This window comes from Lycium barbarum, chromosome 7 (assembly GCF_019175385.1).
Source record: "Lycium barbarum isolate Lr01 chromosome 7, ASM1917538v2, whole genome shotgun sequence".
NCBI classification, from domain to species: domain Eukaryota; kingdom Viridiplantae; phylum Streptophyta; class Magnoliopsida; order Solanales; family Solanaceae; genus Lycium; species Lycium barbarum.
Genome location: NC_083343.1, coordinates 115,903,633 through 115,975,721, shown reverse-complemented (window position 1 = coordinate 115,975,721; position 72,089 = coordinate 115,903,633). Strand labels below are relative to the sequence as shown.

Here is a 72,089-nt window from a genome sequence, read left to right as displayed (position 1 = left end):
AAGGAAGAAAATATGGAAGGAAAATGAAAATTTTGAATTGTTCCTTTATTGCTTTTTGGATGAAGCATTTCTACCACATTGGTAGTGGAAAGGAAAGTTCTTGTGCTTATATAGAGAAACACGTCTTCTAGCCCATAAAGAGTTGAGAAGGGACCTCCTCTCGCGTCGTCGTCGTCGCTAGGCTCGTCTTCGGATTCGAATTTGGATAACTGATTTGATGGATTGATAATCTTGTTGGACCAAATTTATTTCGTTTTAATTATTTAATTAACTAATTACCCAAATCCTGACCGGGTTAGTGACTCGGATCCGCGCGTCTAAACCATTTTCTTTTCCCGGATTATTTTAAATTTATCGCCCATTATTATATTGCCTTTCTGAAAAGTTGCAAACCTTTTCAGAACCAGTGCTTCAATGGCAATAAATTTTGTTTTTCCTCACGAAAATTTTCTGAACTTCTAAAATTCTTCTTCTTCTGCACCACCAGTTCCAGTGTGATTTTGTCACGCCCCAAAATCCACCCTAGACGTGACTGGCATCCGACGTCATGAACAACATCGGAAGAACCTAAACAATACAATAATAATACTTGAACCCGCCAGGTCCAACATTCGCCTTCAACAGTTTATAAATTAAACGTGACAAATCGTGAATACATGAATTAAATCAGCGGAAGTCTTTATAATTTAAAAGTTAATCAAAACGTGACAAAAGCTCAAGAGTTAACAAAACTCAACAACCACCCACAAGAATGTATACTATGGAGCTTCTAGGATAAAGAGGTAATAGTTTGACTCATCGGGACGCAGCCCAAAAACTAATAATAAATGAACAAAATAATAGGGTGTCCCACGAATGAACGTGTGGGCTCACCAAATCAGCAGCAACAGCAAGTCCTTCCTAAGCGCCTGAAGTATCAAGAACCTGCTTTCCTCCGTTACCTAACATACCATAAAAAAAAAAAAAAAAAAAAACGGTATGCCTGAGTACTTCATACTCAGTGAATGCCTCGAGGACAATAAGTAATATAAAAATAAAATATAATAATACATAAAGAACTCAGTTCTGAAAAGATAGTATAAAAACTGTCATTCCACCTTATGATTCTTAATATCAGTTGTTAACCAGTTTATAAAGCCATTTCAAAATTCCAGTTTCAATTATGCTTTAAATCGATCAGGCATAAATACCAGTTCCATAATAAAGATGGATATCACAATCGCCCATATAGGCCTAACTCAATATCAACAACACTGCGTAATACACTGGAATATGGATTCACGGTGGCTACTCTTCCTCCCGAATAGCAAGGCATACTGCGCAATACACCGGAATATGAATTCACGGTGGCTACTCTTCCTCCCGAATAGCAAGGCAATTAATACACCCCAGGTAGCGAACCCGGAAGTGGCCACTCTTCCCCCCGAATGGCAAGGCAATTAATACACTAGGATCCATAGTGGCTACTCTTCCTCCCGAATAGCAAGGAAAACACAACAACAAAGTCCATGGCATAGAAGCCGATTCACAATTTGTCTCAAAGTAGTCACACCATCAATAACATTAAAGTTCATTATGCCATATCGAAAGAATAAGTCATTCCAATCAAAGTTTTGAAAACGTATAACTTCTTTACAAAAGATTTCCATGTCCCAATTCATCAATGAGAATGTCATCACCAACTCTTAACCAACATTATTAAGCATCTCTCATAGAGGAAAACATTCATAATATCTTATACATATATAGGGTTTGTTACAATCTAGGTTTAATGTGGGTTTGTCCCCTCACACACATTAACCACCATTTAGACATGAATTAGAGTTCAAGAAACATAAAAAGATTGTTTTTCCTTTCATTCATTAAAGAATCTTGAATAAAATTTATACCTCCAGCAATAGTTTCAAAAGGTGATTTTCATTCAAAATAAGTTTTTAAAAGAGAGACATACAAATCACCTTTATAGTCAAAAATGATTTTTAAAAGAGACATACCTTAGTGTGTTAAACAATGTTTAACAATTCACTTTCCTAGTGAAGAACACCCAATCCTAGCTTGAATCACTTTAGGAAAAATTATGTTGCAAACCCTAGGTTTTAGTCACAAGAATCATGTTAAGAATCATAGGTTTATTGTTAGGATTGATAATCAATGATTAAGATGTTCTTACCTTAGTATTGGAGCCCTAGAGAGATATTTTCGTCCTTAGGGTTTTTAAGAGTGAAAAGAATGGAAGAAAAACTAAAATTTTACAACTTATATAATTTCAGCTCGGCAGGCACAAAGGACGGTTCAAAGGACGGAGCATCGATCAGAACGACGGAGCATCGATCTGCTCCGTCGAATGGTCTTTGTGCTAGGTCAATTCGACGGTACAAACGATGGAGCGTCGATCAGAACGACGGAGCGTCGATCTGCTCCGTCAAAGTCATGAAATTTCCAGTGAGCAACTTTCTTTTTCTCACAATCGACGGTGCAAAGGACGGAGCGTCGAACAGAACGACGGTACAAAGGACGACCGTCAAACCTCCTTTTCGTGAACTATAGAGAATTTTTATTTTGACCCTCTCATCTTGGGTCTTTAGCCTAAAGCCATGCACGTAACCCAACATATAAGATTCTAAAGGACTCATACAATGCTTTCAAACTCTATACGGATTTACGGGATGTTACATTATCCCCCCTTAAGATTCATTCGTCCTCGAATGAGAATAATAGTCTAGAGAAGAATTCACTAAACCACAAGTTGCTTCTAACAAACACAACGATTTATCCATAAGTACTTTAAAATGCTAGCTCATACCTGCTAGTGGGAACAAGTGGGGATATCTCTTCTTCATGTCTTCCTCCGCTTCCCAAGTAGCTTCCTTAGTATTATGGTTTCGCCACAACACTTTAACCGATGCCACATCCTTCATTCTCAACCTTCTAACTTGGCGATCTAGAATCTGAACTGGTTCTTCTTCATAAGACAAGGATTCGTCAATCTCAACCTCTTCGTAGTTCAACACATGAGAGGGGTCAGGTTTATACAGCCTCAACATCGAAATGTGAAACACCGGATGAACCATGGACATCTCAGCCGGTAATCTCAACTCATAAGCTACCTTCCTAACTCTTCTAGTAATCTCATAAGGACAAATAAAACGAGGACTAAGTTTCCCCTTTTTACCAAACCGCATTACTCCCTTCATCGGCGATACTTTCAAGAACACTTTGTCACCAACAGAAAACTCCAGCTCACGCCGCCTCATATCCATATAGGACTTCTGTCTACTCTGAGCTGTCTTGAGTCGTTGCACAATAAGATTAACCTTCTCAATTGCTTCATGAACTGAATCTGGACCCAAAAATTCCACTTCAGTTAGTTCAAACCAATCAATTGGAGATCGACAACGCCTCCCATAAAGAGCCTCATAAGGAGCCATTTGAATACTCGCTTGATAGCTTTTGTTGTAAGCGAATTCCACCAGAGGTAGGTGCTCATCCCAACTTCCTCCAAAGTCAATTGCACAAACTCGTAGCATATCTTCCAAAGTCTGAATAGTTCTCTCTGCCTGCCCATCAGTTTGAGGATGAAAGGCAGTGCTCAATTTCACTCTAGTTCCCAACCCTTCCTGAAAGGATGTCCAAAAATGAGCTGTAAATTGCGTACCTCTATCAGATATAATCGATGTTGGAACACCATGCAATCTAACTATCTCTTTTAGATATAACTTGGCGTACTCCGCTGCAGTATATGACGTCTTCACAGGGAGAAAATGGGCAGACTTTGTGAGTCTATCCACGATAACCCAAATCGAGTCAAACTTGGCCTTTGTGCGGGGTAACCCCACAATGAAATCCATATTGATCTCCTCCCACTTCCACTGCGGAATCTCGATATTTTGAGCCAGGCCTCCAGGCCTTTGATGTTCAGCCTTCACCTGTTGACAGTTTAAACACTTAGCCACAAACTTAGAAATATCAACTTTCATGCTCTTCCACCAATAATGTTGTTTCAAATCCTTATACATTTTGGTGGATCCCGGATGAACCGAATACTTGGAACTATGAGCTTCCATCATTAATTCTTGTCGAAGACCATCAACATCAGGAACACACAATCGCCCTTGCAACCGCAGAACACTATCACCAGTACCAACAGTAAATGAAGTGTACTCACCCCTTTCCACTCCATCTCTCAGCTTTGCCAAAAGTTCATCATCATATTGCTTGGATTTTATCCTTTCCACTATGTCAGACTGTGATGGTGTGATTCCCACTAACTCTCCATCTTTAGTTTCATCAAGTTTGACCCCAAGACTAGCAAGTCTTCGAATTTCCTTCCCCATGGGCATGTCATGTGCACGCAAATAAGCCAACGTGTCCATAGATTTTCTACTTAAGGCATCAGCAACCACATTAGCCTTACCAGGATGATACAAAATATTCAAGTAGTAATCTTTCAACAACTCCAACCACCTCCTCTGCCTGAGATTCAATTTTCGCTGCTTGAAGATATATTGCAGACTCTTGTGATCAGTAAAAACATCACAATGCTCACCATACAGATAATGATGCCAAATTTTCAAAGCAAATACCACAGCAGCCAACTCCAAGTCATGAGTCGGATAGTTCTTTTCATGCTTCTTCAACTGACGCGAAGCATAAGCAATCACCTTACCGTTCTGCATCAGTACACAACCCAAACCAATTCTAGAAGCATCACAATACACCACATATCCTCCAAACCCAGAAGGTAAAGTCAAAATAGGAGCTGAAGTCAACCTTGTCTTAAGCTCTTGGAAACTCCTTTCACAAGCTTCAGACAACTGAAACTTAGCAGTCTTCTGTATGAATTTAATCTGTGGAGAGGCTATTGACGAAAAACCTTCCACAAACTTTCGGTAATAATTTGCCAAACCTAAGAAACTGCGAATTTCAGTTACACTAGTGGGTCTAGGCCAATCCTTCACCGCTGCAATTTTCTGAGGGTCTACTTTAATGCCGTCACCAGTCACCACATGGCCTAAGAAAGCCACAGAATCAAGCCAAAATTCACACTTAGAGAATTTGGCATACAGCTCGTTCTCCTCAAGTATTGTCAAAGTTATCTTCAAATGATTAGCATGATCTTCACTATTCTTAGAGTACACCAAAATGTCATCAATAAACACAATAATGAAGCATTCTAGATACGGCTTAAACACACGGTTCATTAAATCCATGAATGCAGCAGGCGCATTAGTCAACCCAAAGGACATGACTAGAAACTCAAAGTGCCCATAACGCGTACGGAAAGCAGTTTTCGGGATATCCTCCTCCTTTATCTTCAACTGATGATACCCAGACCTCAGGTCAATCTTTGAAAAGAACTTAGCACCCTGAAGTTGGTCAAACAAATCATCTATCCTAGGCAAAGGATACTTATTCTTAATGGCCACTTTATTAAGCTGACGGTAGTCAACATACATTCTCAGGGAACCATCATTCTTCCTAACAAACAAGACTGGAGCACCCCAAGGTGAGGAACCTGGTCGGATAAACCCCTTATCCAACAAGTCCTTCAATTGATCCTTTAACTCTCTTAGCTCCGCTGGAGCCATACGGTAAGGTGGAATAGAAATAGGTTGGGTGTCAGGAATAACATCAATCCCAAAATCAATAACCCTATCAGGAGGAATACCAGAGAGGTCTGCGGGAAACACTTTGGGATAATCACTAACTATAGGGACAGATGCAAATTCAGATAATACTGCTTTTGTATCATTAACAGCAACCAAATGGTAAATGCACCCCTTTATAATCATCCTATGAGCCTTAAGGTAGGAAATAAATCTACCCTTTAGCTTAGCAATTTCACCCTCCCACACAATAACAGGCTCATCAGGAAAGGCGAAACGAACTAACTTATGGCGACAATCCACATTAGCATAACACGCAGACAACCAGTCCATCCCCATAATTACATCAAAGTCCACCATCTCAAGTTCATACAAATCAACCACGGTCTCACGGCCTTTAATCACAACAACACAATTTCTATACACTTTAGAAGAAATAACAGGAACACCCGAAGGCGTATCAACAGCAAAGGGTTCTAACAAAGGTTCGGGTTTCATACCCATATCAAGAGCAAAATAAGGTGTCACATAGGATAAATTTGAACCTGGATCAATCAATGAGTAAGCATCATGAGAACAGATGGTAAGGATACCTGTAACCACAGCGTCAGAAGACTCAGCTGTCTCCCTACGAGTCAGCCCATAAAGTCGAGCTGTCCCTCCACCAGAAGTATTAGCAACTTCCTTTCCTTTGCCATTATTACGAGCATTATGATAATTATTGATAGCGTTACCAGCAGGCGAATTTTTAGCAGATGCAGAAGCAGGCGAATCATTCTTTTGGTTATTCATAGTAGCCATCTCACGTATCCACTTTCTGCAGTCCCTCTTAAGATGCCCCCTAATACCACAGTGATGACAGATACGATCCTCCCACACTGGCGGATGACTACTTCCCTGCAAAAACTTACCATTATTATTATTATTATTATTATTATTATTATTATTATTATTATATTATTATTATTATTATTATTATTATTATTATTATTATTATTATTATTATTATTATTATTATTCTGGCCTTGCCTACCAGAAGACACATTAGCATGGGAATAAGCGCCAGACTGAGCAGGTGCAGAATACCCTTTACTCTGCCCTCCCTTATAATTATTACCACTGAAACCACTCGCTGATCGGGCCTTCTTGTACTGATCTCGATCCACCCTCTCTTCATTTTTCCAACTTTCTTGTTGTTCAGCGAACCCAACAAGAGATGAGAAAGTGCAAGTAGGAGACATAGCAACAACAGCACATGCAGACTTGATACATGGTACCAAGCCTTTCACAAAACGAGTCAACTTATGCTTTTTAGTCGGAATCATGTATAAAGCATACTTTGACAGACGAGTGAACTCCAAACTATACTCACGAACCGACTTGTTACCCTGCTCTAGCTTTTCAAACTTCGTAGCCATAGCAATTCTTTCCTCATCAGACAAGAACCTTTCCATGAACGCCTCTTCAAATTCAACCCACGTCGGAGCTAAAGCAGTGTCACCTCTCTCAGATTCCCACATCTCAAACCATACGTGAGCAACATCCTTCAACTGATACGAAGCAAGCCTCACAGCTTCTGAATCCTGGGCATCCATTGCCCTTAATGCCTTAAAGGTCTCATCTAAAAAGTGTTGGGGGTCATCCACCTCTCGTGACCCAAAGAACTCTGGTGACTTTAAGTCTAGGAATTTCTTAAGTCTACCTCCACCACGAGGTCCCATACCTCCACGCTGCTGCTGAGCCGCAACCAAGGCAGTCAACATTTTAATAGCCGTTTGCATAGTACCAATCTCAGGCACACCCGCAACAGGAACAGCAGGAGCAGGCGGTGTTGGGGGTGGTGCTTGATTTCCAGCTTCATTTCCATTACCAGCATTCGCTCCCCAAGATTTCGGTTAACTTTCGCGGGACGTCCTCGTTTACCATTTTTGGATCGCGTCAGAGTCATTTCTGCAAGGCACGAATTAACGAGCGAATTAGAACGATCCTAATAAGGACTTTAAGCTCTACAGCACAATCTAGAATCAAGAAGAATAGGAAACACCTATAAATGTCCTGGGAGTTTCTCGGTCATGCAGGTGATCAGGCTGCACAAGGAAAACTCCACTAGACACAGCTCCACAGACACCGACAATAAACCTAGGACGTATTTAAACCTAGGCTCTGATACCAAGCTTGTCACGCCCCAAAATCCACCCTAGACGTGACTGGCATCCGACGTCATGAACAACATCGAAAAAACCTAAACAATACAATAATAATACTTGAACCCGCCAGGTTCAACATTCGCCTCTAATAGTTTATAAATTAAACGTGACAAATCGTGAATACATGAATTAAATTAGCAGAAGTCTTTATAATTTAAAAGTTAATCCAAACGTGACAAACGCCCAAGAGTTAACAAAACTCAACAACCACCCACAAGAATATATACTATGGAGCTTCTAGGATAAAGAGGTAATAGTTTTCTGGTATCAACTTCAAAGGATGGCAGCAGAGAATGTTCTTTTGGCTGACAACTCTTGGTATGCAAAAGTTCACAAGCGAAGATCCTCCTGTTCCTGAAGAAGGAACGCCAGAAAATCAGCGCTTCATAATAATAGAGGCTTAGAAGCATTCTGATTTCCTGTGCAAGGGCTATATACTTAGTGCTCTAAATGATGACCTATACAATGTCTACAGTGCTGCACAAACGTCCAAAGAACTATGGACTGCACTTGAAAAGAAGTATAAAATCGAAGATGCATTCTTGAAAAAGTTTGTGGTTGCCAAATTCCTTGAATATAAAATGGTGGATAGTAAAACTGTTGGAACCCAAGTTCAAGAACTCCAAGTTCTCATTCATGACCTCATTGCTGAAGGCATGGTAGTTAATGAGGCATTTCAAGTGGCCGCTGTGATTGAGAAGTTGCCTCTATCATGGAGAGACTTCAAAAACTATAGAAAACGCAAACGCAAAGAAATGACGCTGGAAGACCTTGTGATCCGTTTGAAGATTGAGGAAGACAATAAGGCAGCCGAAAGGAAGTCACGTGGAAACTCAATGGTTATGGGGGATAATATCATTGAAGAAGCCGCTCCAAATAATAAGAAAAGAAAGAAGTCGTTTAGACAAAGGAAGGAGTAAAACAAGAAAAAATTCAAAGGCAATTGCTACAATTGCGGGAAAGCTGGACATAAGGCTCCTAATTGTCGCGCCCCAAAGAAAGACAAAAAAAAGGTCAGGAAAACGTGGTGGAGAAGTATGATGAAATAGATGAGTTATGTGCTATGATCTCGGAGTGCAACCTAGTTGGAAATCCAAAGGAGTGGTGGATTAACTCGGGAGCAACTCAACATGTTTGTGCTGTCAAAGAAGAATTTTCTACTTATACTCCCGCCGGACCCGAAGGAGAGCTTTTCATGGAAAATTTTGCAATAGCCAAGGTGGAAGGATATGGGAAGATTTGTTTGAAAATGACTTCCGGCAAAGTGTTGACTCTTAACAATGTTTTGCATGTTCCTGCAATTAGGAAGAACTTAGTTTCTGCCGCACTACTCATTAAAAATGGGTTTAAATGCGCTCTTGCTAGTGAGAAAGTTGTTATTAGAAAAAATGAGATGTTTGTAGGAAAGGGATACCTCACCGAGGGCCTTTTCAAACTAAATGTAATGGTTGTTGACAGTAGTAATAAAAATTCTGCTTTATCTTATTTATTAGAGTCAAATGATTTATGGCATGTTCGTTTAGGACATGTCAATTACAAAACTTGCGAAAATTGATTAATTTAGAAGTATTACTTAAATTCGAGTGTTATAAATCAAAATGTCAAATATGTGTTGAATCTAAATTTGTTAAGCGTCCTTATAAGTCTGTTGAAAGGAATTCAAATCCTTTAGACTTAATCCATATTGACATTTATGATATGAAGTCAATACCATCTCGCGGTAGGAAAAAGTATTTCATAATGTTTATTAATGATTGCACTAGACATTGTTATGCTTATTTGCTAAATAGTAATGATGAAGCAATTGAAGCATTTAAGCAATACAAGAATGAAGTGAAAAATCAATTGAATAAAAAGATAAAAATGATTAGAAGTGATAGGTTTGGAGAATATGAATCTCTTTTTGCAGAGATATATTCAGAATATGGAATTATCCATCAAACCTGCCCCCTACACACCACAATCCAATGGAATTGCAAAAAGGAAAATGATGAATGCTTTATTAATAAGTTCCGGTTTACCGCAGATATTGTGGGGGGAAGCTATCCTTATAGCTAACTGAATACTCAACAGAATGGCCCATAGCAAAACACAATCTAGTCCATATAAAAAATGGAAAGGAAGAAAACTTAACTTGAAATATTTCAAAGTGTTGGAGTGTTTAGCAAAGGTACAAGTTCCTATACCCAAAAAGGTCAAAATAGGACCAAAAACTGTGGATTGTGTTTTCATTAGATATGCTATAAACAGTAAAGCATGTCGGTTTTTGGTTCACAAATTCCACAATCCTGAAATTCATGTTAATACTGTAATTTAATCAGTTAATGATGAATTATTTGAAAACATTTATCCGTATAAAACTGAATGTGAGTCGTTCAGTGAAAGATCTAAACGATCACGGGAAAAACCAAAGGAAAATATTCCAAGTGAAGAGGATCCAAGGCGTAGCAAATGTCAAAGGACATCTACCTCTTCTGGACTAGATTTTATGACATTCTTGCTTGAAGATGAGCCTTAAACGTTTAAAGCAGCTATGTCTTCTTCTGATTCAACATTTTGGAAAGAGGCAGTCAATAGTGAGATTGAATCAATCTTGAACAACCATACATAGGAATTGGTTGATCTTCCTCCCGGAAATAAGCCTTTAGGTTTGAAATGGATCTTTAAAAGGAAAATGAAAACTGATGGCACTATTGACAAATATAAGGCAAAACTTGTTATCAAAGATTATAGACAAAAGGAAGGCCTTGATTACTTTGACACATACTCGCTGGTAACTACGATAACATCTGTTCAGGTGTTAGTGGCACTGGGGCAGTGTATGGACTTGAAATCCATCAAATGGATGTTAAGACAGCTTTCTTAAATGGAGAGTTGGAGGAAGAAATTTGCATGGAACAACCTGAGTGTTTCGTGGTTCCTGGCAAAGAAAGGAAAGTGTGCAAACTTGTTAAGTCGCTTTATGGACTTAAACAAGCACCCAAACATTAGCATGCAAAATTTGACAAAAAAATATTGGCAAATGGGTTTAAGATCAACGAGTATGACAAATGTATTTACATTAAAAACATTCCAAATCATGAAGTCATTATTTGTTTATATGTCAATGACATGTTGATAATGAGTAAAGATATTGCTGATATAAATGCTATTAAGCGCATGCTGGCTAACAAATTTGATATGAAAGACTTAGGACTTGCCGATTTGATCTTAGGAATCAGAATTCATAAAACTTCACAAGGTCTAGCATTATCACAATCTCATTATATCGAAAGAGTACTTGACAGGTTCAAGTATTTGGATTTCAATATTGCCAAGACTCCAATTGATGTGAGTTATGCACTTCAAAAGAATGAAGGTGAAAGTAACTCACAACTGGACTATGCAAGAGTGTTTGGAAGTTTGATGTATATCATGAATTGTACGTGACCAGATATAGCATGTGCTATTAGTAAATTGAGTCAGTTCACAAGTAATCCCAGTCAAACTCACTGGATGGCAATGAAACGAGTTTTGAGGTATTTAAAATACACCCAAGACTATGTTTTGCATTATAATAAATATCTCGCCGTAATTGAGGGATATAATGATGCAAATTGGATCACCGGATCGTCTGAATTTAAATCCACAAGTGGATATATGTTTACATTGGAGGTGGAGCAGTGTCTTGGAAATCATCCAAACAGGCGCGCATCAGCAGGTCTACGATGAAATCTGAATTTATAGCTTTAGACAAGGCTGGTGAAGAAGCTGAATGGCTCCGAATTTTTTTGGAAGATATTCTATTCTGGCCCAAACCTTTGGCACCTATATGCATACATTGTGATAGTCAAGCAGAACTAGGTAGGGCAGGGAGCGTTATGTACAGAGGCGTATCTAGCCTATAAGGTAGAGGTTCAACTGAACCCCAAACTTTCGACGCGGAGTCTAAACTTATGTGTAAAAAAATTTTAAAATTAAAATAAATAGTAGATATGAACCCCTAACTTTAAAAATATAATGGTTCAATGCTAAAAATCTTAAGATTGAACCCATAAAATTTAAATCCTGGATCTGCCTTTGGTTCTGTATAACGAAAAATTCATCACATACGACGAATACACAATACCGTTAGACAATTACTCTCTAGTGGAGTTATCACTATTGACTACGTAAAGCCAAGAGATAACGTGTTAGATCCACTCACAAAAGGTCTAACTAGAGAGACAGTTGAAAGATCATCGAAGGGAATAGGTTTAAACCATTTTCTTTTTCCGGATCCGCGGGTCTAGACCATTTTATTTTTCCGGATTATTTTAAATTACCGCCCATTATTACATGGCCTTTCTGAAAAGTTTCAAACCTTTTCAGAAACAGTGCTTCAATGGCTATAAATTTCATTTTTCTTCAGATTTTTTTCCTTACGAAAATTTTCTGAACTTCTAAAATTCTTCTTCTTCTGCATAACCAAATTCCAGTGTGATTTACTGCCTTCGAGTGATTCGCTGTTCTCCGGCGTTTTAGGTTTCGATACTCCGGTGAGTAAAATCGTCCTATCCTGAGAGGATATATTCCACAACCTCGGGTACTTGAGGGGATTAATTTTCTTAAGGACACACTGTGCATTCAGTGGGCTCGATTTCATTCCTATACTATTTTCTGATTTTTCCAGTTTCCAGTTTAGTTTCTGTTTTCTGTTTTCTATTTTTCCTGTTTTCCGTTTCAGGAATTTTTTTCAAAGTTACCGTTTCAAAGTATTTTTGCAATATAGATTTTTGACAATAGTGAGAATATATTTCACCGTTGAAAGAATTTTGGTGGCATTTAAAGGCACACGTTGCCTTCACCCATACTATTGAGAATCTATTTAAGATTAAGTTGATCTTTTTTTCTATCTCTGGTATGACTTTGATCTTTAAAGCTATTTTAGTGTAAGAATTTACAAGAATTGCAGTAATATATTGCTAAATTAGTGGACCCACACATCATGATTTGAGTCATGAATGCTTTTAAGTGATGAAGTATATGGATTTCTTTTGAAATGAAGTCACGATTTTGGCTTATACCAAATTTGTTTTCTTTTACAGTTTTTGAATAACTGTAGCATGATAAGAGATATCTTATAATTTCTTTTTAAAATTTGTGGAGTGAAATTGTGAAACCACTATTTTATACGTGTCAAATATACTACTTTTTTTTTCCTCTCCTCTCTCTCTCTTTTAACCTCCCCCCCCCCCTCAACGATAACTTCCACCCCCATCTCACCCCACCCCCTCTCTCCCCCCCTAACGGAATTACCGACCAGGTACCTCTCTCTCCCACCCTCTCTTTGACCGACGAGCACCGGCGGCAGTAGGTTTCCGGCTAGATCTCTCCCCTCCCCTCTTCTCTTTTCTTTGCGTTTTTGCTCATTTTTTTCGTTTCTGCAACCGGAAAACCATCTCCAGTAGGTTTCCGGTCGGTTCAGCACAGGTATCCAATTTTTCCGGCAGATTCCGGCAGGAACAGTAATTTCAGCGATGAACAGTAACTTCGGCGGTGAACAGTGACCTCGGCGGTGAACAGTATTTTTTTGGCTGCGAACAGGTTTCTTTCACCTGGAGTTGATACCTCCAGTGGCCCATAAAAATTCTGTCCTTTGGCCTTGAATTTTTTTCCTGCTGCTCTTTGTCTCTTGACTTGCATTCTTCCCTTTATTCCTCTCACTTATAGTGCTATCATTCTTGGCATAGTGGCCCGACTTGCCTATAGTTTCTTGCTAACTTTTGCTTTAGTGTTTATTCCTATTTGTTTTAGATAAATTTCTGAGCAACTTATTTTGCCTTAGTGGCTTTAGTGAGCGATGGTAGACTAGGGTCATGTTCTCGGTCGAGGACGGGGGCTAGGGTTAGGGGCGGTAAGTGGGTTCAAGGAACGTCTAGATTAAGAGTAGGGTCCTGGAACATTGGGACTTTGACGGGGAAGTCCATAGAGCTAGTTAAGATTCTCAAGAAGAGGAGGATTAATATAGCTTGCGTCCAAGAGACCAAATGGGTAGGATCTAAAGCTAAGGAGGTGGACGGGTATAAGTTATGATTTTCGGGTAAGTCGATATATAGGAATGGGGTAGGAATTTTAGTAGATAGTGAGCTAAGAGACCAGGTAGTAGAGGTTAGGAGAGTCAATGATCGGATGATAGCGATTAATTTGATCGTGGGAGGGTTTATATTGAAGAGAAGAGGCGTTTTTGGGAGGATTTGGATGAAGTGGTGGGAGGTATACCGTTCACCGAGAAATTATTCATTGGAGAAGATTTCAATGGACATATTGGGTCATCTTTGGTGGGGCGATAACGAGGAGCATGGTGGTTTTGGCTTCGGGGACAGAAACAGGGGAGGGGTCGCATTTTTGGATTTTACAAAGGCTTTTAGATTGGTGGTAGCCAACTCGAGTTTTCTGAAGAGGGAGCAGCACCTGATAACCTTCTGTAGTTCGACGGCTGCGACGCAGATAGACTTTTTGCTCCTTAAGAAGGATGATAAAGGTCTTTGTAAAGACTGCAAGGTCATTCCGAGTGAGAACCTTACGACCCAGCATAAGCTCTTAGTGATGGATTTAGAGATTAAGAGGAAGAAGAAAAAGAGGGTCGTGGATGGCCGGCAGAGGATCAGGTGGGGGAGTCTGACTTTGTCTAGTGCCCAGGAGATGGGGGAGAAGTTGATGGATATGGGGGCTTGGGAGAGCAGGGGGGACGCGAGCAGTATGTGGGAGAGGACGACCAACTGTATTAGGGAAGCAGCTAGAGATGTACTGGGGGTCTCGAGCGGTCATCGTGATGGGCACCGAGGGGACTGGTGGTGGAATGGAGAAGTCCAAGGGAAGGTGGAAGCAAAGAAAGTGGCATATGCGAAGTTGGTAGATAGCAAAGACGAGGAGGAAAAGCGGACGAATAGGGAAATGTATAAGATTGCGAGAAAGGAAGCGAAGTTGGCAGTTTCGGCGGCAAAAACGGCAGCTTTTGAATGCCTATACGTAGAACTAGAGGACAACGGCAGGGATAAGAAGTTGTTTAGGCTAGACAAGGTAAAGGAGAGGAAGGCACGGGATCTGGATTAAGTAAAGTGCGTCAAGGACGAGAATGGCAAAGTATTGGTGGAGGATGCTCTCATTAGACGGAGATGGCAGTCATACTTCCATAAACTCTTGAACGAAGAAGGTGACAGAGACATTGTGTTGGGAGATTTGGAGTACTCTGATGGGCGGCGCGATTTTGGGTATTGTAGGAGTATAAAAGTAGAGGAGGTTAAGGGAACTGTCCATAGGATGCGTAGAGGAAGAGCGACTAGGCCTAACGAGAATCCTGGGGAGTTTTGGAAGAGTGCAAGTAGGTCAGGTTTGGAGTGGCTGACTGAGTTGTTTAATGTCATTATTAAGACGACAAAGATGCCCGAGGAATGGAGGTGGAGTATGATGGTTCCTTTGTACAAGAACAAAGGCGACATTCAAAATTGCAATAACTATCAAGGTATCAAACTGCTAAGTCACACTATGAAAGTGTGGGAAAGGGTGGTAGAAATGAGGGTTAGGAGAGGCGTGTCCATTTCAGAGAACCAGTTCAGATTCATGCCGGGGCGCTTGACTACAGAAGTCATTCATCTTGTGAGGGGACTGGTGGAGCAGTATAGGGAGAGGAAGAGAGACTTACACATGGTTTTCATCGACCTAGAAAAGGCTTACAATAAAGTTTCAAGAAAGGTTTTATGGAGATGCTTGGAGGTTAAAGGTGTACATGTGGCGTACATTAGGGTGATCAAGGACATGTATGAGAGAGACAAGACCAGGGTTAGAACAGTAGGAGGAGACTCGGAACACTTCCATTGGAGATGGAGTTGCATCAGGGATCAACTCTTAGCCCTTTTTTATTTGCCTTGGTGATGGATGGTTTGACGCGGCAAATTCAAGGTGAGGTGCCATGGTGCATGCTATTCGCAGATGACATAGTCCTGATTGACGAGACCCGCAACGGAGTGAATGCTAAGTTGGAGGTTTGGAGACAAACTCTGGAGTCTAAAGGGTTTAAGTTGAGTAGGACCAAGACAGTGTACATGGAGTGTAAGTTTAGTGACAAGACGCATGAGGCTGGCGTGGAAGTGAAGCTGGGTACCCAGGCCATCCAAAAGAAATGAAGTTTTAAGTATCTTGGGTTTATTGTACAAGGAGATGGGGATATTGACGATGATGTCACGCATCGTATTGGTGCAGGGTGGATGAAATAGAGGCTTGCTTCAGGAGTGTTGTGTGATAAGAAGGTACCACCAAAGCTTAAAGGAAAGTTCAACAAAGTGGTAGTCAGACCGACTTTGTTGTACGGGGCCGAGTGCTGGGCAGTCAAGAACTCGCACGTCCAGACGATAAATGTTTCAGAAATGAGAATGTTGCGATGGATGTGTGGGCACACCAGGCGAGATAGGATTAGGAATGAAGATATCCGAGATAAGGTGGGAGTGGCATCAGTGGAGGACAAGATGCGAGAAGCGCGGCTGAGATGGTTTAGACATGTGAGGAGGAGAGACACAGATGCCCCAGTGCGGAGGTGTGAAAGGTTGGCTATGGACGGTTTCAGAAGTGGTAGAGGTAGACCAAAGAAGTATTGGGGAGAGGTGCTTAGACAGGACATGGCGCAGTTCCAGTTTACCGAGGACATGACCTTAGATAAGAGGCTATGGAGGACTCATATTAGGGTTGAAGGCTAGTATCCCGTCGTACTAGTAGTCGCGGTTTTGATCTTCATTTTCTTGTCCTTTGATTCGTGCAACTATATGTTAGTCCGTGTACCACGATTATCGTATTTATATGTGGTAGCCACTGTTTCTGTATTCGCATACTGCTTTATCATGGCTTTTTCGCTTTCGTTAGTTTCATTTTCGTATTGCTTTGAATTACCTGACCTTTTCTCATCATGTTTTCTCTTGAGCCGAGGATCTTCCGAAAACAGCCTCTCTATTTTCCGAGATGGAGGTAAGGTCTACGTGCATTTTACCCTCCCCAGACCCCACACTGTGGGATTTCACTGGGTATGTTGTTGTTGTTGTGACCAATTAGTTTTCAAATAACCTCTGTCTCCTTAGTGTATTTTGTTTAGTACTGATGACCCTTAAATGTAATTTTGTCTTCTACGAGTAATTGTGGCATACATTGTCACATTGAATGGTATGTCCATTCTTATTATTTCATTCCTATTTCAGACATGGCTTGACAAGAACAAGCTCGAAGTACTCCAAGTGGGAGTTCCCGATATCGACTAAGGGAACAATGTAGAAGAGTATGTCGTTGTAGGACATATTACCGAAGACGTGAAGTCATAAGGAATAATGTCCTGAGGGGGATGAAAAATCTACTAAGGGATCAAAGGGCTATACGAAGGGAAGAAGAGAAGAAATTCAAAGAGTTTAAGGCATTTAAGATGTCTCCTAATGCTTCAGTGCCTGAACATATTGAACTTTTTCAGTTGAAATGAGATGAACTTGCTAATTATATTGTAATCACGGATTGGGATGCTTTTGCAATTTTAGTAGATTCCCTTTGATAACCTTGGGGTAGTATTTTAATTGATATTTATCACGAGGTTTGGCCAAGTCAACCTTGAGTTGTATGTTCGAATACTTGAAGTCGAGTGGAAGAGTCATGTCCTTATGAACTTGTAATTTGCATTGTGATTTTTTTTTTCAATATATGGAATTATGTCGTTTAACTTTCTTTTATATCCTGTTTATTTATTTTTTAAATGGGTTGACACTTAATTGAAAGTCATTAAAATAATATTCACACTAAGATTTTTTTTCATTTTTTATTAACGTTTAGACTGTCATACTTCCGCAAACTCTTGAACGAAGAAGGTGACAGAAACATTGTGTTGGGAGATTTGGAGTACTCTGAGGGGCGTCGCGATTTTGGGTATTGTAGGAGTATAAAAGTAGAGGAGGTTAAGGGAGTTGTTCGTAGGATGCGTAGAGGAAGAGCGATCGGGCCTGACGAGATTCCTGGGGAGTTTTAGAAGAGTGCAGGCAGGGCAGGTTTGGAGTGGCTGACTGGGTTGTTTAATGTCATTTTTAAGACGATAAAGACGCCCGAGGAATGGAGATGGAGTACGATGGTTCCTTTGTACAAGAACAAGGGCGACATTCAAAGTTGCAACAACTATAGAGGTATCAAGCGGCTAAGTCACACTATGAGAGTGTGAGAAAGGGTGGTGGAGATGAGGGTGAGAAGAGGCGTATCCATTTCGGAGAACCAGTTCAGATTCATGCCGGGAGGCTCGACTACAGAAGCCATTCATCTTGTGAGGAGACTGGTGGAGAAGTATAGGGAGAGGAAGAGAGACTTACACATGGTTTTCATCGACCTAGGAAAGGCTTACGATAAAGTGCCAAGAGAGGTTTTATGGAAATGTTTGGAGGTTAGAGGTGTACCTGTGGCGTACATTAGGGTGATCAAGGACATATATGAGGGAGCCAAGACCAAGGTTAGAACAGTGGGAGGAGACTCGGAACACTTCCCAGTGGAGATGGGGTTGCATCAGGGATCAGCTTTTAGCCTTTTTTTATTTGCATTGGTGATGGATGGTTTGACGTGGCAAATTCAAGATGAGGTGCCATGGTGCATGTTATTCACGGATGACATAGTCCTGATTGACGAGACCCGCAACGGAGTGAATGCTAAGCTGGAGGTTTAGAGACAAACTCTGGAGTCTAAAGGGTTCAAGTTGAGTAGGACCAAGGCAGAGTACATGGAGTGCAATTTTAGTGACGAGACACATGAGGCTGGCATTGAAGTGAGGCTGGGTACCCAGGCTATCCAAAATAAAGGAAGTTTTAAGTATCTTGGGTCTATTGTACAAGGAGATGGGGATATTGACGATGATGTCACGCATCGTATTGGTGCAGGGTGGATGAAATGGATGCTTGCTTCAGGAGTGCTGTGTGATAAGAAGGTTCCACCAAATCTTAAAGGCAAGTTCAACAAAGTGGTAGTCAGACCGACTTTGTTGTACGGGGTGGAGTACTGGGCAGTCAGGAACTCGCACGTTCAGAAGATGAAAGTTGTGGAAATGAGAATGTTGCGATGGATGTGTGGGTGCACCAGGCGAGATAGGATTAGGAATTAAGATATTCGGCATAAGGTGGGAGTAGCATCAGTGGAGGACAAGATGCGGAAAGCGCGGCTGAGATGGTATGGGCATGTGAGGAGGAGAGACACAGATGCCGCAGTGCGGAGGTGTGAAAGGTTGGATATGGAAAGTTTCAGAAGAGGTAGAGGTAGGCCGAAAAAGTATTGAGGAGAGGTGCTTAGACAGGACATGTCGTAGTTCCAGCTTACCGAGGACATGACCTTAGATAGAAGGCTATAGAGGACTCAGATTAGGTAGAAGGCTAGTAGGTAGTGCCACGTATCCCATCGTACCAGTAGTCGCAGTTTTGATCTTCATTTTCTTGTCCTTTGATTCGTGCAACTATATGTTGGTCCTTGTACCATAATTATCGTATTTATCTGTGGTAGCTACTGTTTCTGCTTTCTCATACCGCTTTATCATGGCTTTTTCGCTCTCGTTAGTTTCATTTTCATATTGCTTTGAACTGTTTCTGCTTATCTGACCTTTTCTCATCATGTTTTCTCTTGAGCCGAGGGTCTTCCGGAAATAGCCTCTTTATTGTCCGAGATGGGGGTAAGGTCTGTATACATTTTACCCTCCCCAGACCCCACACTGTGGGATTTCACTGGGTATGTTGTTGTTGTTGATTAACGTTTAGATTGTAGATGATGATCGAAAACTCTGTGACCTTTCAATTTTACACTAAATGTGAAGTCATTTATGGGAATTAATTTGCTTGAGTGTGAATATTACATGCATAAATTTGTAAAAAAAAAAATTGATGAGTAAAACTTGCTTAAATGTCTCATTTAACAGCTATGGCATCTAAGAGTATCATTGCTGATTTAAGCAAGAGTGAGAAGCTAAGCGGTGAGAATTATGACATCTGGAGTCGTAAATTGTGGTATGTACTGGAAGAGCAAGATGCTCTAGAAGGTATTAACCATGTTTTGGTTCACCCAGAAGAGGGTAACACGGCCCAACACAGTAGAGATCTAGAAGCTTGCAATGCGTGGAAAAATAAAGATTCTATTGCATGTGAAATTATTATGAGTTCTGTTGTTGATGATCTCATTCACGAATGTGAAGAATACCTTACTGCTCATGCTATGTGGGCACACTTACGAGAGACTTATGAGGGTACCACTGTGACCCGCCTTACACAGCTGGCTATCAAATTTGACACTCACAAGAAGCGTCATGATCACAATGTCAAGCAACACCTTAGGGTGATGTCTAACATGATTCCTCAACTCAAAAGTGTTGGTCATGTTCTCTCTGATGAGCAGCAAGTTCAGTCAGTGATCCGGTCTCTTCCCAATAGTTGAGAACATTTGAAGGTTAACTTAACCTATAATGATAGCATCAAATATTTTTCTGATGTTGCCCGTCATGTCAAGTTTAAAGACGAGGGGCTTGGTGCTGCTAAAACTGTATCTAATGCCTATGTGATAGAATCCAGTGGCCTAAAGTCTTCAGGCTTCAAACGCAAGAAGAATTGAAAAAATGACGGAAAGGGTAAGGAGCTCGGAAAAGGACCCTGCAAGAAAATGAGCATTTAAAGGGAAAACAGTTTATCAAGAAGAAAGCCAAGATTAAAATAAAATGCTACAACTATCAAGTTCCAGGGCATTTTGCTTGTGACTGTCCCAAGCCGAAAAATGTAGCATTTCAAAATGCATCTCTAAGTGTTACATACGTTTCTAGCACTGTTTTACTAACTGAATCTTATCCTGTGTAGATTGTAGACTCAGGGGCCACCGACCATGTGAGTAGTGATCGAGAAGCGATTGTGGAGTTTCATTGAGTCTCAGTTGGATCAAGGTGGATATATGTAGGAAATAATGCAAAGCTTGAAGTCAAAGGGATAGACACCTGAAATATGGACTTGTGTGTTGGCCGATCTTTTATGCTGCATGACGTCCTATATGGTCCAAAGATATGACATAACTAAGTATCTGTATCTGTTCATCTAGATCTTGGTTTTGATTTAAACTTTAGTCACAATGGTGTTAGAATTATTCAAGACAGTGTTTTTTATGGTTTTGGACTTCGTTATGATGTTTTTATCGTTTTAGATCAGAATCCTTCAACTTATAACTATTATGTTGATCGTTGTGTAATGACATGTTATTCTAGTAACAGTGATGTTGATGTTATTACATGGCCTAAAAATTATATCACATAGGTCAAGATCGGATGAATAGATTGGCAAAGGAAGGGTATTTTAGGTCCTTTCTCCAAAATAAAAATGCCAACTTGTGAAAATTGTCTTACCGAAAAGATTAACGTAAACCATTTGGGAAGGCTAAGAGAGTTGATTCCCCATTGCAGTTAACCCATTCTGATATCTATGGTCCAATGAATGTGAGGGCAAGGTCTGGTACTTTATATTTCATTACATTTATTGATGATTTCACACGCTTTAGTTATGTCTATTTGATTTCTCATAAATCTAAAGATACATGAATGAAGTTGAGAATTAATTAGATAAAAGTATAAAGACTTTAAGAACCGATAGAGGCAGTGATTATTTATTAAAATAGTTTCAAGAATTATGTAATGAAAAAGGCATTATCGGACAGTTGACTATTCCTTACACACCTCAACCGAATGGTGTAGCAGAAAGGAGGAATAGAACACTATTGGACATGAGAAGGTCCATGCTGGCGCAGGCAAATTTACCTATCTCGTTCTAGGGAGATGCATTATTGACTGCAGCCTACGTATTGAATAAAGATCCTTTTAAATTAGTTACTTCCACTCCCTATGAGCTATTGACTAGTCATAAACCAAATCTGAGTGATCTACGACCTTGGGGTTGTGCTGCATATGTAAAATACCATTTTGATAAGTTTGGAAAACTGAGTCCAAAAGGGAAGAAATGTATCTTTAAAAGATACTCAGAACACTCCAAAGGGTATGTGTTCATTGGTGAATTAGAAGATGAAAGTATTACTGAAATTGAATCACGAGATATCACATTTCGAGAAAATGATTTTCCAAAAAAAGGCAAAATAAAGGAAAAAGAGCCATTTTACGAAATGTTGAATTCAGATGTGACAATATCTTTAGACATGTTTGATAATCAAATAGATCAAGGATTGGCTCCTGATCCAAGTGGGAGTTTTGAATCCCAAAATCCTATTGAGGAATCTGAACTTCAATTACATAAGAGTATCAGAAAAGGTGTACCTAAATGATCTTATGAGATTGAAGATTATGTTTTCTTGGTATCTCCCACAGAATTTGATGAGCCTAATTTAGTGATTGAGTCTTTGGCAAATCCTGGAAAAGATGAATGGATGAAAGCAATCAAAGAAGAATTGGAGTCCATGAGAACCAACATAGTCTGAGATCTGGTTGACCTTCCTTCTGGGCGTAGAGTTATTGGGAACAAATGAGTTCTCAAAGTTAAATGCAAAGAGGATGGGTCAATAGAAAGATACAAGCCACGATAGGACGCAAAAGGTTTTACCCAACAAGCTAAAATAGATTATTAGGAAACCTTTTCTCCAATTGTGAAGTTTACCTCAATTCGGTTACTTTTGGCTATTGTTGCACGTATGGATCTAGAATTACACCAAATGGATGTGAAGACAGAGTTTCTCAATGGAGAATTAAACTAGGAAATATACATGGAACAACCTGTAGGTTTCATCGTTAAAGGCCAAGAAAAAAAAGTTTGCAAATTGAAACGATCTATTTATGGCCTGAAGCAGTCTTCAAGGCAGTGGTATTTGAGATTTCACAAGGAGATGAGTTCATATAATTTCACCAAGATCAATGAAGACCAATGCATCTATGTGAAGAAGTCCAATGGAACCTTTGTAATTCTTTCCCTTTACGTGGATGATATTTTATTAGCCGAAAATAAATTGGAGTATGGCAAAACTATCAAGTCATGGCTTTCAAAGTCATTTGACATGAAATACATGGGTAAAACAGACTATATATTGAGTGTCAAGATTCAAAGAGATTGTTCCAAGAATATTTTGAGTCTATCTCAAGAAACTTATATAAAAAAAAAAAGTTGGAACGCTTCCGAATGAATAGTTGTAAACCCATGGATACTCCTATATTAAGAGGCAAGACTTTAAGCCTTGAAATGTGTCCAGAGACTAAAAAAGAAAAAGAATACATGTCTCGAGTTCCATATTCAAGCGCTATCAGGAGTTTGATATACGCTATGATGTGTACTCGTCCAGACATTTGTTATGTCGTAGGTCTATTTAGTAGGTATCAGTCCAATCTTGGAAAATATCATTGGAAAGTTGTTGATTATTCACTATGTTATAGTGGAAATGATTTACACTTGAGAGGGTATAAAGATGTTGATTGGGCTAGTGACCGGAATGATAGAAAATCGACATCCGATATGCTTTCTTACTTAATGGTGGTCCTATATGATGGAAAAGTAAGAAACAAACTTGCACGAATCTTTCAACTATGGAAGCTGAGTTCATGGCTTGTGCATCTGCAGTACAAGAAGTTGTTTGGTTAAAAAGATTTTTTGAGCACTTAGATGTAGTAAAGAATTCTCATAGATCTATGATTTTATATTGTGATAGTGATGCGGCTATTGCATACACAAAGGATCTTAAGTATCACAACAAAATCAAACACATTGAAATCAAGTATAGCTTTGTAAGAGACACAATAACCAGTGGAGAAGTAACTTTACAATACATACCTACGCGAGAAATGATAGTTGATCCTTTTACGAAGGCGATATCTATAGACCTGTTTGAGAAACATGTTATGGCTCTAGGTTTGCATAGGATATGATTATATTTTTGTACTTTAAAATGACTTTATTGTTATAATATTCTCATTAATATCTAACTCTTGAATTTCTGTTCATATCTTATATGCAAGTGATGATGTAATTTTATTGATAAAATGTGTCGAACAAGTCGCGAGATTGGCTCTCTCACAGGAGCAATCGCCTCTTACATTGAGTAACGTGAAGAGATAAATTCAACCACCATGTTATGACTTGTTTTGTAAGCCAAATATGAGTTTCTATAAGAAGATGGATTTGAGGATCATTGAAGAGAAAAGCTCGGGTTAGACATCGGGAGGTGTCTAGATCAAGATCTGTACAGTGTTGAATGAGTAAATGAATGAGAAACACGCGCCACTATAAGGTGAGAACACTGTAGCACGTGTGTCATACCACCTGTGCTAAGCGATCAATAGGTTAATGGAAGAATGGATCCCTGCTTTTTCATTGTGTGAGACCCCAAAAAGTTTGATTAACTTTTTCATTGGAATACCCTTTGACCTTTGACTATTTCTTGATGTTTCCATCAGTGTTGCTACTTTAGCATGTCACTAATGCCATGAGTGATTCGGCAATGCGGTGAATGCCTAAGAAAGTAGTTGATCTGAAATAGATAGATTCGAGTAGAAAGGGAATACAATTACAGAAATTAGTAATTTAACTTGTGTTCACAGGCCGGCCATTACACTTACCATAAGGGTGTCAAGTGTAATCGTGGATATAAAGTCAAACATGAACTCGAGTTCTCCTCTTTAGAGAAGGAGGGATCAGATAACTAGCTACTGGTGTAGCAGATGACGTCTGGGGTATAGCGAGTAATAAGATCCTCATGTTAGTAGTGAATTCTGTACGCATGCGATTGGACTCCTACAAAGAGCTCTTGGAAAACCTTAAAGGGTATAGCTCTTGATGCTCGTAGGTCGCATGAATTATTTGTCATATGAATTGTGTGTGTTGCTAACATGGTGTTGGCTTAGGTCTAGTCCATCATGTGCGAAGTGGGAGATGTTGGATATTTATTTTGGGCGGGTCACCCATGTGGATTGCCCCGAATCATTTAAAGGAGATAAACATGTAGGGAGTTACCTAGGGCATTTATTTTCTTAACTCCTAAAGAAAAACTACCACTACATTATTTAGGGAGTGAACGTGCAATTGAGTGTTGCGCTAATTTTGGAAGTTCTTCCAAAAAACTTCTTTCTCCAGCAATCTTAAATTCTCCACACAAAACAAACAAAGACATCTTGTTTGTGGTAATTAAATTTTGTTTCCTAGTGAATCAAAGTTCGACTTGGGGTGACTTTTTGGTAGCGAGTTCAACAATTTCTACTGCAATTGAAAGGTACACAATTCGTTGGTCTTGCCCTGTGATTAATTTCTAATCCATCGCATACCACACCAATACAAGTACCGGTAACTCTATCCACCAACGTTAGAAAAGATGGGAAGAAATCACCTAGTATTTTTTATTTTATTTTTTGTCTCTGCTTAAATTTGAACCTATCCGGCTTCATAGTTCTATATGGTCATTTCATAATCTCTGGACCGCATCCTTAAATATAGATTTTGGAATACATATGGAATGTTTGTGTTTAAGAGTATAAATCTTTTTCGACTAGACCGCAATATTTTTATCCAAGTGCTAAAAATTCTGGAAATGAAAAGGAAGTTAAAAACAGTTTCTTGCTTTTGTTCGTCGAAATTACTATGCATTCTCCATCAATTACACTTGATACCTAACTTAATTATGTCTGAGTTATCCACAAAAAGAAGAAAAAAAAGAACTAAAACGGAAAAGTTAAGAAAGTTGAGTCACTACTTAAAAATGAAATTCTAAATAAACTAAACGAGCAAAGCCAATGAGCAGGCCCGTCATGTTCATTTTTTAATTAGCGATGGTTGTTCGAAAATTAAACGAGTCATTTTAATTAACAAGGCTAAAAAGGTGACCAGTGTTTGCAAAATTTTCTTAAATGAGGACGAAATAGAAACAATATCTTCGAATTATCATATTTGTGCAAATCTCCCTGAAATTTTGTACTGACTTAGCTAGACCAACAACTATCATTTTAATGTTATTTTCTCTTAACGTTATTGTTTACCCTAAAACTGGATAACAATTGAATTTGTACGAGGAACCAAGGATACATGGTTTAGTTTAATACAATGATAGATTTTATAGCAGAAAGTAAGATAAAGTAAAGAGACAAATCAGCTATGATGGACACCGATTGACCTCGTGCTCCGGAGATTGGGGTCGAGGCTTGGGAATCTAATGACTAACTTTGCAGAGTCAAATGTGGATTGAGAAGATGTGGGATGATTTTTATTGCTTGCTTGATACAAAAATGTGGTTTTCTCCTCCCCCAAAAAAACGTGCCCATAAAGGGGGGGAGGGGGGGGGGGGGGGGGGCGCTCCTCTTTATATAGTAGAGGAGTCCTAACCCTAATACAATTCTAATTAAGGAACATAATATGGCGACAACTGTTTGGCGTGATTGGTGCCGAAATATCCGATTGCTGGCGGATACTTCGGCCTTCTCATCATGGTGATTAGCTGCCTCCTCATATTTCAATGTCTCGTTCCTACTCGAGCTTGGAATCCGAGCACTGATTGGGTCGGTCTTGTCCCGACCGAGCATGATTTCTGTAGTGTTCATATCTGGGAACCGATGATATCCATATCCTCGGTTCTACCCGTATACAGATAGTCCCCCTATTTCCCGAGGCCAAAATTTGACTGCAAGAAATTGACCCAAATAAAGCTGAGCGGGCTGTACCTACTTACCTAGGACAAGACCTTCCAGTCAACCCTTCGCACTCTTCCCGATGTCGCTTTATTATTATTCAGCCGCCAAATCTTTTTCGGGAAGCCACCCTTTGTCAGAGTCCTTGATTCACTACAAAACCCTTTGGACTTTACTTTTTATAAAGCCCATGTGCAGTTTCATTCTTTAACCCTAAACTTTGCTCTTCCATAATCAAGTTCACCTTGTTACCTGAATTTTGGACGTGGCTCCTCGTCGCTCATCTTTGTAACTTTGTCACGATCATAGCTTCCCTTCTACTGCTAACCCAAGGTGAAGCCCAGCCTTCGTCTCCTCCACATTCTCCACCACTGTTGCCAATGGAGGTCATTGATACTGACGAGGAATTGGAGTTCCTCGCTGCTGATGTCCTTCCATCGGGATTCAAATACGTGAATGACTGCAAAACTTCTCACCACCTGGATTCGGTGGAGAAGTTTGAATCTTATATCGATAATCCTACCATTCCCGTAGTCAGGGAAGACTGTAACTTAGGCACGAATATCGATGTTCGCCCCATTGACGATGGGGTAAAAATGAACCACCATGTTGTTGGTTACTCGTTGACATACACCTACCCCTTCGCCATCGGGTTCTCTCTCCCTGTACCTTGGGTAATCGAGGACTTCTGCCACCGATATCGAGTGTGCATTGGTCAGGTCGCTCCACAGATCTGGCGACTTGTGTATTGCATTGATATGTTGGCCAATATAGCCGGTATCCCCTTTACCTTGGATCATTTACTTCACATTTATGTACCTCGAGTGATTTGAGGCGGGATAGTCCATTTACTTCCTCGGGGGAACCGAAGTTTGATTGACCCCGAGGATGACTATGATCAGGGATGGCTTAACCGGTATGTGATGATACGCACAGCTCAACTTCATCGTCCATCATCCACCGATTTTTTGGAGACATAGAATCCATCCCCACAACCGATCGAACCCAAGCTCATTGTTACTATCTTCGAATGGGTGGTTGCGCTCTTAGGTGCTTCTCGTAATATAGGTCGTTCTTGGATGGGAATGGCACCCAAAGGATGGAAAGGCAAAAACCACGGTAACTCCTAATCGTGAGATACCCTTTGGTGGACCCCTTCCGACAGTAGTACTTGATGAAGAGGACTTGCCAGAACCAAATATCCATAGACCATTTTCCTCCGATGAAAACCCTGGGACCAACTAAACGATGTCATGTACTATTTCACCATTCTGCGGTAGAGGCCAGAGTTCTCAACCTTTGGCTTACTACACCGATTTGGTGTGTTACTGTTGCTTCTGTTTCCTTTTTCTGCTGGATCGATGTACCCGATAAAATCGGACTTTAAGTACTAGAACAAACTTAATAGAATTTTGTCAATCGGCTTCATATCAGATTGCACCGAGTGTATTTATCTTGTTTTTCTTGTCTGAACTCGTATATTTGATTATGATTTTGCAATACTTGACCTATTATTATCTTGATTTATCAAAACAGAAACGCCCCGTTATCGGTTGCCCCGTTTACCTCCTTTACTCTTCGTATTTGTCCCTGGGTGGTTCAGAACTACGCCTTTTGTGATCGAGTATACGACTTTCTTATTCAGAAGCTGAAGCTGGTTATGACCGAGATTGTTCATGCACGCCCCGATGACTCAGAGGGATGATCATGTACGCTTCCCATGGATAGATAGAATCAACGTCCCATCCGTCGCGTCGTTCTAACATCGGCCACGTGTCAAGATCTGGTTGGACGAGGAGTCGATTACGGAATGCGAGCCGTCTCGGCCCCACTCTATAAAAGCAAAACTTTCTCTTTCACTTTTTCACTTTTTTGATTCTACCAGATTTTTTTTTACCCTCGTATATTGGATACACAAACCTTCATATCTTCATACCTTCATGTCTCCATATCTCCATATCTGTTCTTCATCATTTCTTCAACCCTTCATACAAGTCTTCATACATTGCTATCAATGAGTAAATCTTCAAAATTGAAAACTGGTGAGACTTCCTCGGCTCCAAAACGGAGCCGTCATTACTGGATTTTGTCCTACAGGATTATATAGCCATCAAGGACTTCAAGGTTGAGAAGCCTTTTCAACAAGGGGATCGATGTGCTGAAATATCGGATTATTTTTGCACGATACCCCTGAGCAAACTAGAACAGGTAAAGGAAGACTGCGGGTGGAAGAATATGGATATCGTTATTCCCGACCAGACCGAGGCTATTACGACCCATGCGGAAGGGTATTTGAGTGTTTACACCTACCCTTTTACGTTTACCCTGCTCGATCCCGTCATAGTGGATTTCTGCAAACAGTACGAGGTCTGCCTTGGCCAGATCCATCCGTCGTTCTGGAGGATTATTGTGCTCCTTCGTTACTTCACTACAAATGTGAATATTCTTTTCACGATTAACCATCTCCTCCGACTGTACAGTCCCCGGGTATTTCGAGGATGTATGATTAAGCTCACCAAACGAGCCAAAAAGTCTCCCTTTTTCAGCCTCGACGAAGATAGAGACCGAGTCTAGCAGGGCAGATTTATCCGCGTTAGAACCAAGGCCTCCGGTCCCAAACATCTCTCTAAACCCCTTGCCCAGTCTTATGTCCGAGGAGAGGCCATCGAAGGAGGTAAGGGGGAGAGGAGAAGAAGGCGGTCCTCTAAATCTTCAAGTGCCTTGTCGGATGCCCGAAAAAATAACGAGGCTCACCATTAGGTGTCACGACCCAACCGGAGGGCCATGACGGGCACCCGGTGCTAACCCACCCGGGCAACTCTTATCGTACTCTTATATTCACATCTAGGTGAGCCACATGGCTTACTCATAATTTACATATATCAATAGAGCTAATGTCGTTGGGCAACAACACATTTGTATCATCATCAATAAACGATGCCCATATCCATATACACAAGCCGACGAGGCTATCAAAATGATATACAAAATATGCGCCGACAAGGCTGCAAGACATCTTACCATACACAACTGTCCACGAGCCTCTAAGAAGGGTATGCAACATCATATAGGCGGGACAGGACCCCGCTATGCCCATATGTATGTACACAAAAGAATAATACCCAAAAGCTGTAGCTCCGGATGAAATGGAGCTCCTGTATGCGGTCACTGAATAGGAAATCTATGGATCAAGCCTGTCTCCCTGTCCACCTGCGGGCATGATGCAGCATCCACAAACAAAAGGACGTCAATACGAATAATGTACTGAGTATGTAAAGCATAATCAACATCATAGTAGAAGCATAATAGACAGCACAAGAAATAACATAAGATGGGAGAATCAGGAGGTAATAGAATCATTTGTACCTCTAGTGGCCTTCATCATATCTACTTACTTGTCTTTCATAGGGACCTTCCATTTCTAATGCTTACGCGGGTACATGCATACATATACGTATTCGTATTCGTATTTATTCATACTCGTATCCATATCATACCCGACCATGAAGGTTCGGTGTTTCACACACCCGGCCATGACAAGGCTCGGTGATTATATATACTTGGCCCTACCAAGGCTCAGTGTTATCCGTACCTAACTGCAGTGGTATGCACGCGATAGGTATCATACCCTACCATATAAGCTCGGTGTTACATAATAGTCATACATACTTATAAACATATACATAAAGGTTCATAAGTCTCATCAACATCATTACCATCATCGTTTTCGCTACATCTATCCTTAGAGGATCAACGATCATATAAAAGAGGTAGTAGTATCGTGAAAGTATCTAGAATCATGAGCTTTGGTAATCTTAGATATAGAATCATTTGGAAGACATTATGGAATTCATGAAAGGACATATATATCAAAGGAACCGTGCCTTAATAAAAGAAGGGTTAACCTTACATACCTTTTTATCCTCTTAACTAATTAACGTTCACCGTCGAAGCTTGGACAATCTACATTTAGAAGGATTCATACCGTGGTTAAGCTTTAATGACACTCTTAAATTCAAACTAGAATAAATCCCACCATATTACAAAACAACTCCCAAACATCCATAATACACCCACAATATCATAACCAAGTAATCACATTTCATTAAGCCTTCATAATTCATCCTTATATTCAACTCATACTAGCAACTTCATACCAACTTTTGCACATTTTCATACAACGCTTCCTCATCACCATTATTACCTTCCATAACAAGATTATATCCATATCATACTAAGAATCATGACTCAAGTTAGCTTAATTCTCACAAACATCATAAAAATTACATTTGGACTTCATTCTCTACTTCCTTCTTCTACCTAAGTTTTGCTACAACCAAGCATTCTCAATAACATGAAATAAGCATGGAAACTAACCTTTTTATCCCATAGGAACAAGCTTTGGAGCAGTTATCAAATTGTGCAAAAACCCTAGCTACAATGCCTAAGTATTTCTTGAAATCTACCAACCCTAGGGAGCCTTCTAACTCATGAACACTTTGATTCTTGCCATTTGACCTTTTTAATCTCTTGGGTTTGAGTAAAATATGTTTGGAGAAGGGTTTTGGAGCTTTAGAGAGCTTGGAAGAAATGTGGGAAATGAAAAATGAGCAAGGGTCGTCCATCCTTATAAAATAAAAATCTGACCTGACCCGATTATACGGGTCATATAATTGGACCGTATAATCCCACCAGGTTGCACCCTACTCTGGAACAAATCTACAGACCATTATACGGGCGGTATAATTTGTACGGTCCGTACAAATGGTCATACAACTGGAAAATTCCGATTTTCATTCTCCTCGACTCGTTTGACTTCCAATCCCGGTGGAACCTTCTCGGAACTTGTATAGCACTTCATTAAACATACAATAGGCCCTATAGCAGCCCCTCAAGATATTCCAAATAACTATTAGCTGAATTATAGCGAAAATCTTTCCGAACACGGCTTATATTTCACTTCCTTCAACAAACTAAATTTCACATTTTCATATGACTTCAAAATCTTATGGTATGGTCCTTAAGTTATATATTACATTCCTTAATCTCATAAGGATTTCATAATCAACTTAAGTTCACATTAGCCTATCCACAAGGCACAAGTCCGAAAATTTCTGAGGTGTAACATTAGGGAGACCGCTACAGAAGAAGTTTGGGCGAGGGGCCCAAATGTCGGTGTTATTGATTCGCTCAAGAATCATTCTAAGGATGAGTACCAGGAGTTGACCAGGCATCGGCCCTCCAAAGAAAGGATCAGCCACGAGCCGAAAGGCACTACCGAAATGGCTCCACCCTTAGTGGAAAGTTTAAGTCAGGAGCCCGTAGGCTCAGACATTGATCCCACAAGATCGGCGGGTACAGAAGCCTTTGGGTCGGCAAGCAGAGAATTCGGAGATGCCGCTAGATCGAGGGCAACGTCTTCCGCATCGGGCTCGAAGGTACCTTACATTCCACCTTTGTATGGTAAAGGTTCTGTTCTTTCTATTCAAGCTGTGGCTTCGGCTGAGATCATTATTTCCATACAGGATTCGCCGCCCCCACTGGTGGATATGCCCCCCGCCATTCCCAAAGGTAAAGGCAAAATGGTCGAAGGCTCGACGGAACTGGAGGATAGTGATGATATACTGACTATGGGAAAATCGGGATTAATTCTGGCCCGAGATTGGAGAAGACCTTTCCGACCCCCAGTGCAGACCCGAATCGGAAAAGGCTGGTGTCGTTTATAGTGCCAGCCGATATGAATATGCTATCGGGGCCGGTTGGGATATCTGTTATTTGTACCCTCTGGTGACCGAAGATGTCGGAGGTCAGTGAGGCTTGTCTTTTCAACGAGGCCCAGCATGTTTTGAACCGGGTATGCCTTATCCCTTTTTACTTTTAATACTTAGTTTTATTTCTGTGTCCCATCTTAACTATCGCTCCCTCTTTTCTTTTAGGCTTCCGTGCTGCACCATGCTACTTTTCACTGAATGAGGATGGGGGTGGATCGCCTTAATGAGCTACTCGAGAAAAAGACTCGGGAAGCAGACGAGCTCAGGGCTCTTTATCAATAAAAACTGGCATATATCTCGAGCCTGGCCGACTCCTCCGCCCTTTAGTCAGACTTTGTAGCAGCCCGGAATGAAGCCGTTGAGGCCAAACAGGAGTATGACCAATTGGCAGAGAAGGTAAGGGCTTTTGAAGTTCGTATTAAGCTGTTAGTAGCTGATGCTAACACTGCCCCTTTTCAGGCTCAGGATTACGTGACCCAAATCGACCGACTTCGGGCAGAGCTCGACGGGATGAAGCCCGAACTTGAGGTTTATAAAGAAAGAATGGCTAGAGCTGCTATTGAGTGAGGGTCCCTCAAGGAAAAGCTCTGGGTGATGATAGGGCAAGCCGATGAGCTTCGTTCGAATGGCCAAATCGGAATGGGATAGCCTTAATCATGATATTGGTAATCTGAGGGCCAAACATAACGAGGCCCAGGGCCAGATCTCGAGCTATGATAGCATATTGGATCAGTATAAAGCTGATGTGACTACGACCGAAAAGGTTAGCGAACTTCGGGCCGAGTATATGCAGTGTCTATCCCGAAGGGAGACTTTGGAAGAGATTCAATCTATTGGGCTAGGCTTGTCGAAACTGATTGAGGAGGCCAGTGCTCGAGTCTAAGGCACAGGCCGCTTTTGATCTCGATGATTCGGATAATGATCTCAGCTCAAATGTTGGTGATGCCGAAATCTCGGGCGAAGATTGAGTTTACGAGCCCAATGTTATTATTTTGGCCTTCCACTTTGTCTTAATTTTCTTCTTTGTATATTTTCTTCGGGCCCGTTAGTCCGAGTCTTTGTAAAGTCTTTGACTTGTATTTATGAATAGAAGGGAGATTTTATCCGATGTATTCGTTGTTTCTTATTGTTTTTTATCGTGTGTCATGATTTTGTCAAAATCTAGACTTTCTCAGTTTTTCCCGGTTGGAACCCTGAGTGTCCCTGGTAATCATTTTATCCAAAGTTGGCCGAATATGTCAACCGAATCATTTTCGGAGATGTTAGACCATAGCCTATTTTATTTGTTTCTTGTAAGTGAGTATTTGATATAGTGCAAATATTAATGCTACATTGAAATAATGTTTCGAGGTAAGTTCCTCGCTTTATTGACAAAGTTGGAGACAAAATTACATTCTCTACCGTGGCAAAAACGAACTAGATGGGCACAGTTCAATCGACCGTTTGGCCCTTACATTCAATCCTATCGTTCAAGCTCAGGATTTACATGGTTACCAGCTAGCCGAGGGTATGATAGTTCCCTGGTACTTGGGTTTGAAGTATGAAAGCTCAGGTACTATTGTCCCCAAGTAGCTTGTCTCCAGTCCCCGGTTCTTGACCGGTCTTTATGAATTGGTAGCACGTTGTACGGCGCTGCCTCGTTAAAAACCTTTTCGGAAAACCCTTTTTGGGACAAAACCGATCGAAGGGAAAAAGAGTGCAGCACATGCTTTCCGACCTAGATATACTTTTCTTAGCTCCCTCGTGCTTCTTCCCTTGCTGCGCCTGCATGGTTAGTCCAAAGAAATAAACGAAATAAAGTTTTATTGTACCTTTAACAGTAATACCGTTTTAAGTGTGCCACGTTCGAGTTATTCGAAAGTTGTTTTCCATTTTCATTCTCTAGCTGATAGGAACCATTCCCGATGATGTCGGTGACCCTGTATGGCCCTTCCCAATTCAGGCCTAATTTCCCATCGTTGGGGTCTTTGGTATGGAGAGTGATCTTTCTTAGGACCAAGTCCTCAACTTAGAAGTTCCTGAGGTTGGCCCTTCGATTGTAATACCTCTGCATCTTCTGTTTTTAGGCCGCTATTCGGATGTAGGCGGCCTCCCTCTTCTCGTCCGCTAGGTTCAGACTAGTTGCCATTGCTTCTTGATTCGAACCTTCTTTTGTATGACGGAATCTTAATCTCGGTTCACCCACTTCTACGAAAATTAATGCTTATATTCCATAGACAAGGGAAAAAGGGGTCTCCCCGGTACTTGACCACTCCGTCGTGCGGTAGGCCCATAAGACCTCGGGTAGAATCTCTTTCCACCTGTGTTAAGAACTTATCAATCTCTTTTTTAAGTTTTGCAATATGATCTTATTTGTTGACTCAACTTGACCGTTGGCACTCGGATGGTACGGTATAGATAGAATCTTCTTGATCTTGTATTCCTCGAGGAATTTGCTCACTTTGCTGCTAACAAACTGTTTCCTATTATCGCATGCAATTTCTGCTGGTATCCCGAATCGGCAAATAATATGATCGTATATGAAGTCTATGACTTCTTTCTCCCTGACTTTCTCGAAAGCCTGTGCTTCAACCCATTTAGAGAAATAATCAATCATAAGAAAAATAAAATGTGCCTTACTTGGGGCCCATGGCAGGGGCCCTACTATGTCCATTCCCCACTTCATGAATGGCCATAGGGAGAGAACCGAGTGGAGTTCCTCCCCTGGTCGATGGATTGACGGGGCGTGCTTTTGGCATTCGTTGCACTTTTGTACGAATGCTTTCGTATCCTTTTCCATTTCATTCTAGTAGTAACCTGCTCGGATCAGCTTGCGTATCAACAAATCGGCTCCTGGGTGATTTCCACAAGTTCCTTCGTGGACTTGCCTCATGACGTAATCGGTCTCGCCCGACCCCAAATATCTAGCCAAGGGACCATAAAACGATCGTCGGTACAACTGTCCATCGACGAGACAGAATCTGGCCGCTTTGGTTCGAAGGGCCCTCGACTCTTTGGGATTAGAAGGCAGCTTTCTTGTTTCAAGATAATCTATGTATTTTTTTCTCCAATCCCAAGTGAGGCCGGTTGAATTAATCTCTGCCTGGCCGGTCCCAATGACCGAACGCATCAACTACACCACAGTCCCAGAATTGAATTCCTTCGACTCTACTGACTATCCCAGGTTTGCTAGTGCGTCTGCCTCGTTATTTTGACCCCGTGGTATGTGATCTAATGTCCATTCCTTAAATCGGCGAAGGACCACATGTCATTTTTTCAAATATCTCCGTATTCGGTCATCTTTGACTTCAAACGTGCCGTTTACCTGGCAACCGCTTCTTCGACCGCGAACATTTCCCTTGCGGCTTGTTGCTCGCCATGTATGGTTTTGATCCCTTCTGGGGTTGGGAATTTTATCGCTAGATGCAGCGTTGAAGGTACTGCTCTCATGTTGTGTATCCACGGCCTCCCAAATAGTGCATTATACCTCATGTCTCCTTCTGTGACATAAAATTTTGTCCGCTGCGAAGTCCCGGCTATGTTTATCGATAAAGTGATCTCACCCTTCGTCGTTTCACATGCCATGTTGAATCTGTTGAGGACCTGGACTGCTGGTACGATTTGGTCTAGTAGCCCCAGCTGCTCGATAACTCTCCATCGGATGATGTTAGACGAGCTACCTGGATCAATCAACACACGTTTAATTCTAAATTTATTAACGAGAACGGATATTACCAGTGCATCGTGTTGAGGTTGAACGATGTCTTCCATGTCCTCGTCACTGAACGAGATAGGATCGTCGGGGTCGTAACTCCGAATACGCTTCTCTCTTGTTATGGAAACTTTGGTGCGTTTCATTACCGGCCCTTAGGGAATGTCCGCTCCGCCCATGATCATGTGGATCACCTGCTGAGGCTCTTCCGGTCTATCTTTCTTGTTGGCGTCCACGTTCTTGAAGTGGGTTTTGGCTTGTTCGCTTAGAAATTCTCGAAGGTGTCCCAAATTAAACAGGCGGGCAACTTCCTCTGTCAGCTGCCGATAATCCTCGGTTTGATGACCGTGAGTGTGATGGTATTTGCAAATCAGGCTTTTATCTCGTTTCTCTGGATCATATTGGATTGGCCTTGGGTGCTTTGTTTCCCTGTTGCGGATAACGGCCGCTGCTATGGTCGCTACATCGACGCAAAAATTATACTCGGACAACCTTGGGATTTCTTTATTTCCCAAGGGTCTATCAGCAACATATCTGTTCATCAGTCCACGATTATTTTGGCCTCGATCGTTCCTCCTATCATTCTTTCTCGATTCGCTGTTGCGTCCGTTGCTCCTTCGATCAGGTGGGTAAGGTTGATACCTGTCATATGATGGTCTTGAATCTCGATCTGTCGTTCTCCTCGATCGATCATTCCACTTACCGAGATGCCATGATACCGAGGCGGCTCTCAAAATCTTATCATCTTCGACCCTGATCTTCGGTTGATACCTGTTGTGTACATCAGCCTAAGCGATTGCAGGTACTCTATCAGATTTTGCTTCAGCTCCATAGATGTGATCGAGCTTCTTGAGTTGAGCCCTTGAGTGAAAGCCTGAACGGCCTAATCATCAGTGATCGGAGGTAAGTCCATTCGCTCCATTTGAAATCGGGCCACAAACTCGCGGAGGGTTTCTTCATCTCACAGCTTAATGTTAAATAAGTCTGATTTTCGGGTTTCGACCTTAATGGCTCCGACGTAAGCTTTGACAAAAGCATCCGCGAGCATGGCAAATAAATTAATCGAATGTTCGGGCAAGTTGTGATACCATATCATTGCTCCTTTGGATAGGATTTCCCCGAACTTCTTAAGCAGCACCGACTCTCTCTTATCATCGGCGAGATCGTTGCCTTTAATAGCACATGTGTATGCAGTCACATGCTCGTTCCGGTCCATTGTCCCGTTATACTTCGGGATATCGGGCATGTGAAACCTCTTCAGGATTTTCATCGGCGTAGCACTTAGCAGAAAAGGCATTTGGACGAATTTTTTCGAATCCGATCCTTTCAACACTGGAGGTGCCCCAGGAATCTGGTCGACCCTTGCATTGTAGTTCTCCACCTTCTTGTCATTCGCCTCTATCTTCTTTTCCCCAGATTCTACTCGTTTTGTCAGTTCCTCGAGCGTCCTAATCAGCTCGACGTTTTGCCCGAGGTTGTTCCCGTTGTTTCCAGCAGGGCGCCTCTCTTCAGTTTCCTCAATTTGTTCAGATGGAGCAATATCGGGTGCTCGATTTTGATTTTGCAATTGCACTATAACCTCTTGTTGGGCTTGTAATTGTGCCATAGCCATATCCAACTGGTTTCGGAGTTGTTGCAGCGTGGCTTCATTATCCCTGCCGACGGGCACGTCACCTATTGATGATCCAACTTGGTTGGGATCGACTGGGGGCACGTTGTTATGAGGTACCCCATTGTCGTTTTCCTCGTGGTGGCTTGATCCAGCGTGGAAGTTGACAGAATAAGAGTTTGACATGTCGGGTGAACCTAAAATAAAACTTCAAAGAACAAGTGTAAAAATATCGAGTGTTATCAGAATTCGTATTAAACCACCACAATTATCCAAGGCCCCACGGTGGGCACCAAACTGTTTACCCTAAAACTGGATAACAATTGAATTTGTACGAGGAACCAAGGATACATGGTTTAGTTTAATACAATGATAGATTTTATAGCAGACAGTAAGATAAAGTAAAGAGACAAATCAACTATGATGGATACCGATTGACCTCGTGCTCCGGAGATCGGGGTTGGGGCTTGGGAATCTAATGACTAACTTTGCACAGTAAAATGTTGATTGAGAAGATGAACAGATGTGGGATGATTTTTATTGCTTGCTTGATACAAAAAATGTGGTTTTCTCTTCCCCCAAAAAACGTGCCCATAAAAGAGAGGGGGGGGGGGGGGGGGGGGGGGGGGGGGCTCCTCTTTATATAGTGGAGGAGTCCTAACCCTAATACAATTCTAAGTAAGGAACAGAATCTGGTGACAACTGTTTGGCGTGATTGGTGCCGAAATATCCAGTTGAGGGCGGATACTTCGTCCTTCTCATCATGGTGATTAGCCGCCTCCTCATATTTCAATGTCTCGTTCCAACTCGAGCTTGGAACCCGAGCACTGATTGGGTCGGTCTTGTCCCGACCGAGCATGATTTTCGAATTGTTCATATTCGGGAACCGAAGATATCCCTATCCTCGATTCTACCCGTATACAATTATACTTATTTTTCACATGAACTAAGGTGCCGTTTGGACATGGTTTGAAATGTCATATCATGCCTTTTTGGATGATTTGGGATTTCATCTCATGACATGAAACCATGAAATGAAATCGCATGTCCAAACGTTGATTTTATCTCATGATTTCAAATCACATGTCCAAACGCCTACTAAAAAATTTATATACTTTAACAAGCAACATTGATGTCAATTTTTAACCCGTAACATCCATTGCTCCTAATTTCTTTGTCGTCTTTGAATAATTGTGCAATTATAGAGCCCCCATAGTACTTAACAATACTTTATTTCCAATTTATTAACTATTTACCTTTTGACTTATTTAACGAACGGCTATCAGCCCAAACAAGAGGAATATTTTAAAAGCGCAAAAGGTATATGAATTAGTTGGGTAAGAATTTACTTTTATATTTACGCCAAATTAATAAATGCATGACATGTGTTTGCACATATATGTCTATTATTTAACCATAGTTACTCAATGTATATTTTTACTTCATTAAATCACTTGATCATGGTTAGTTGAATTAGTTTGATGTAAATATTACGCAATGCAAGTATTTAATTAACTGGTTTGTTGCAAGATGTTTTTTTTTTTTTAGTCGAAGATTGTTACAACATTTTAGTGGACAAGAAAGAGGGGAAGATAGAGATATGTTTCCTTTCAAGTCCCCAAATGACTTTTCTCAGATAGAGATATGTTTCCTTTCAAGTGCCCAAATAACTTTTCTCTTCCTTTTTTGGAGGAAGCCTAGGTATCGCGAGAAAGGCAAAAATAAAAAATAAAAAAATAAAAATTAAAAAGTCCTCGTACTACTTAAAAAAACGTTTTGCAAGAAACAAAAAGTAATTAAGAAGTAGGTAGTGGTATGGATTTAAACAGTTATGAATAAGATAGCCACTCGATTGGAGGGGTTGATTGATAGGGGAAAAAAAAGTAATATGCATCATTACACTCTAATAATGATGCCAATTTAGATTTATGGGGTAAAAGAATGATACTGAATCTACTTTACCCCCTAACATCTAAGGGTTGGAAAACGATACCTTCCTCACATAATGAATGGGAACGATGACCCCTCTATCCAATATTTTCCGGTGAGAATAAGTAATTAATTTCAAAAAAATAATAAAAAGTCACTAAACTAGCCATTGAAATGAGATTTAATCTTTGTTAAATCTTACCTATATATATTAGCAATTAAAATTAAAACGCAAAATTTGGTGGACTGGAAACAAAAGAGAAGATAATTCAATTGCTTATATAAAATATTGGTTAGTAGTACTTATTAAATTTATCAATATATCTTACGACAATTAGCAAGAGAAAGTTTCTATTTATATTTTGGACGAATTCAAAATCACGACTAAAATCATATATGATATTATTTTGATTAAACGTAAGATACTAAATGAAAAGGAAAATAATTAAAATATCATAGTAAGAAAAACTGAATGAGAAAAGGGTTAGAGAAATATGTGTGTGTGTCTATATATATATATATATATATATATATATATATGTATATATTCATTATGAATTAAATATAAAGATTAAATCAAATAATATTCAAAAAGATTTAATTTGTTTCCTTTAATTTCACAAAAATATCGTTAATTTGAGTATATTATATCGAAAATTAGATGATACTTGACATTTTGTTATGATACAATGTACTCAAACAAGCGACATCATAATTTAACATAGATTAGTGTCTTTTAATATTGTTCGCTCGCGCGGGTACTAATACTAGACTGTATTTAGATTGTATAATAATTAAGATCTTGGCAATCTAGTAACCCCCCCCCCCCCCCCCCCCCCCGCCAAAAAAAAAAAAAAGCGAACGAAATGTAGCTTGAAATTTATTAACAGATTTTTTCAAGTAGTTGTTCTACATTATTTTCAGAAGAATAGGTGAATGAGACAATAATAAGAGTTATATATTGTATTTAATTCTAGAAAGAAAAAGAAAAAAAGATCTTTATTAAAAACAAAAGATTCTCACCGGAAAATATTGGATAGGGGGGTTATCGTACCCATTCAATATGTGAGGGGGGTATTATTTTCCAACCCTTAAATGTTAGGGGGTAAAGTGGGATTCACTCAAAGAATTACTATGAACATGTAAGTGACTAATTCTGAGATGTAGAAAAGATTGTCATAATGCTAACAACAGTTATGGTGGACTGGTAATATTTCTTCATTCTTAATAAGAGATCTCTGCTCAAGCCCCGGTTATGAGAGTCGTCTTTGTTAGGGAACGTTTTACCTTCAATGTGGAACTTTTTGGCCTGAATCCAAAATTTGATTTTCTAATTGATTAATTGACCACAGTAGTTGCGTGGAATTTTACAGTAAATTGGATTTATATAGGTTTGCTGTTTTATGTGAAAAGTGAAAACCTGATTACGCAAAATAATTGAATGTGTATCTGAGATAGACATCGGAAGTGGACACATAAATATCATTATTAACAGAAAATTGCTTATGAGTTTATTTTATTTTTCCTGCAAGCAATAAGAATATTTAAAATTCTCATGCTACTAACTGGTAATAATCAGGGGCGGATTTAAGTGGAGGTGAGGGTGTTCACGAACATCCTCTGCAAAAAGTTACAGTGTATATATAGAATAGATTTTCTGTGTTTATGTACATATATTAGTTTTTGAACACCTTGAACATATGCAAAAGGTTAGCTCAAGTGGTCCAGGGTGTTCAAAATTATCTCTAGCATCCTAGGTTTGATTCCCATCAACAACATTAATTTTTATATTTAGCTTTTGTTGTTTTTTTTTTAACCCCCCAAGTGAAAATCCAGGATCCGCCACTATTAATCACCAACCTTTATTGGATGTCAATGAATTCTTAATCTGATGGTTCATTGAGACCAAGTTATGTTTCACATTCAAGTGGTAAATTTTATGTTCGTTCGTTTACTATATGTTCAGATCGTTTATCGTGTAAGTAAATAGTCATTTCCTTCCAAATTGTACCATTTTAGAATTTAGATGCCAAACTTGTAATTTTTATTAAAAAGGTGTACCATTTTAATTTGATACATTTTTTATGGTGGTAGTGATTAATTTTTTGGCATATCAGCTCAGAAGAATTAGTCTTTAGTGGTAAAAGAAGTGATTATGATCTGTGTTCTATTTAATTTAATTTGCAGGGAAATATATATATATATATATATATATATATTTGTCTTTACGCATTTATTTTGTGCCACGATATCGAGTCTTACAATAAAGTTAGAACTTATCATGAACGATGTAAACATATTAAATTAGGAAAAAGAACGTAGGTAGAGAAATGACAATAATGTCATAAACACACGTTAGACACATTGGATAGAAATCAGGGCAAATCTTCTCTATAAATTCAAGGTTAACAAGAACAAATTAAGCATCCAAAAATATCCAACAAAAGAAACAAATAATATAACAAAGATGAAGATCATCTTGCTCTTGTTTTCCCTAGCATTCCTTCCCTTGTCTACCTTAGCAACTTGCACAAATGATGATCCAAACCAACTATTAAGATATGTACTCGATACCGATGGTCATCCCCTCAACAAAAACACTAGGTACTTCATAAATTCAGCTATTTGGGGAGCTGGTGGTGGAGGTGTATTTCTTGCTAATATTGGATATCAGGAGCACAACGTTTGTCCCAAATCAGTGGTGCAATCCCCCAATGACCTCGACAATGGTCTCGGGGTCTACTTCAAGCCCAAAGATCTCAAACGTCAGAAGATTGTGGAATCCTCTCCGGTAAACATCATTTTCTATCTCGATACGTATTTGTGTGCTAACCTGACTGTTTGGAAGGTTGACCACTACCCTAAACCGGCGAAGCTCTACACCTTAAGCACAGGTGCAAAGAAAGGTAATCCCCTCGACGTGAACAGCTGGTTTCAGATTAAGTCTCTTGGTGGCTCGACGTATAAGCTAGTCTTCTGTCCCTATGGAGAGGAGTTTACTTGCCAAAACATTGGCATCGTCGAGCAAAATGGATACAGGCGTTTGGTTCTCACAAAGGAACCGAAAGCCTTTGTGTTCATAAAGGATAAGAGAATCGAAAAGGCTGAAGCCTGATCATCACGCTTCAGATTTCTGATAAAGCTAAAATAGTGTGAAATATGTAATGTAAGGCCTAAGTTCCCTACATGTTGTCTTTCCCTTGATGTAAGAATAAATAACGTAATGCATTATGCATGCGTAATAAGTGTCCTGTGCATGCTTTGTTGCCTGGAATACTAATGTTGCACTATTACTTTTGTTATATCTTCTCTGTTAATTTCGTGCCGTTTGATCTTCAAAAACCATATAATTAAACAAATTAAAAGAAAAAATTACAGTATGAACTAAGTTCACAATATGCACTGCGGTCGCATTTGATCTCAATGAAGTTGTCCCACTTTTTGTGTTCAGAAAGTTGTAACTCTGGTGCATGTGGTTGCGTCCAATTTCATTCTCCAACTTTAACCAATTTTAAGTCAACACACTACTTCGATCTCTTTAAAAAGGGCAATTTGCACGATTGCCCTTATTCGGGGGTGGTCTTTAATTTTAGCCCCTCAAATTGTTGGTCTTAAATTTCTGTCCTTCGTCTAATATCTCAAGGTTCTGGGTTCGAATTCCGGCTCAATGAAAAGAAAAATTGCAAGGCAGAGGTTCGTAGCAAAATTAGGCTTATTGGCAAAAGTTTGGCCTTAAGTTTTGCCCAAAATTAGGCTTTAAGGCAAACCTCTGCCTTAAAGGCAATTTGCAGGATTGCCCTTCGCTGGGGTGATCTTTAATTTTTACCCCTCAAAATGGTGGTCTTTAAATTTTCCCTCAAAAATTAAAGACCACCCCAAATGAAAGGCAATCCGCTCAAAAAAAAAAAAAAGTTGCCTTAAAGCTTAACTTTTGACCGGACAAGTGAGGATGGCTCAGTGGTTAAGCACCTCCACCTACGACCGATAGGTCCTGGGTTCGAGTCACACTGAAGGGGAAGTGTGGAAACACTATAAATCCTCCTAAATGGGTGGGGAAAAAAAAACTTTTGACCGGATAGGCCTAGTTTTGGGCAAATGTTAGGCCTTAAGGCAGAGGTTTTGTGAAAGTCTTGCCTTGTGAATTTTTTTTTTTTTTCTTGAGTGGGGGTTCGAATCCAGAACCTCGGGATATTTTCGGCCACTTTTTTAAGCGAAGAGCAAAAATGAAAGACCAGCAATTTGAGGGGCAAAAAATTAAAGACCAACACCTTTGAAGGGAAATCCACGCCAAAAAAATGTAAAATCAATTAAATCGAACCTTATCAAACCGATTTTAGGTTGTTTTTTTTTTTAAAAAAAAGTGTAGTTTCCAATATAAATATTATAATTGTATCGAATAATTAGGTAGGACTTTTAATTTTATACAAGAAATAAAAATATGCAGAAAGTTGTAACTCTGGTGCAAGTGGTTGCCTCCAATTTCATTCTCCAACTTTAACCAATTTTGAGTCAACACACTACTTCGATCGAAATGCCTAGAGGTAAGGGTGTCGGTGGTTCTTTAAAAAGGGCAATTTGCACGATTGCCCTTATTTGGGGGTGGTCTTTAATTTTTGCCCCTCAAATTGTTCGTCTTTAATTTTTGTCCTTCGCCTAATACCTCAAGGTTCTGGATCCGAATTCCGGCTCAATAAAAAAAAATCGCAAGACAGAGGTTCGTAGCAAAATTAGGCTTATTAGGCAAAAGTAAGGCCTTAAGTTTTGCCCAAAATTAGGCCTTAAGGCAAACCTCTGCCTTAAGGACAATTTGCAGGATTGCCCTTCGCTGGGGGTGGTCTTTAATTTTTACCCCTCAAAATGGTGGTCTTTAAATTTTCCCTTCAGGCAGAATTTGCATGGACGCAGGCAGATTTATTGCCCATGCAAATTCTGCCTTGGGCCTTAAGGCAGAATTTGCATGGACAAATTTGCAAAATTCTGCCTTGCGATTTTTTTTTTATTGAGCTGTGGTTCAAACCCACAATCTCTGGGTATTAGGCGAAGGGCAAAACTTAAAGACCACCAATTTGAAGGGCAAAAATTAAAGACCACCCCAAATGAAAGGCAATCCGCGCAAAAAAAAAAAAAAAAAAAAAAAAAAAAACTGCCATAAGGCTTAACTTTTGCCCAAATAGGCCTAGTTTTGGGCAAATGTTAGGCCTTAAGGCAGAGGTTTCGTGAAAGTCTTGCTTTGGTGAAATTCTTTTTTTTTTTTTTTTTTTTTGCCTTGGCGGGATTTCAAACCCAGAACCTTGGGGTATTTTCGGCCACTTTTTTAAGCGAAGAGCTAAAATGAAAGACCAGCAATTTGAGGGGCAAAATATTAAAGACCAACGCCTTTGAAGGGAAATCCATGCAAAAAAATATAAAATCGATTAAATCGAACCTTTTATCGAACCAATTTTAGGTTTGTTCTTTTTTTAAAAAATAAAATAAAAGGGTAGTTTCCCATATAAATATTATAATTGTATCAAATAATTAGGTAGGACTTTTAATTTTATACAAGAAATAAAAATATGCAGAATTGCATAAAATAATTCATGCTATAAAGTTTTAAACAAATTGAAACATGAAATTCTTTTACCTTCGGCCTTGGAATAGATTCAGATGGAAATGACAAGAAGTAACACACAAATTTACTTTGTCAATTTTGAAACTAAATTGTTTTTGTAACTCGCAAGAGTGGTTGAATTGGTTCAACGAGTGATTTTCCATATGGGTGACTTGGGATCGATTTCCCTCATTAACAAACCCCCCAAAGAGTAGCTGCGGATTCCCTAGTTTACAACAACAAAAAAAAAATGTTTCTATAGATTTTCAGCATCCATTACTAAAAAAAAGGGCATTTTCGACCAAAAAATTTTGACCACATTTTTGGTCGAAAAAAATCGATCACGTGCGTCGAAAAATCAAGAATTTAATTTTTATTTTATTTTCTGTAGGATTTCGATCACACGAGGTTGATTTTTTAACATGAATATATAATTTCGACCACGTGTAGTCGAAATTAAATTTTGTATAAATAATAAATGGGAAACATTTAATTAAAAAAAAAAAACTAATTGTGGTCGAAAATTGGACCACATTTAGACCAGATCTGATCTTTAATTTTCATTTCAAGGTTTCTTCTTTCTCTCTCTTTCCTCTATCCCTCTCCTCTCTCTACCCACACACACCACCTCTCTCCCTCTCCTCTCTACCCACACCACCACCCCACCAGCCCAGACGCTCAACCCACTGCCTTTCCAACCACCGCCAGACCACCGTCAGCGGCGAAGCTAATTATTTTCAGGTACGTTTTTTTTTTTCAATGTCATGAACACTTAGCAATGCATTTCAATCTCATGTTATTAGTTGCATTACCTTCTATATTTAGTAGATTTGATAACTTTATTTAGTGTTCAATATTTGTTTTAGGGTTTATATTATGTTATTTTTTTTGGATTTTGAATTGAAATTGAATGTTGTGTTGAAATATTGATATTGAATGAAATATTAATCTTATAGAATCTGTATATTCCTTCTTTCAGCTTTTCTTCTTATGGTTTTTGTTTTTTAATACCTTAAGATTAGAGCTTGGAACATGGAGGATGTGGGTGACAGCTAGATGATGAATTGTCCTGTTCCTTTTTTTCTCCTTCTTTATTTAAGCTAAAGTAGAAAACAAAAACCCCCAAGTGATATGAATCATTTAAAGTCTTTAAAAATTTAAAGCAGTATCGTTTGGTTCATTAATTAGTTATGCCAGGATAATAATATAAAAATTATTACACTTAAATTAGTAATATTATGATTTCGGCAATTAATTTGATTTCATGCTATACCAAGTACAAGAGAATAGCTAAAATCAGTATAAGTTAGGGAAAATTACAAGTATAAAATCAATTGAGATAATCTTATAGTGACACAAATTGATTTGATTTTTTTCTTTGTATTTGGGCACCAACCAGTCTAATTTCACCTCAAATATCCCTCTAATTTTTACTTATTTTAATTTTTTTATTGTCTTTGTGTTTATACTCAAAATTCTTTCTTATGTTTTGGTCCAATCACTTATTTAACTCAACTAATTAAGTAGCAAATCAAATAATATTTCCAGCACTTAGCAATACCAAATCAGTTTCGGTACCACTATTATAATCAAACATGAGACTTTCAATAAGTCATGATGTAAAATTCAAAAATAAATCTTGTCATGTATTCACAAAACAGTAGGCTTTATCATGAATTTAATTTTACCAATACTACTGTTCACAAGTCTATCAAAAGGGGTTGGACTACAAAGGTTAGCACAGATTTCTCCAATTTGCATACTAATTATTCTATTCAGTCTCATGCTTTAAGGAGAACACTTTACATTGGCCATGTTTTGGTACAATTTTTGGACTGTTTTGGTGTATTTTTGGTCCAAGGAGATTTCCACAAATAGACATATTTAAAAGAAAGTACACATTTTTCTTCGTTAATCAATTACACAACGAACATTTGAATCACGATAGAGTAGTCAAAGTTCCAAAGTCTAAGCAACATTAGCCAAGATTAAGCATAATCTTCAGTCCTATACAATTTTACACCAAAAATTTTATTAAGTAGCAGAGAGAATAGGCCATTTCCACCATTTCGAGTCTTAATGTATTGAAAAAATAGCAGAGACAAATTAAAGGCAGCTCTAGGCCGCACATGTGAAAGACTGAAAGCATGAAACTATTTATAAGCTGTCACCAAAATAGAAAAGTCAATGATAGTTGTCCTCTTTTTATTTCAGAATGCATGTCTGCTTTGGCATTTTTCTCCTATAAAGCTTTCAGGCAGCATTAACAGTACGTTAGTTTCTATATTTATATGCTTATGATGTTGATATTTTGAAAATGAGATTCAGCAGGGTCACATGCTAGATTTTATGATGTTGAGACATGAATATTAGAACAAGGAGATAAATATACTTACCAAGTTACCACATACGTTGCGACTTATAATTATATATCAATGATGCGAGAATAACTTCCATTCTTGGCCAAATCTAAAAAGAAATAAACATAAGTGTCATCCAATGTAAACAAATAAACTATTTGCAATATCAATATAGAGCTCATTCAAACGAAATATTCTTACCAAGTTCAAATTGCTCCAAATGATCTAAATCTTCCTCGACTCCAACCGGACGTGAGTCCTCTCGAATCCAATCTTGAGAGCACACAAGAGCTTGCACCAATTTGGGAGTCAATGAACTCCTAAATGAATCAAGAATACGCCCTCCCGTACTAAATGCACTCTCTGAAGCCACACTAGAAACGGGAATTGCTAACACATCACGAGCCATTTCAGCAAGAATAGGAAATCTAGGTGAGTTCATTTTCCACCAAGGCAAGATATCAGTACCATCACTTCCATTCTCACTTGCTTCACCTAGATACTTGTCTAACTCTGTTTTAGCATCTGAACTACCACTCTCAGCTTTATGTTTCTTGAATTGTTGCGTAAATGTTGCAACTGATTTTTTAGATTGACTTTGATGACTACTTACACTTGGTGAGTCCAATGTGTTACCAGATGAAGAAACAGATGAAGATGATGAACTTTGAGACTTTTTTGAATGTTGTTTTGCATACTCATTAAACAAAGAAATCATGTACTTTTTCACATCACCTATTATTTTTTCTCCCTTTTCTTCTCCATACATACTCACTAGTGCATAAGTAACATACTCATCCTTGTAGCGCGGATCCAAAATACAAGTAATAAAAATCATTTTATTCATCTTTTCCAGTTCACCCCAATATTTGTCAAATTTCTTTTTCATGTTGGTTGCCATTGAACTCAAATCAGAATCTTCATTTTCTATTAAACCTTTCAAAACATAATGAAGCTCACATATTTCAATAAAGTGAACATTTGATGTAACATAAAGAGAACCTGAGACCTTCAAGGTAAGTTCGTAGAAAGTTTCAAGAAATGTTACCATATGCCTTATAGTTTTCCAATCAATGCTTAAAAGTGAACCTGTAGATTTTCCATCTTCACAAACATGAGTAAGAAGATAATGCAACAATCCACGATCAAGAGCACCATAACTTACAAATGCATCCTCGAATTCTTGTGCCACTTTTAACATCAAATAGGTGGAGTTCCACCTAGTTGGAACATCTAGGCATAATGATTTCGTACATATTGTCGTTTCAAGTTCACAACATTCTTTAAACTTATTCAACCTTGCCGGGGATTGTCTAATGTATCTTACTACCTGTCTAACATGTTTCACAAAATCGCCCACTTCTTTCAAGCCACCTTGAACAACAAGATTGAGAATGCGAGCCATACATCTCATATGAAGGTGATTACCGTCCATCAAATTAGTTCCCCATTTACTAAATTGCTTAGACAATTCTTTCACTGCGATGTCATTTGAACTAGCATTATCAACTGTAACAGTGAAGACTTTTTCTAAACCCCAATCAAGCAAGCACTTTGAAATAACACATGCTATATCTTCACCTTTATGACTAGCAATTGGACAAAAGTTTATTATTCTTTTACGCATAGTCCAATCTTTATCGATATAGTGAATCGTGAGACATATATAATTAATTTTTTGCAATGAGGTCCATGCATCCGTAGTAAGACAAACTCTTTGTCGTGTTTCAGTCAAAAGTCTCTTCAGTTTGTGTTTCTCTTCAACATATAGGTCAAAACAATCCCTAGTTATTATTTTACGAGAGGGAATGTGAAATTGAGGTTGTGTGCCATTCATGAAATTCTTAAAACTTTCCTTTTCAACAAAACGAAAAGGTAGTTCGTCAACGATTATCATCCTAGCTAAAGCAGCCCTACACAATTCCTGATCAAATTTCCAAGGGACAAGCATTCCCTCACTCGACTTTTTACCACCTTGAATTTTTTGAAAGCCTAATAACCTTTGATTAGTTTCAAAATTATGGGGAAATTTCGAGCACCTACCCATATGATAATTCAATCCCGAGGTACAATTTTTAATCTTAAAATTTGGATATGGAAAAGCACTATACTTACATTTTACAGTCAGTTCCCTGTTAGGACCATAGATCTTTTCGAAATGATCCCATACAACAGATCTTTCCATTATGGATTTCCTTCTCTTTGAATCAGTTCCACTTGTAGCTGTGATTTCATTTGAACCCCAACTTTCATCTATTATAACTTCAAGCTCTGCCATCTATATGAACAAAAATAATCAGCAAAAGCATCAACAATTAAGCGACAGAAAAGAAGAGAAACAGAGAAGAAGATTTAGAGTGAGAAATGGAGTTTACTTGGAATAATATATATCGGAAACACCAATTGAGCAGTGGAAGATCTCAGTCTTGAAAGTTCAAATTTTGTGTTATGGACCAAAGACGATTAAAGAGAAACAAAATAGAGAAGAGTGCTTTGGAAGTTTGATGACTTTCTATCTATCTCTGTAGACTTAAGTCTTAGACCTTGCATGAAATGAAAGGACTTTGCCCTGACACAAAGCTACTGTGCCCAAGAAAGTTTAGTACTATTGGATAAAAGGTTAGCTTTGATGGTACAATTTTCTATCAGATACAAATTGACATTCAATGAGATGTGATGTAATTTTTTCTACGAAATCTAGTCTATATATTTAGCAGTAGTAAATATAATATATACGGATTGTATATATGTAGTATAAACTTCGGTACGGTAGACGGTATCTCGGTATCCATTTTATAAATACCAAATACCGTACCGAATACCAAAGAAAATTTAAATTCATACCAAATACCATACCAAATACCGTAATACCAAAACCGCGGTATTAAAAACTTTGGTATCAGTATGGTATTCGGTATATACCGTACAGTGCCCACCCCTAATTACAAGGTAGGAAAGTTATACTTTGAAATAAAATTCTTTTACTAATCATATAAATTAAATATGGTTTAACAAGTTCAAACTTTCTGCAATTTGTGTAGATGGAATCTCGTAGTTGGATGTATGGTAGAACTAATCCTGGTCGATTTGGGTTGAAGAATGAATTTGTAGCCGGCGTTTATGATTTTGTTGACTATGCTAAAACACTTGAGGATTTTACAATTCATGGTGTGGTTAGGTGTCCTTGTTCTAAATGTGAATGTATGAAATTAAAGACCCCAGAGATTTTTAGGTGACATCTAATGGAAAAAGGTTTTAAAAGTAATTATACAGTTTGGACTAGTCATGGAGAAACGCGTAATAATTTGGGTGGATTTCAGAACTTTGTTGTTAGTGAAAGTAGTAGAATGGTAGAACCTAATGTCCAGAATTCTAGAATGTACGACATGGTTTAGGATGCTTATGGCATGAATTGGGGCTTTGAATCAGGAGGTCATGTTGAAGAACCTCCCAATGAAGAGGCCAGCCGTTTTTATAAAAAGTTAAAAAAAAAAAAAACTAGTAAGGCCCTTACATGATGGTTCTACCCACTCTCAATTATCTATCGCTGGTAGACTATTGAGTATCAAAACAAATAAAAATGTTTCCCAAGGGGCAATGGATTCTGTGATTGACCTCATGCATGAATTGGTTGACCCGACTCTAGAGATATCCGATAATTACTATAAGGCAAAGAGATTGGTATCTAAGTTGGGACTTCACGTATCTAACTTTTGCACATGATTGAACATGTCATCTTTATTAAATTTCCTTAATATTGTGCACGTCTACAATTAGGTAGTATATGTGAGTTAAGATTTCATTGTTTAGTAGGAGGAGTTAAATGAGAATCAAGTTTGCTAGTTGAATAAAATGGTGCATAACAAAACTGAAAAACATTGCTTTCCAGTTTATTCTTGGTCCTCACTAACTCTTGAATAATTAGCCTTGACAAAGAAATCTTGTGTATACTCATTCCGCCCCTTGTCTTCTTTTTGCAATCTCACGAAGAACTATTATGTAAATGGTGCATGAATCATGGTACATAACATAAAACTGAAACACATTACTTTTTTAGTTGTTAATCTTGATTTGTTTGCAGGAGGTCTAGAGGGGTCAGGCATGTTACACCCCAGAAAATTTCGCGTTACTAAGGCTGCAGATGGCTTATTATGAGCTCAAGGAGGAGCAAATATTATAAGTATAAATGATGAAATTCTACTGTATTAGCATGAGGACAACATGAGTATGATATTTGGAATGATACGTTAAAAGATATATAGCCCTCATAACCGTAAGTTGAGACGGGGCCCACATGATGGGGTTTTTATAAAGGACATATGACAAGTTATATGGACAATATATGTGAAGTTAAACAAGCCTCAAGAAGGACCCTTGAGCCAAATCCAAGTGTAAGCCCTCCAAAAAGATGTTTTTAAGTTACGTTTTTGGGTGATCTGACTTCGGGAGGCCATAACCCCATCATTATTTGGGAATTTGGGAAAACTCTAAATACTGAACTTGTAGATAATTGCATTAGATTTCCAACCATAGGTCGTGGGCCTTCACACGACATAGGGATAAACGGTTATGGACATTTTAAGGCAGAAAGGTCAAGCTGGGCAGTGGGCTCGGCCCAACCCGACTCAATGTCGGTGGGAACCGACCCAAGACCCCTATATAAGGGTGAAATTCGTGCAATTTTTTGACATTTAACCCCAAAAAGAGCTGAACCTTTTAGAGAGAGAGAGAGAGGAGAGTTAGAGAGAGAAAGTGGAGAATCGATCAAGTTCGAGGTCCCGAATCTCGAGGCTCGTGAAGGATAAAGTGTAGTACGAGTTGTCGTCATCGTTTCAAGCTAAATATTGATCTTGGGGGATGATATTTTCGTGGTTGAGCTGCTTCTAAGGTATGTATAAGATTCCTTTTATGCTATTAAAATGTTTGTTTAGAGTTTTAATGGATTAGAATGGAGGAAATAATGTTAAAAGCTCGTTTGGCATTTTTGGGGAGTTTATGAAGGTGGGGCTGTTTCAGTGGAGTTAAATGGATGGAAATATCTGAGTTATGATGTATATTGATTGTCGATATTTTTGTTTGATGTTGTTGCTGATAATTTAGCTGAATTGGATTTTCGGGTTTGTCCAGTTTATAAAGGAAATGTTGTCGAAATTCCGTTAGAAATAGAGATAAGTTTAAGGGGTTGATTATAAGGATATATATTAGATTGATTGTTGGTAAATTGGTATTGTTGATAGATTAGCATGACTCGAAGATGGGATGTGGTTAGCTGGAAAACGGCAAAGGTATGTAAGGCAAACCTTTCTTCCTTTGGCATGATTCTTGTTGGTATTCATTCTATATGTACTCCATATGATTCCATTCTTAGACGAGTAAGGTCTAAATGTTTCTTGTGATGGCTTATTGATATTGTACTCCTATTCTGTTCCAAAGGGAACACCCATAAGGTTCCAAGTTGAGTTGTGTATATGGTTTTACTAATGATTTCGAGGAAATGAGTTTTATACTAAAGGAAACATAAAGTTTGATTTTCAAAACCATTCCGAAGGGGGTGCGAGATTTTACTACTTCATTTCACTTACAATTTATGTCACATTCCATAGTATCATCCCTTTGTATTGATATGATCATTTATTATTTGGGTAGGGAAATAAGATGAAATTGAGTAGAATATAAGTAGTAAGAATTTGATAACAATTCTACCCTTAAACCTGGAAGTATGTCCTCCTAAGTCTAGTGAGATACAAATTTAATAACTTCTTATGAAAGACTAAGGCTAATAACTGGATTGTGATGACTTGATTAGTAACTTATGATATGAATTGAAATTGATATTTGTGTATCGAGTTTGAGTTGATAGCCGGAAGCGGCTGCCCGAAGGAGCCATCGTTATTAAGCCGGAAGCGGCTGCCCGAAGGGGCCATCATTATTATGCCGGAAGCGGCCGTCCGAAGGGACTATTGTGATACTAGCTGGAAGCGGCTGTCCGAAGGGACCATTATTTTAACATTTCGGAAGCGACATGTGTATTGGATTGAATTATTTACTTAAAGATTATTTTGAGACTTTGTGTGCACATTTATGTTTCTTCCAACGAAGGCTGCAGGTATTAAGTTAGATTATGATTTCTTCTCTCCTGAGTCGAATTATGATTATGATTTGTTACCACCTTACATACTCAGTACATTGTCCGTACTGACGTCCTTTTGCCTGGGGACGCTGCGTTCATGCCCGCAGCCCGAGATTGTTTGCAGGTTAAGTGTATAGCTAGGATGCTTGGACGTCAGTTGGGATTGGCAAGTTCCACCTCATTCTGGAGCTGTGCTGAGTCATGTATCGATATGTATGATTATGGGTATGTCAGGGCCCTGTCCTGACTCATAATGTTCAGTTTACTTCTTAGAGACTTCTGCAGACAGTGTCCTGTGGTATGTTTGTCGAGATGTCGACAAAGTGGTGTCAGTTGAGTCATTTGTGGATTTTAAAAGAGTATGAATTTTAGATGACTTCAATTGGTTTAAAGTACTTATTTGATTAAAAGTTTTCATAATCGTTATAAAGATAATAATTTCTATTTGGAAAAGTTTTATATTCTTAAAAGTTTTTGAAATGATAGGATTTGATAGAGTGAATGTCTAAGGGTTCGCTCAACTCTGATGAGAGTCGGGTGCCCGTCATGCCCTAACACTGTTAGGGTGTGACAAGGCAGTACCTCAAGATGAGATCTTCAAGATTACTCACACAAGGAAGGAAAAGAACGCCAATGGTACATACCGATGAGTTGAGCCAAGGGCTGAGCGAACTTGGGTAAGTCGTTAGTTAACAATAATAATATATTTTTTGTACTAAATTAGACTATTAACATTGTATCCTTCAATTTCAGAACGAATTTCAACAACACTTTGGGGAGTTTTGAGCCACTCAGCCAAGTAGCACGCCGATTACCGACGACTTAATATAGCAACAGTGGATTGAGAAGGTTGCTCCCCCAACAAGGCATAGGACAGTTTATGGGATGGCTAATCGAGCCTTTCGTCGATACCCGTGTGCCCTTGAAGCCGTAGGTGTTACTGATGATAGGGCAGTTGATCCTAAGGAGCATGAAGCTATGAAGCATCAAGTTGACCTGCTAACAAGAACACTTAATTCCTCGGAGGCCAGGATGTTGGGTATGAAAGCCTAGATTAATAGCTTACTTAATTCGCGGCCGTTTCCGATTCCCCTATGTCCTGGGATGCTCGTAGGTCACATCCCCTAGCCAACCCCGACCTTCCCAAGGTAGACTACGTAGGTCACAAGCTGACATAAATCATGCTCTTGTCGATGAGTCTAGTGGGGAGGATACAGATCATGTCTCTAACACCGAACGTTGATCTTTTTTATTAGTGTGCTTTTGGATTCTAATTCTGCTATGTTTAAATGGATATGTATATTATGTTTAAGGGTTTGAATGTAGTTTTAATTTGAACTAGAAGTACTTTTAATTTTAAGATGTGTAAGTGTTTGAATGTAGTTTATGATGTTTAAGTGTATGAATGTAGTTTATGATATTTAAGTGTTTGAATTTGATTGTTTATAAGTGTTTGAATGGACAATGTTTAAGTGTTCAAGTGTTTGAACATTGTTTATGATTGTTGTGTTGCATTGTTGATGAATTGAATGACTGTTTTGGTTGATGAATTTGTTATTTGGAAATTGGCTCGTGGGCTGCCAAAAGCAGGCAAATGCTGGAAAAAATATTCTAGATTTTCGACCACAGGTGGTCAAAAATCAGCCTAGATATTTCACAATTTCAACCACATGAGGTCGAAATTGTACTCAGAAAATACAATTTAGCAATATTGTTGCCAGATTTCGACCACATGTAGTCGAAAATCTGGGCCCAATTTACAATTTCGACCACATGTGATCGAAATTGGGAAAATAAATTTCTTTTTATATTTAATATAAATAATGTTTTCGACCACACATAGTCGAAAAAGTTAAATATAATTTAATCTAAAAATAATTTTTTCGACCACAAAACAGTTTTTTCCTTAATTCCGGTAGAATGTGATTTCGACCACGTGTGGTCGAAAAAAAAATCGACCAACCTGTTAGCGACCTATGCCCGTGGTCGAAAAATTGGTCGAAATAAAAGCTTTTTCGACTTTGTGTGGTCGAAATTTTTGGTCGCAAATCCCTATTATTTTAGTAGTGAGCAAGCTACCACAATATGTTATTTCCTTTTTTCTTTTTCTTCTCCCCCTATAAATCTTTTGTAATATGTGAATCAAATATCAAGTCTATTTTCTTCGAAAAATCTAGTGATACGATTTGATCCGTGGGGTGAACAATTTCAACGAAATTTTCACTTTCTTATTTTATAATATATGTTTAACTTTATTGTGTTCAACTTTTATATACTCAGAAATTAGGCCCAAAATGACTCCAATTTAAGAAAATCACATCAAGCACATGAATTAACCACTACTAAAAAAACAAGTTTTACGGACCTCAAAAAATGGCTATTTCCGACCTCATGAGGTCGGTTTTGGCCAAAAACTGACCTCAAAATCAGGTCGGAAAATAGTGGGTCGGTAAAGTTTTTTTAGCCGGGTATTAATTAAATAAAATACCGACCTCATTAGGTCGGTAAATTATATTAATAATATAACGATATGAGTTTAACGACCTCATGAGATCGGTAATTTATATGAATATATGAATATATGATATATTTTGCATAAAACCGACCTCATGAGGTCGGTAATTTGCAATTTCTGGGAATATTATGCATAAAACCGACCTCATGAGGTCGGTAATTTGCATAATTTTGCAGAAAACCGACCTCATGAGGTCGGTAATTTGCAATTTCTGGGAATATTTTGCAGAAAACTGACCTCATGAGGTCGGTAATTTGCCATATGAGGTCAGAATATGCAGGTTGTAGTTTGCATATGAACAACAGATTGATATACACAGATATACCAGTGGTATACTATGGTACATAGATATGTTAGTTTGCCTCAATAGGATTAGTAAGGTAAAATTCTACAAAAGGGAAAAAATCATAAAACGTACCACTACACCGTCAAGATTGTCAAGTGCATTACCCCTCTTAGATCTCTAAAATGTCGAAATGGCTCAAAGAATGTCTTCGTTGAGGTATCTGAAAGGAAACAAAAGAGAAAGAAACAACATAAGGATGCTTTTAAGAGGCTAAGGAGGAAGAATAAAGACGCACAAAAATGTAATTTCATAAAAGTTGCCAATTTCAAAACACAGATAGTATTCGAAAATCGAGTAATAAAGCTAAACCATTCCAGATAGAACCTATAAATAGGAAGTAAACAATCAGCTACTAATTTTAAACATGTAAAGAAAATATGTAAGTCTAAAAAAAATACTTACTAATTGCTATTAATCCTCATCCCCATCCCCATCTCCCTCTTCTGACCATTCTTCCTCATCAGTTGTTTCATTTCCATTATTACATTCGTTCACCTCTGCATTAATATCTTCTGCATTTATTTCTTCCAATATGTGTTTTGCATGCTCTAAATAATCTTCTAACTCATTGTCAACTGTTTGGTGAACAACTGATATGTCGTCATCCTGAAACGCAACAAGCAACACATTCTCCACTTCCACTCGACCCACAGGCTTGACTTTAATTACCACCCACCAAGCAGACTTATCTGGACGCAAGGGATAAGGAGCATAGTACACTTGTCTAACATTTTGTGCAATAATGAAAGGATCATAAGCCGCATACTCCCTCGTGTGATTTACTTCTATGATGTTATACTGCTTGAGTACCCTTATACCTCTATTTGGGGTTGGATCAAACCACTTGCACCGAAAAAGTACAATTCATTTTTTGCCACCACCAGAATATTCCAGTTCTAGGATCTCCTTAATTACACCATAATAATCGACCCCGGCTTGGTTTCCATCGCCACCTTTAACCCAAACCCCGATGTTGTTAGTTTTCCTATGCTTAGATCGTTCTTCGGTAGTAAATTTAAAACCATTTACCACATATTTGTCCATAGAATAGACCATACCGGGTCCCCAAGATATGTCCTTTAAAAGTTGGTCATGGTAACCATACTCTGTACTGTAAACCTATTAGTAGTTAAGAAATAGTAAGTTAGCAATAATATAATGCGCACTTTTTAAATTATATTAGCTTTGTGAAAAGGCTGTAACACTTACATAATTGTTAAACCACTTCCCAAACTGGTCGTACACTTTTTCAATGCCATTTAGATGCACAAAGTAGCTGTCCGACAAAATGGAGTTTGAGTTAGTTGTTATGCTTTGTACTTGGATATTTAGTGCAAAATAATAATAACTTACTCATAATATCGTTGAACTTCCGGGCAATTTAGCAAGACATGTATCGATGCAGATTTAGACTCCATATCATTAAATTGTCTTGTACGTTTTTTTGAACCTGAACCCGGTTGATTGAAGATTGATATTAGCTTCGCTAAAGCATCATTCTCACCTCCTTCATAATGCCGATTGGGTCTGTTTCGCAAGCATGGCACATCATTCCCAAAGTAGTAAGAACAGAAATGAGTTGTTTCCTTAGCAAGGTAGGCTTCGCAAATTGATCCTTCAACTCTATGTTTCTGCTTGATACCCCATTTAGACTTGCCAATAGTTCTGCATAATATTATTTTAAGCGTGATTTTTTTAAAATAAATTAGTGGAGAGAAATAAATAAAAATTTACACCTATTACCTCTCGAAGGGATACATCCAACGACAATGAACTGGGCCTCCGAGTCGAGCTTCCTTCGCAAGGTGAATTGGAAGATGTTCCATCACATCAAAGAACCCCGGTGGAATAATTTTCTCCAACTTACTTGTTATTATAGGAATATTCTGATGCATCCGATCCAGGTTGTCTACCCTCAACGTACTGGAACACAAGTCTTTGAAGAACAAGCTAATTTCTGTCACAGGCTTCCAGATTCGGGCAAGCAAGCTACTAAATGCAATGGGGAGTAAAGTTTCCATGAAAACATGAAAATCATGGCTTTTCATCCCATGTAACTTTCCTTGCGCCATATCAACACGTTTTTCCAAATTTGATGCATACCATCAGGCATCTTCAAGTTCTTAACCCATTCACAAATCTTTCGCTTATGATCCATTATGAATGAATAACTAGCCTTAGGCTTCAAGACCCCGTTCCCTTTGTCCTGCAACCATGACTCTTTACGCATACAATATTCCTGTAACACTACTAAAAAACAGAAAAAACCGTTGACAAAAACCGACGTCCAGCGTCGGTTTTTTAATGAAACCAACGGGAAACCGACCTTTTAAGGTCCGTCGGTTTTCATAGCCTCGCTTTTGGAAAACCGACGGACCACGTCGGTTTTTTCCGACGGACTGCGTCGGTTACGTAGTCCGTCGGGTTTTATTCAAAAATTAAAAAAAAAAAAAAAAAAAAAAAAAAACCGACGGATAGAGTCGGTTTTATTAATTTCTGATTTTTTATCTTATATATAAATAATATATATTTTATGAAAAAAACGATGCACTACGTCGGTTTTTCATATAATTTTTTTTTATTTTAATTAAAAAACCGACACAGTGCGTCGGTGTTTTTATAAAATTTAAGAATTAATTTCCAGAAAACCGACGGACAGAGTCGGTTTTCCGTCGATTTTTTGGAAAATCTGCAAAATTAATTTCCAGAAAACTGACGGACTGAGTCGGTTTTCCGTCGGTTTTCTGGAAAATTTCCAGCATGCAAATCATGCATTTTCTGCAACTACACCTGCACAGAAACCAGTACCAAAAGCTGCTCAGAAACAAGTAACAAAAGCTGCTCAAAACTAGCATTAAAATGCTCCAAATCAATTCTAAAAGAGCTACAACACATAAAATCACCCTAAGTAATAATAAAACACATCAAACACTATCTAAACACATCAAATACGATCTAAATAGACCTTCAAAGTTCAGAAATATTTAAATGTCCAACCAATTCTAACTTTGAATTCTCAATAACAATTCTAACTTTAATAACTTATGGATTCTAACTTTAATTCTAAAAATTGAAAAGTAAATCTAGTCAAATAAAGTCTACATTTTAGTTTTGAGGTTATAGAAATATTATAACTTAATTATTCTAACATAACTTAATAATTCTAAGTTTGAAAAGCACAATTCCAACCAATTCTAAAAATTGAAAAGTAAATCTAGAGAAATAAAATCTACATTTTAGTATTGAGGTTATAGAAATACTATAACTTAACAATTCTAACTTTGAAAAGCACAATCCAACCAATTCTAACTTTGAATTCTCAATGACAATTCTAACTTTAATAACTTATGGATTCTAACTTTAATTCTAAAAATTGAAAAGTAAATCTAGTCAAATAAAGTCTACATTTTAGTTTTGAGGTTATAGAAATATTATAACTTAATAATTCTAAGTTTGAAAATCACAATTCCAACCAATTCTAAAAATTGAAAAGTAAATCTAGAGAAATAAAATCTACATTTTAGTATTGAGGTTATAGAAATACTATAACTTAATAATTTTAACTTTGAAAAGCACAATCTCAACCAATTCTAACTTTGAATTCTCAATAACAATTTTAACTTTAATAACTTATGGATTTTAACTTTAATTCTAAAAATTGAAAAGTAAATCTAGTCAAATAAAGTCTACATTTTAGTTTTGAGGTTATAGAAATATTATAACTTAATAATTCTAACATAACTTAATAATTCTAACTTTGAAAAACACAATCCCAACCAATTCTAACTTTGAATTCTCAATAACAATTCTAACTTTAATAACTTATGGATTCTAACTTTAATTCTAAAAATTGAAAAGTAAATCTAGTCAAATAAAGTCTACATTTTAGTTTTGAGGTTATAGAAATATTATAACTTAATAATTCTGACATAACTTAATAATTCTAACATAACTTAATAATTCTAACTTTGAAAAGCACAATTCCAACCAATTCTAAAAATTGAAAAGTAAATCTAGAGAAATAAAATCTACATTTTAGTATTGAGGTTATAGAAATACTATAAATTAACAATTCTAACTTTGAAAAGCACAATCTCAACCAATTCTAATTTGGAATGATCAATAACAATTCTAATAACTTATGGAATTCTAACAAAAAGCACAATCCAACAAAAAAAAAAACTAGTCAAATAATTAAAGTATACATTTTTGCACAAATTCAACATCAATAATATTACAAAGAATGATAACTAAGCTAACACAAATACATTGACAAAGAACATGAAATATAGCACAATCTCAAGCCAAAAAAAAAAAATGACAACTAAACTAGTCAAATAAAGTTTACATTTTTTTCACAAGTTCATCATTTATAACATTGCAAATGATGTTTAACAAAGCTAAATAGATTAGCATTAGGCCTAAAATCCACAAATAAAACTAAAATTGAAAGAATTTTAAAAGCCCTAATTTAAGAGGAACTAACCTCAATTAATTAACTTCAAAACGGGTCTGGGGTTGGTGGGGACGGGCTGTGCAGGCAGCGGCGCTGGGCAGCGGGGAAATGGGCGGCGGGGCTGGGCGGAGGGGAGGGGGCGGCGGGTAGCTAGGGTTTGAGGGGAATGGGAGTTTAAGTGGGAAGAGGAGTAGAAATGGGTATGAAAACCCGTCTGGAATGTTTTTAAAGAAAAATCGACGGACAAAACTAACCCTGTCCGTCGGTTTTTCCCGCACGTTTGACCAGACTTGACCCAAAAATTAAAAAAAAAAAAAAAAGGAAACCGACCCTGTCCGTCGGTTTCCTAAAAAAAAAATTGGTTATTATTTTTTAAAAAAACAAATTGAATTGCATATTATTTAAAATATTTTTAAAAATAAAACCGATGTCGTCGCCGGTTTTATATTAATTATTATTAATTATTTTAATAAAACCGACGCGGGACGTCGGTTTTTTTTTTTTTTTTTTGCGGATATATAATTTCAAAATTTTGCGGAAAAAACCGACGTTGTTCGTCGGTTTTTTAATTAAAAAAAAATAGAAATACACAAAACCGATGCACTGAGTCTGTTTTCCGTCGGTTTTTCAAAGAGACGCAGTCCGTCGATTTTTTGTCCGTCGAATTTTGCCAGTTTTTTAGTAGTGTAAGTCCAATCTTGCCTTTGGATTATCTTTTGTCTTGCCCTTGACATCCATTACTGTATTGAATAAATTATCAAAGTAATTTTTTTCAATGTGCATAACATCAAGATTATGCCGGAGAAGATTATCCCTCCAATATGGTAACTCCCAAAATATGTTCTGTTTGGTCCAGTTATGTGCAAGCCCATACCCATCGAACGTGTACGGTGGTTCTTCAGTAACTTTTGGAAAGTTCTCAACCCTCTCCCAAATTTCCTCTCCTGAAAGTCTTGGAGGTGGATAGTTTCGTTCAATTTTGTTCTTCCTAAATGCATTTTTCATTCTCCTAAACTCATGATCCATTGGCAAGAACTGACGGTGACAATCAAACCATGAATTTTTTTTGCCATGCTTTAAAGTGAACGATTTAGTATTCTCCATGCAGTAAGGACAGGCTAACTTTCCAGCAGTCATCCACCCAGACAACATCCTGTAGGCAGGAAAATCATTAATAGTCTACATTAAAGTGGCCCGCAAATTAAAATTCTGCTTAAGAGAAACGTCAAACGTCTCAACCCCTTCAACCCACAATATTTTCAACTCATCAATCAAAGGTTGAAAGTATACATCAATCAAAACTTTTGGATTACGTGGGCCAGGAATGATGCAAGTAAGGAATATATATGGACTAGTCATACACAACTCAGGTGAAAGATTATATGGTGTTAAAAAAACAGGCCAACAAGAATATGGTGCAGCAGAAACAGAATGTGGAGTGAATCCATCGGAACATAAACCCAACCTAATGTTTCGTGGTTCAGCTGCAAAGTCTGGATATGTTGTGTCAAAATGTTTCCAAGCCTCTCCGTCTGATGGATGACACATAACACCAGGCGGCCTTCTATTTTCACTGTGCCATCTCATATGAGGAGCGGAGCTATTTGATGTGTACAACCTCTTTAACCTTGGTGTAAGAGGTAAGTAATGCATCGCCTTAACGGCAACCCTCTTCCCGCTACGAGTCCGCTTAAAACGAGCTCTTCCACAAAACTTACAAGATTCTAGACCTTCGTCATCCTTATAGTATAACATGCATCCATTTTCACAACAATCAATTTCATCGACGAGAGTCCTAACTTAGACACTAGTCTCTTTGCCTTATAGTTATTTTCAGGTATCTCTAAATTCGGGTCAACATTCATGTATAAGGCCAATCACAGCATCCATTGCACCTTGAGGAACATTCCAATCTGCTTTGATGCTTAATAATCTAACAGCAATAGACAATTGAGAGTGGGGACTCCCGTCATATAAAGGCTGACTAGCCTTTTTCAACTGTTCAAAAAAAACGACTAGCTTATTCATTTGGAGCTTCTTCACCATGGTTACCGGATTCAAAATCAGAATGCATCCCATAAGCATCTTGAACCATGTCATGCATTCTAGAATTTTGGACATTAGGTTCCACTGCCCTACTACTTTCACCAACAACAAAGTCTTGAAATCTACCAAAACTACTATTCATTTCTCCATGACTAGTCCACACTGTATAATCTTTTTGAAAGCCGTCTTTATAGAGATGAAGCCTAACAATCTCTGGATTCTCGTAATTCCTACATTGACATTTCACACAAGGGCACCTAACCAAGCCATGACTTAGAAAAGTTTCAAGTGTCATTGCATAGCCAACAAAAGCATCGACACCATCTACAAATTCTTGCCTCATCCCCCCTCGGTTTTCGTTTGTCCTATTATACATCCAATTACGAGATTCCATCTACACAAATAACACCAAATTTGAAATTGTTAGGGAACAAATTCAATGTTTAATTTAATTCAATGCTCAAAACCCAAATCACCAGTTGCCCTAATTAGCAAATTAAAGCTTCAGACTAGGAAAAACTAACTAAGACAATTTAATCTAAGAAAACTTCAAAATTAATTATCATTTATTTACCTTTTCCATCCTTTACCGACTAATCTTTTTGGAATAGTAAAGAACGTCATGATTCTGGACTTATTCTTGAATTTTCATAAAGAAAAGAATCATAGCCTGTAGACTACTTCGATACTCCATTCTTTTCTTTACAATTCAACAACTTTAATATCCTTCATTAATTATTTTCTTTTTATATTTATTTTTTTGTCAAAGTCCTACACGAACTTTACTAATATGACAAAATGGTCTACTGTTTTAGCCAATTAATGATGCCATCATGCCCCAAATAAAGTTGTACAAAACAATGGAAGACAAAAGACAACGTACATGATAAAAGACAGCAACATAACAATTACGGTGTTTCTAATTCCAAATTACATGATAAAAGACAGCAACATAACAATTACGGTGTTTCTAATTCCAAATTACATGACGAAAGACAGCAAGATAACAGTTACAGTGTTTCTAATTCCAAATTACATTAAGCATCAATTCAACAATTAAAATAGAGAAAGCACATTTTGAGATAGGAAAATACACACCAGAAAGATTAAGGAGGCTGTCTACTAATCGTCAAAGCTGTCAATAGAGGCAGCAGCACAATGATCTCCTAAATCACTGAGAAAAGAAAAGGAAAAAAACAAGGGAAAGACTGGGTCAATTCCAGCCAAGGCTTTAACAGTTTAGTAAGAGTAACAAAAAAGGGGAAGTAACTTTGGGAATTAAAATGAGAAAGGAAATTAGTGAATCAAAGGAGAAATTAGGGCTTACCTAGAAGATGGAAAATGAAGGTGGAGAGCATTAGAAGAAGAGAAGGGCGTGAGACATGGTTTCAAATGAAGTGAAGAAAGTTTGAGAGCGTAGAAAATGGGGGAGAGATCTGGAAGAAGTAGTCTTTTTCAGCTGGGTAGGGACGGCGGTGGCGTGGGGTGACCGGCAGGAATGGTGGTGACGTCGCCGGAGTTAGGGTTAGAGAGAGAGGGGGAGAGAACAGTGAGAGGAGAGAGGCAGAGAAATGGGAACGAGTTTAACTGGGTCTGGGTGTATTTTAGTTGAGTGATTATACCGACCTCATGAGGTCGGTATATTTAATAATTTTATTTTAAATTAAAAATAAAGTTATAATATTTATCATGAAATAAATTCCCGACCTAGTGAGGTCGGTATATTATTTTTTCAAATTTTGGTACAATATTACCGACCTCATGAGGTCGGTTTATTTTTAAAAAAATTAAAAAATAAATATTACGACTTTACCGACCTCATGAGGTCGGTTTTTTTTCCGACCTCAACTGAGGTCGATTTTTTGAGGTCGGGAAAACCTGTTTTTTTTAGTAGTGAACAATAAATCATATAGTTCAACACTTCCAAAATGGTCAAGTTGAACACATATGTAAAAAAGTGCATGCAAGGTAAATGCAGGGTAAGAACTCTAGCTAGCCACTTTTCCCTTTGAGTACAAACTCACAATATATTCCATTATTATAATTCCAAATTGTGTATTTTTTATAACTTTTGAAAGTGATACTCCATTTAACATGTTTTACTGGTGATGTTCAAAATGTTTATTTTTAATGCAAAAGTAGATATAGAACTAGCCATCTTTCAATGTTATCAGAAAATATTGATTAATTTTACCCTAAATTATAAAATGACTCGTTTAATTTCAGACAACCAACAGTAATTGAAAAATGGATATGACGAGGCGGAGGCGGCTCTTCGGCTTTATATTATAGCTTGGTTTTTAATTCATGTTATTCCAGAGTTATTAATAACTTAAACGATCACTAAAATTGTGAAATAGCACATAAATTATTTTTAATTTTTTCGTACTAATAAAATCAACCAACTTAACCCAATATTTTTAAAAAGATATTTCAGATGAAAAATTAACTTTTCACTGTCGTAAAGAAGACCTGGAATGCCATCATTCACTAAACATGCAATTTCTCAAATAGTCAGCCAAATTACAAATTTACAAAGTTTTTATTTTATTCTTAAATAAATTCCGTGTCAACTTAATAATATTACAAAAAAATAAATCTTTCATCAATTTTTTTTATTTGTTTCACTAGTTAAAATATTCTCTCATTTATACACAGAAAACTTACTAAAAAATAGATAGTCTATAAATAAATAAAAAATTAACCAAGTAAAAAATGCAATGATTTAAGGAATAAAAGGCGTGTAAAATTTTACTCGATAAAACACGGAAATTTTGGAATATGTTCATGTTAGTGGTGACTCACTTTTTTCTTTCATTTCATTTTCTTTTTGTTTTTTTAGGTAGATAGCTTAGACATAACAAACTAACAATATCTATCATCTTATTTTCTTTCTTAATAGGTACATGAGTATATCAACGTACAGTTTTATATATATATATTAACGGAATGGTTCTTCTCTTCCTATTTTCACATGAAGTAAGATTTTTTGTATATTCTAATGAGCCAATTGATGTCGTATTATTACGCCCCGTAACATGCATTGCTCCTAACATTTTTTGTCGCCTATGAAATTGTGCAACTCAATAGGCTAGTATTATAGTATTTAATTAATATAATACTTCCTCCGTTTCAATTTATATGAACTCATTTAGCTGGACACGACATTTAAGAAAGAGGGAAGACTTTCAAAACTTGTGGTTCAAAATAAGCCTTGAAAATTTGTATGGCTATAAATCATTCATAAAGTAAATTTATTTTCAAATTAAAAAAAAGATCATTTATTTTGACACGAATTAAAAAAAAAAATTAAAACAAATTGAAATAGAGGGAGTAGTGCTCTATTTTCATTTACTTAACTTTTTACTTATCTATCACGTCCATTTGTTGCTCCCAACTTTTTTTGAAGTTGTCGTTTTTGCATAATTGTGCAATTGTAAGACCCCACTTAACACGGAAAAGGACAGGACAATTAGTATAGTTTCAACATTTGATTAAAAAGGGAAAAGCCGAAAAGGATAGATATGCGAGAAAAAGATAGATTTATTTGTTTCCTTTCTAGAGCCCAAATTGCTTTAGTTTTTGGGGGCAGCGTAACAAGCAAGCAAGAAAGTGAAAGACATATTCAAAAGAATGCGATTAGCTACAGAATTTGTCGTTAATTTCCAGTTAATCCATCATTAAATAGCGCTTAGCTAATTGAATTTTCTTATAATCAGTTGTTAATCCATAGTTAAATGGGTTTGAAAAAAACAACAAAAGCTAAATGATAGATTATGTAAATATTTTGTAATATTTTGTAATCTCTTATTTAGGTTAGAATATTTTGTAATATTTTATACTCTCCTATTTTGAGTAGGATATCTTTGTATATTAACCAATTCGATGAATGAAAGGAAACTACGGAAAATATTCTTTCATGGTATCAGAAGTCTAGGGTTTTCTTCTTTTCTCCTCTCCGCTGCCCTAGCTCCGTCGGCTGCCACCTCTCTCCTTCTTTTTTTCCGCCACCATGTCCACCTCTAAATCATCCTTCCACCCCGCTTTCGCCGTCTCCAACATCCGTAATCACATTCCTGTGGTTCTTGAAATGGAGAATGCACAATACGGCACATGGGCGAAATTGTTTAGGATCCACACCATATCACATAGGGTTATACACCATATCATCGCACCAGAGAAAGGGAACCAGGCAGCCCCTCCCTCTGATGACGACAAAGAACTTTGGTCGACCCTTGATGCGACTGTGCTCTAGTGGATTTATTCCACGATTTCGAATGACCTCCTTACTACTGTTCTTGAACCTGGAGCAACGGCCATGGAAGCCTAGGATTGCTTGCGTGATATCTTCCAGGACCATCAAAACTCCCGTGCCGTTATGCTCGACCAAGAGTTTTCTACAACTAGGATGGAAGACTTCCCGAACGCGTCTGCGTACTGTCAGAGGCTCAAGAGCATCTCCGATCAGTTAAAAAATGTGGGGGCTCCGGTTTCCAATTCCCACCTTGTTCTTCAGCTTGTTTCGGGTCTCACTGACGCATTCAAGGGTGTGGGAATGAAGATTCGTCACAGCAAACCATTGCCTCCTTTCACCGAGGCGCGCTCCTCACTCGTTCTGGAGGAACGAGAACAGGCGATGCAGGCAGCCCATTCTACTCCTTCGGCGATGGTGGCTGCCACAAGTGGTGAGGGTTCGACTAATTTTTTTGATAATACTCATTCCTCTGGTCATGCTGTGAATAACAGGGGCAAAAATAACAACAAGAAAGGCCGCAATTCTGGCCGTTGGAACGGCGCTGGCCGTGGTCACAACGGCGGAAATCGCCAGGCAGCTGGCCGCGTCAGTCGTCTCCTCAGCCGTGGCAGCTTCCCAATTATGCTTGGGGATGGATGCCACAATGGGCCGTGCCACCTTGCCCGTATCCGTCCACTTGGCCGACGTCTTCGCAAGGGCCCTCGGCCAAACAGCCGGGCATTCTCGTCCCTGCTCCACAGCCTCCGCAGCAGGCGTATCCTGCTGCCCCGTTTCAGCAGATGTATGCCCCGGCTTATGCTCCCACGGACATCGAATCGACAATGCATACGATGACTTTGAATCATCCGGACCAGAAGTGGTACATGGACACCGGTGCCACATCTCACATGACATCCACGAATGGTAATCTCTCGTCTTATTCTAATTAGAGCAATCATAATCATGGTATTGTTATTGGTAATGGTCATTCAATTCCAATTCACGGTTGTGGTCATACTCATTTGCCTCCCCCAAACCCTCCTTTATCATTGAAAAATGTCCTTCACGCCCCAAAACTCATTAAAAACTTAATCTCTGTTAGAAAGCTCACTACTGGTAACTCTGTGTCTGTTAATTTTTATCCATATGGGTTTGCTGTGAAGGATTTTCAGACGGGGATGCCACTAATGAGATGTGAGAGCAGGGGCGATCTATATCTCATCACCACCACCATCACAAACACAGCCAATTCTCCATCAACCTTTGCTGCTTTGTCTTCTTCTCTTTGGAATGATCGTTTGGGTCACCCGGGAGCGTCAGTTTTGAATTCTCTTAGGATAAATAAAAGCATTGAATGTAATAATTCTAGTTGCTCTAGTATCTGTCGTTCTTGCGTGCTTGGAAAACATATTAAGTTGTCTTTTGTTCCATCTAATTCGAACGCTTGTATGCCTTTTGATATTATTCATAGTGATTTATGGACTTCTCCTGTCTTAAGTTCCATGGGTCATCGATATTATGTTCTTTTCTTGGATGATTTCTCGAAATATTTGTGGACTTTTCCCTTAGCTAGGAAATCTGATGTCTTTGCTAAGTTTTTAGAATTTCGGGCCCATGTCCGATCGCATTTTGAACGAGAAATAAAAAATGTCCAATGTGATAATGGGAAAGAATATGAAAATAATGATTTTTGGCGTCTTTGTGAGTCGAATGGGATGTCTTTCCGTCTTTCTTGTCCTCATACGTCCTCACAAAATGGGAAGGCCGATAGGAAAATTTGGTCTATCAATAATGTCGTGCGCACTCTTCTTGCCCACACTTCTCTCCCGCCTTCCTTTGGCATCATGCATTGAAAATGGCAACTTACCTACTTAATATTTTACCAAGCAAGTTATTGAACCATAAATCTCCCCTCCATGCTCTATATCATAAGGAACCGACGTACTTTCACCTTCGGGTCTTTGGGTGTTTGTGCTACCCTCTTTTCCAGTCAACTACGATTCATAAGTTGCAGGCCCGATCTACACCTAGTGTATTTTTGGGGTACCCATCGAACCATAGAGGCTACAAATTCTATGACTTATCATCACATAAGATCATCCTTAGTCGTCATGTTATTTTCGATGAAAATCGGTTTCCCTTTGCTAACTTGTCTACTCCTCCACCCCATATATACGATTTTTTGGATGAAGGGATCTCCCCTCATATTTTTCATCACCTCCAAAAATCAGCACCTGCCCCCTCCACTGCCTCCCCGCCCGCAGCCCAGCAGCCCACTGCTCCTCCGCTGCCTCCCGTCACCGCTGCTGGTCCCACGGTTAGACAGCCCCAGCTGGACCGATTGCCAGCCCCAGTTAGCCCGACTGCCAGCCCCCGTCCACTTGCTCCTGTCCAGCCGCCTATCCCCACTCCCCGTCCCACTATGGTCACCCGCAGCCAACGGGGTATTGTCAAGCCTAAACGTCTGTTTAACTTACATACCACGGTTACGAAATTTCCTCTACCTCGTAACCCATTGGCCGCTCTTCGTGACCCGAATTGGAAAATGGCTATGAATGATGAATTTGATGCTCTTGTTAGGAATAAGACGTGGGATTTGGTCCCCCGTCCACCTAATGTTAATGTTATTCGTTCTATGTGGATTTTTACTCATAAAGAAAGGTCTAATGGTGATTTTGAGAGGCATAAAGCCCGACTTGTAGGTGATGGCAAAACGCAACGGGTTGGCATTGACTGTGGTGAGACGTTCAGTCCGGTGGTCAAACCGGTAACTATCTGCACTATTCTTAGTCTTTCGTTGTCAAAGAATTGGCCTATACACCAACTGGGTGTGAAGAATGCTTTTCTTCATGGTGAGCTCAAGGAAACTGTGTATATGCATCAGCCTGTGGGTTTTCGGGATCACACACATCCTGATTATGTTTGTCTATTGCGTAAGTCTCTCTATGGGCTTAAGCAGGCTCCACGTGCTTGGTATAGATGTTTTGCAGATTTTGTGTTTTCCCTTGGCTTCTCTAATAGCAGGTCTGATAATTCGTTATTCATCTACCATGTGGGGACTGAAACGGCATACATATTACTCTATGTTGATGATATTATACTCACTGCATCCTCAGACGCTCTCCGTCGTTCCATCATGGATAGGCTTGGTTCTGAATTTGCTATGAAGGATTTAGGTCATTTGAATTATTTTCTTGGCATTGCTGTGACCCGTCACAAGGGGGGGATGTTCCTCTCTCAACGTAAGTATGCCGAGGAAATCATTGATCGCGCAGGTATGTCATCTTGCAAGCCCTCTCTCACTCCAGTTGACACAAAATCGAAGGTCAGTGCTACTTCGGGTGCTCTTTATGAAGATCCCACTCATTATCGTAGTCTCGCAGGTGCTCTTCAGTATGTCACTTTCACGAGACTAGATATTTCATATGCTGTCCAACAGGTGTGCTTACATATGCATGACCCGCAGGACGATCATATGCATGCTCTTACGCGGATTGTGTGGTATATTCAGGGCACTCTTGATCACGGGTTGCATATCTACCCATCATCGATCACCGACCTTGTCTCCTACACCGATGCAGATTGGGGTGGCTGTCCGGACACTCGTCGTTCTACGTCGTGGTATTGTGTATTTTTGGGTGACAACTTGATTTCTTGGTCGTCAAAGCGACAACCAACTCTTTCTCGGTCTAGCGCTGAAGCAGAGTATCGTGGTATGGTTAATGTTGTCTCTGAGTCTTGCTAGATTCGCAATCTTTTATTGGAACTACATTGTCCGGTTCGCAAAGCTACGTTGGTATATTGTGACAATGTGAGTGTCATATATTTGTCTGGTAATCCAGTGCAACATCAACACACCAAACATATTGAGATGGACATTCATTTTGTGCGTGAGAAGGTTGCGCGGGGACAAGTTCGAGTCCTTCATGTCCCGTCCCGATATCAGATTGCAAATATTTACACTAAAAGTCTTCCTCAGGTCCTTTTTGAAGATTTTCGTGACAGTCTCAGCGTTCGTAAACCTCCCGTTTCGACTGCGGGGGTGTGATAGATTATATAAATATTTTGTAATATTTTGTAATCTCTTATTTAAGTTAGAATATATTGTAATATTTTATACTCTCCTATTTTGAGTAGGATATTTTTGTATATTAACCAATTCGATAAATGAAAGGAAACTACGGAAAATATTCTTTCACTAAATATAAAAAACCATGTTATCCTTGGGGATCAAACCTAGGACGCTAGAGACAATTTTGAACACCTTGGACCTCTTGAGTTAACCTTTTGCATTTGTTTAGGGTGTTCGAAAGTTAATATATGTACATAAATACTAAAAATTTACCCTATACACTGTAAGTTTTTGCCGAGGGTGTTCTGGTAAATCCGTCCTTGAACGCAAGCTTAAGTGACCGTGCATGCTTTGTTGAATTTTTGATCGAAGTAATCCATTATTTAAACTAATTAACGAAAATAATGCAGTTTTTTAAAAAAATTCAAAACTAGAATAAACGTATTTCACAGTAATGTTTTGGCATTATTTTATTCAAAAATTCTGACGGACAAAACTAACGGTTGATGAAGTAAACGGAGGATATAAAATGTTACTACCAGTAACGTTTTCTTAATTCGTTACTCATAGTAACGTTGTAGGCCTAAAAAGTTACACTGAGTAACGACTCTATGGCAAAATTACACTTAATGCTAAAATCCTTCTGATTTGAGATTTTCTCAAAGCTTCTGCCGGTATGGAAGATATTTTATGTTAAAAATAAAATATATTTTTTCAGAGAAGCTGTCATTATCATGCCGGTGAGACCCAAATACTAATTATAATGGGTAGAAAATGAATGAAATTGAAAAAACATAAAAGATCATCAGAAACTACATAAACACATTGCAAAAAATGTGCTATTTGTTTGTGCCTTTCATCAGTTTAGAATTGGCAACCTTTAATTC

General features: G+C 38.5%; 1 protein-coding gene and 2 long non-coding RNA genes across 3 annotated transcripts; 2 read left to right on the top strand and 1 right to left on the bottom strand.

Annotated features, from left to right (window-relative positions):
- Positions 1 to 41,868: 41,868 nt before the first annotated feature.
- Positions 41,869 to 42,755, top strand: LOC132603926 (latex serine proteinase inhibitor-like). Its single transcript, XM_060317234.1, has one exon. The coding sequence runs from the start codon at positions 41,921 to 41,923 to the stop codon at positions 42,566 to 42,568; it is 648 nt and encodes a 215-aa protein (XP_060173217.1). The 5' UTR covers positions 41,869 to 41,920; the 3' UTR covers positions 42,569 to 42,755.
- A 2,747-nt stretch (positions 42,756 to 45,502) lies between these two features.
- Positions 45,503 to 54,931, top strand: LOC132602470 (uncharacterized). The gene is made up of 5 exons (XR_009567795.1): positions 45,503 to 45,784; positions 51,485 to 52,291; positions 52,641 to 52,688; positions 53,641 to 54,210; positions 54,287 to 54,931. It is a non-coding gene; the product is annotated as an uncharacterized LOC132602470 (long non-coding RNA).
- Positions 54,932 to 57,389: 2,458 nt separating this feature from the next.
- LOC132602469 (uncharacterized) lies at positions 57,390 to 57,864 on the bottom strand. The gene is made up of 3 exons (XR_009567794.1): positions 57,748 to 57,864; positions 57,604 to 57,670; positions 57,390 to 57,513 (listed from the first exon to the last, which is right to left on the bottom strand). It is a non-coding gene; the product is annotated as an uncharacterized LOC132602469 (long non-coding RNA).
- Positions 57,865 to 72,089: the final 14,225 nt, after the last annotated feature.

Bases quoted from the DNA above. Each gene is read 5' to 3' on its own strand.
- LOC132603926 (XM_060317234.1), top strand. From the start codon at position 41,921: ATGAAGATCATCTTGCTCTTGTTTTCCCTAGCATTCCTTCCCTTGTCT.